At 42.8% G+C, this 72,089-nt stretch overlaps 1 protein-coding gene and 1 non-coding gene across 3 annotated transcripts; both read right to left on the bottom strand.

Moving 5' to 3' along the window:
• Nucleotides 1-11,721: 11,721 nt before the first annotated feature.
• Nucleotides 11,722-28,422, bottom strand: SERBP1 (SERPINE1 mRNA binding protein 1). 2 transcript variants are annotated; one of them, XM_056845099.1, is made up of 10 exons: nucleotides 27,879-28,422; nucleotides 21,720-21,873; nucleotides 21,159-21,305; nucleotides 20,950-21,045; nucleotides 19,128-19,202; nucleotides 16,654-16,831; nucleotides 15,799-15,846; nucleotides 14,003-14,176; nucleotides 12,849-12,887; nucleotides 11,722-12,126 (listed from the first exon to the last, which is right to left on the bottom strand). In XM_056845099.1, exons 1-10 carry the CDS (start codon nucleotides 28,300-28,302, stop codon nucleotides 12,070-12,072), a joined length of 1,392 nt encoding a protein of 463 aa, XP_056701077.1. In that variant the 5' UTR covers nucleotides 28,303-28,422; the 3' UTR covers nucleotides 11,722-12,069. The 2 variants fall into 2 exon arrangements, with proteins under 2 accessions (XP_056701077.1, XP_056701078.1); XM_056845100.1 differs by having other exon boundaries at nucleotides 20,950-21,021.
• Nucleotides 14,293-14,492, bottom strand: LOC130474029 (U2 spliceosomal RNA). The gene has a single exon (XR_008933182.1). It is a non-coding gene; the product is annotated as a U2 spliceosomal RNA (small nuclear RNA).
• Nucleotides 28,423-72,089: the final 43,667 nt, after the last annotated feature.

The raw sequence follows: 72,089 nt of genomic DNA, 5'->3' as shown, positions 1-72,089 counted from the left end.
CAGCAAAACTATATTGGCAAATAATCCTGTCCCGATCATGAATATCGTTTGTGGGTATTCCCAGTAAACAAAATAATGGTTTTCTTTTCACTTTACTATTAATCAGATTATTTGTTTCTTTTACTATTTTTTCCCAAAAATTTTTAATTTTTTTACAAGTCCACCAGACATGCATATAAGTTCCTCTTTCTTTTCCACATTTCCAACAGATTCCTTTATCTTGACTGTTCATTTTAGATATAATTGGCATTATATGCCATCTATAAAACATTTTATAGAGATTTTCTCTAATTTCATTAGTTATTGTAAATTTAAACTCCCTCTTCCATAAATTTTCCCATTTATCCAGGTCTATATTGAATCCTAAATCCTGCATCCATTTGATCATGACTGGTTTAATTCTTTCTTGTTCTAAATTAATTGTCATCAATAATTTGTACATCCTACCAATCAATCCTTTATTTCCTTTATCTAATATCTTTTCTAACTCGGATTTATTTTTACTGAGTTGACTATCTTTATTAAAAATATCTTGTAGTTTATAATATAAAAACCAGTCTTTTATATTTAATTCTTCCCTGCTTTTTAAAACCCATTTACTCTCCTTCCATTCAATAATACCCCTATACATCTCTATATCTAAATTTAACTGTTTTCCCCTCTTCATATAGGCTTCTATTGGGTTAATCCACCCCGGGGTTGTTTTTTCTAAAATCTTCTTATATTTTGTCCAAATTTGAAATAACCCAGCTCTAATAATATGAATTTTAAAATCCCTGTTTACCTTTTTCTTTTCGTACCACAAATATGCATGCCAGCCATATCGAAGATTATACCCTTCTAACTCTAATAATCGATAATTTTCTAATTTAATCCAGGTTTTTAACCAGAGAAAACAGGAAGCCTCATAATATTGTTGCAAGTCAGGTAAACCTAATCCTCCTGTTTCTCTTAATTGAATCAAATTTTTATACGCTATTCTATGTTTTCCTTTTCCCCACAAAATTTTTTGAATATTCTTCTTCCAAATTTTAAAAACTTTGAACCCCTTAATAATCGGTAAATTTTGAAATAAAAAAAGCATCCTGGGTAATATCATCATTTTAATTACCGATACTCTACCCCACAACGATAAAGGTATTTTTTCACAATTTGTCAGATCGGTATTTATTTGTTGCCATGTTTTTTACCAGAAAATATTCTTGTTAGTCTTTAAGGTGCTACTGGACTCTTGCCCTTTTCTACTACTGCAGACAGACTAACACGGCGACCCACTGGGAATTAATTAAGAAGAGTTGGTTTTTATATGCTGACTTTCTCTACCACTTAAGGAAGAATCAAACTGGCTTACAATCACCTTCCCTTCCCCTCCCCACAACAGACACTGTGAGGTAGGTGGGGCTGAGAGAGCTCAAAGAGAGTGTGACTAGCCCAGGGTCACTCAGCTGGCTTCGTGTGCAGGAGTGAGGAAACAAATCCAGTCCCCAGATTAGCCTCTGCTGCTCATGTGGAGGAGAGGGGAATCAATCCTAGTTCTCCAGATCAGAGTCCACCGTTCTTAACCACTACACCACACTGGCTCTTAAGCAAAGATAAATGGCAATACATCCAAGTACAGCTATCGGTTATGCAAATCTAGCAATTATGCAGTTCACTTTAAAAGAAACCAAAAATTATCTTGCTATTTGTAGACTGACCATTTAGTTTACCTCCACATTCCTCGCCTGAGTAATGGACACAAGGCAACAGAAACTCAGTAAAGGCTGATCACCATCTGAAGTGGTTCTCCAGTTCCTTGTTCTTGCAGCACTTTCCAAGGTAAGTTGACTAAGTGAGAAATTTAAACCACCATTTATCTTGGCACACTCAGCCCAGAGAAAAAGGCAGATTTGGTTCCTTCACTGGTTTTCCCAAACCACCTGTACCCATAAAAGCTGCTTCCTTCCTAGGAAGTAGTTTTGGGTTCTCTAAATTGCCTCTTCCCCTCCAAAGTGATGTGTTCATTTTTCAAAGCATTGTTCCTAGTCTTTTGCAGCGAGGACCCACAGTGGTGGTATTTATATCCACAAGGTGTTGTCAACGACCCTAGGAATGTTTATTAATGCAAAAAGAGGCCATCTAGAGGATAATCACAGAAACTCACAGACCTCACACAGGCCACTTGAAAGGACTGGCTGAAGTGGCTTCATTGGCGATCTTCTCTTCCCAACTTTTGAGGTGACCAGCGGCCCAAGCCCCTCCGTTGCAGCAGATGTAACTGAAGAGGCAGCAGCAGTAGGAGCTATAGTCCTCAGGCTTTCTTTCCAACAATGCTGCTTCCTGGTCTGCTGCCAGGAATGATATCCCTTCTTTACAATAGAATGGTTGCCAGATTTTTTATATAGCATGGTATTGTGTTCCATGAATTACATTTGTTGAACATGAATCCTCCTTGAATTTTTTCCTAAGATTGATCCTTCTGCAGCAGTATTATGGTCAAAGCTCCTTGGAGTAGGGATGCCAGCCCGCAGGTGGGATCTGGGGATCCCCTGGAATTACTGCTCATCTGCAGACTAGAGCTGTTCCCCTGGAGAAAATGGAGGGTGGACTGTATAGCATTGTACCTCACTGAGGTCCCTGTCCTCCCCAGGCTCCACCCCCGAATATCAAGGAGTTTCCCAACCTGGAGCTGGCAACCCTATCCCTCATCCCCTACTGGTCGCTAGGGAGGAACTGGCAACCCTACCTTGGAGAGCTAATTGAATGCTGCCTCATTGTGATACCAATTGGCAAGTCCCTCCTGGACACGCTTGCTCAGCAACAGGCTGATGAAAGCCCCAATCTTGATGAAGTCCACTGCTTTGCCATGGCTTCTGGACTGCTTGAAGTACTTGAATGCCAGCTGCCAAAAGCAAGGGAAACTGATGTCATGGCCTGCCACAGCTGGCCAGACAGGTAATGCCCGACCTAGCAAGCAAGGTGTACTTGTTGCACAGGTGAGTCATGAACGAGGCACTATAGGGCATTTTGAGGGTTCAAAAACATTTTGCAGGACGTCGCTCATCAGAGAAAGCACTAAATTGTTTTGTGAAGCTTTCTGGGAAATGTTTTTAAGGTGCTGAGGGTGGCACACAGCACTAGACCATGGGGTGACTTGAGCACAGAGGCAATATTACTTCCCCCCTCCAAGGGAAATGTAGCAGGGGTCTATACAAAGAAATAGCCCAATTTGGCCTCAATCCAGCACTCCACCCCCCACCCCACCCCCAAGCCCACTGTCTCAGCAGAGTAAGGGTAAACAGGATGCTTGTATGAACGACTTTGTTAATGGAGCTCAGGCCCCTAGTTTCCACTGGCATTACGCTCTCTCTCACACACACACAAGGTGTGTGCGAAATAAGCATGACACGTTGCTGGGCCTTTAAGAAGGTGGAGAGAGAAATCTGTTGCCAGGAGAAGGCATGGAGAGGTAGTCTGCTGGAGAGCTGGTTTAAGGCAAGAGCCCTTTAGTCTTCGAGGTGCTCTTGGCCGGTGACTCTGTAGGTGGAGTAGGTGGAAAGCAGGAAATGAGCCACGAATAAGCAAAGATACAGCATTCAAACACAATGCAAAACCAAGCATAAAACTGTGGGTCACAAACCAGCTTATCTTGTTTAATTCATTTGTACCCTGCCTTTCTCCCTATTGGGGACCCAAAGCCGCTTACATAATTTACCTTTCCTCCATTTTGTCCTCACAACAACCCTGTGAGGTAGGCTAGGCTGAGTACATGACTGGTCCAAGGTCACCCAGCGAGCTTCCACATGGATGGGTATTTGAACCTGGGCCTTCCAGATACTAGTCCAACACTCTTAAGCACTCTCCACATCTTGGCTGCAAATGTTGGTGTTGCCGACTCTAACCAACCATAGTCACTGTAGCGTCCAGCATTTGGATGATCACTTGACTATGGTTAGTTTGAATTAAATCAGTTCCGTGTTAATTTGAACCAACCCTGTACCCTTCTTAGTAAATTCTGCTAGACATACGTGCCCGACTGCTAAAGCCAGTAACATTTACCAGGTTTCTCATCCCCCTTTCAGTTTCTACATTGTCTTTGTTTAAAACTCAATGCAGGGCAAAATTCTTTTGCAAACCACAGGTGGCAAATCGATTATGCAAATCTAGCAATTATGCACCTCACTTTAAAAGAAACCAAAAATTATCTTGCTATTTGTAGACTGACCATTTAGTTTACCTCCACATTCCTCGCCTGAGTAATGGACACAAGGCAACAGAAACTCAGTAAAGGCTGATCACCATCTGAAGTGGTTCTCCAGTTCCTTGTTCTTGCAGCACTTTCCAAGGTAAGTTGACTAAGTGAGAAATTTAAACAACCATTTATCTTGGCACACTCACAGCCCAGAGCAGGAGGCAGATTTGGTTCCTTTTCTTCACCGGTTTTCCCAAACCACCTGTACCCATAAAAGCTGCTTCCTTCCTAGGAAGTAGTTTTGAGTTCTCTAAATTGCCTCTCTTCCCCTCCAAAGTAATGTGTTCGTTTTTCAAAGCATTTGTTCCTAGTCTCCTAACCATTAAAAACAAAACGACATATCCATGTCCACAAAGCACCAGGTTTTTTTACATCCACAAATCAACTTCATGTATCAATGTCCCAAAACCTATGTTGTCCAGGAGATACTAATTTTGAGATGGCTTTCAGACTCCCATACAATTTTGCATTATATATATACTCAGAGAAACCTTTTTCCCCCAGCCATTTTGCTAACCAGACATCATTCGTATTTGCAAAATACTGAAAAGCATGATATATGTTCATTGGGCATGGCAAGCGAGTGGGGATGTTGGGCATGACCCCCCCCCCCATCACAGTTGAACACAATTTGTGAGCACAGGCTCCAGAGCTGCCAAGAACACACGAGGTCAAGACAAAGCTATTTAGAGGGCACCGGTTTGCTTCACATCATTAAACACAAAAACCTGGCCATGGATTATGGTTTTACACACTCATGTAAATAAAACTGAATGCAAAAGTGAGTTGTTTTGAGAAACTCACTTGCCTTGTATAGACCTTACACAAAAGAGGGCAACGTTAAGCCATTTCATTAGCAATCCTCAGTTTACGGAGAGAAATCTGTGCAACATTGTTCAGATTGAAGTCTAAAGTGACAGCAACCATAGACACCCCCTAGATTCATGTACAAAATATAAATCCTTTTCCTAGCTGGAGGCTGCAGTCAGAATGAGGTCAAGTTGAAAGCACCACTTACTCAGCTGCATTTATACATGGCGCACAAGGTCAAGAGAAAACCATTCTTCCAAGACTGAACAAGCGTCTGTTGTTTTTGTTCTGTCGCTTCATCGGGGAATGGAGAAAAGCTGTGCAAAAAAGCCATCTCTTCTTGCATCGGCTGGGCCTGATGTCTTCAATGCTCAGCAAGATGTTGTAGTAAAGACTGAGGTCACCAGTAGAGATCCCCCCCCCCATCACCTGGCATTACAACTAGCTGAAATATCATCTCTGTAAAGATGTCAACATCTGGATACTTTCATTTAGTCATCAGCTAAAAAGACTTTTCAGCTTGTACTTTCAGAAGCTTGTGACTAGTTCTTTATTGGCTTTCTGGGGTGTTTTAAGTATTCCACACACACTCAAGAAGGCAAGAACTCTAGCACCATCTTGTAAGATTTTTGTTCCTCCCATATAACAGGTTAGTTAACAATGGTCGATGTACTCGCCATAGGCTACATTAGCTTAGGAAAGTAGCTTTCGTTAATTTCAAATTTTAGAGAGGTAAGCAAATAGAGGGGCAGTAGGCAGCTTAAAAATGTGGCAACTTTTGTTGCAGCATGTCTTAATTACAGATGTGGAAGACACAAGCAGAAATATGGATGCCTTGTAAAAGTCATTACCCTTTTAGATTTGTCTAATATATGATAATGGAGATTTTCTGAATGTTTCTTTTTCAGGTATTGTAGAACTAGTGTGGTGTAGTGGTTAAGGTGTCAGAGTAGGATCTGGGAAACCCCGATTCAAAACCCCACTCACACTATGCAAGCTTGCTGGGCAACCCTGGGCCAGTTAAGCACTCTCCGCCCTGACCCTGGCTAGTATTTGGATGGGAGGCCTCCAAGGAATACCAAGGTTGTGACGTGGTGGCAGGCAATGGCAAACCACCTCCGAAAGCCTTGAAAACCCTATGGGGTTGCCATGTCAGATGCGACTTGACAACAAAAAAAAAAAAAAAAAAAAAAGTTGCTGTTATTACCCTCTGAAACTAACAGGACAAATAAAGCCACAGGCACCAACACATTTTAAAATGGTCAATGATTCCACTGTGGGTATAGCAGAGGAATACATAAATGTAGTATGCAGGTTATGTAACTTTGGCCAAATATCACATGAAGGGGCAAAGGCAATACCTGTAGGACCCTGTCACCGAAAGAAGGCACGATCTCTATTAATAAGGGTTTAGTTTAAGCTTTTATTGTACATTTTAAGTAATGTGTCTGATGTGTTCTGTGTATTTATTGATGGAAGCCACCCTGAGCCCGGCGGCACTGGGAAGGATAGGATAGAAATTGAAGAAAGTTTGCAAGACCTGAGCAAGGCTGTTAACAATAGCACATTTTGGAGGATATTGTTTCATAGGGTCTCCATGAGTCAGAAGTGACTTAATGGCTCCTCCCTCCCCCCCCCCACACACACACAAACTTCCAAGAGGCAGGATGAGCTATTGACGCGTGTTCTTCTACAATCCAATTCCTTAGCTGAGGAATATGGTAGGAAACAATTTCTAATTTATTTCAGAATTACAATGAATCTTGATAGAACTCTCTTAGCAAGAGCCTATTTACTTATGTCAGTCATCAGCTTACAACAGGACTTGCTTTTTCACTCCTAAAGATCACTCTTGATATGTATGTATCTGCGCAGTCACAGAAGTGACTTACACAACATCAACAAGGCAAGACACAAACCATTAAAAAATTGAGCCCAAAGGGATGCACATTTACTGTGACCTGCTGACTATGGTGACCATAACTAAAGACAAGTAGGGAAAAAATTATATTCCTCTCCTACTGAATAGTTATAGCAACTAAGAGGACTGCAGCTTCCAAATTAAGGGGCATGAGATATGAGCTGCTGACATATATGACTCCAAAAGGGAGTGAACAGAAGCTCATGACATGTGGCTTCCTTTCCCATTACCGGAAGACACTTTTGGCAGCAGAAAGGGAAGTAATTTTCCTGTTTTCCCTTTCCTGCACCAGATCTCCAGTTTGGCCCTGCCATGGACAATTTCAGCCACCCTGCAGCAGGAGAGGTGAGCTCAGAAAATTCTTTTTGACATAACAATTGGGATGTAGCTCAAATGGAAGCAGTGGGAATATTTCTGGAATTATTTCCATTTATTACAAATGTTACATCTCTTATTTTCCCTCCGAAGACCTTTTTAGATTTTTCCCAGTTGCTTCCATGGCTGTTACCTCACTAGGTATTCCCAGCGATGTGTCAAGAGTTTGGAAATGTTATAAAATCATCGCTTTAAAAGGGTTTTTGGATGCCATGGTTAAAAAATGGTTGGAAGACGTCTTCACAGCTAAAGGGGCTAAACAAAGTGCAAACAGTATTTTTTATACGTTTCAAACTCTTAATACATCGCTGGGAATACATAGAAAGTGCGAACAGTATTTTTTATAGCATTTCCAAACTCTTAATACATCGCTGGGAATACCTAGTGAGGTAACAGCACATACCTACCCATGGTTTATCAGAGGCTTCCTCCAGATATTATACCCAGTGTTCTCAACTGGTTTGCCCCATATTTACTTATACTGGGTTCTCCCCAACCCCCTTGATCCAATCTCTCGTCGTTTTAAGTCGTGCTCTTTTGACTTGATAAATAAAACTAGTGAATATCTTTTTGCCACATTACCAAGTCTTTTGGTTCAATTGTTATGGGGAGTATTTGAAAAAATAGTTTTATTTTGGCTACCATCTTTATAGCACAGGTTCTGCCCATAATTGTCAAATATATCTGGGGGCATCTTTTCTTACTTGTTGCAGAACACAACCATATGTACACCTAAAAAATTCAGCAAATACTGTGTTTTCAGTGTATATTTTAGATCTGTTATTATTATTTTGCTGTCAAGTTACTGCTGACTTATGGCAATCCCTGTGGGGTTTTCAAGGCAAGAGGCATTCAGAGGTGGTCTGCCATTGCCTGCCTTCAACTCATAACCCTTGTATTCCTTGGAGGTCTCCCATCCAAATACCTGCCACGGTTGACCCGGCTTGGCTTCTGAGATTTGATGAGATGAGGATATACCCTAGGTTATCCAGGTTAGAGCTCTGCTGTATTACTGCACATTATATCCAAATTTGGAAGTTGCACTTACATCAGTTTTTAATGCATCTGAAAAAACTTTTGATTTCTATCCCGCCCTTTCCTGGCCAAGCCGGGCTCATGTGTGATCTACATTGCTTCCATCTGGAATGGGAGGATCTCAACATTCTACTAAAAAATGAAGTAGGTAGGCTCAGAGCCTGCCAAGCAATACTGCGCCGCACTCTTGCGAACCATACATTGAAGATGACTTGCACATGAAACAAATGCAGGTACTACAGATTAAGAGATTGTTAATCATCACTTCAATACAAAAAAAACAGAGGGACATGCAGTCCAACTCTTACCTACCTTTATTTGGACAGGTGTTTTGCTGCATATTAACATTTCTGATAAAAGTTACTGCTAGTTTCTCTTGAAAACAGCAAATGACAAATTTCTAGCTGTTTTCATTCACCCTTCTTCCTTGCAATGTGTCAGAATACCATCCAATTGTAGTTAGACTACTATCCAGGATGTGGAAGATGAAGAGCAATAAATATACCAACTGGCGTTCCCTTCCCACACTCCATTTTGATGCCATGCTTTGGCTCATTCACATTTCACTTGTATTGTGTACAGAGGAAAGCAGACAAGCGCAAGGTGCTTCCCAAACCACTTCTAATCAGCTGGGAACTGGTCTATCAGGTGTTACAGAAAGGTTAATCAGAAAATACAGAAAGGTACTAGAGGACACTTTTACTCAGCCTCTCTGTCGGAATCTCTGCATTCTCCAAGGTGGCTTCACATCTGAAATCATACATGTAACAACAGCCTAACATCCTGCAAAAGACAATCAGCTTAGAAAAACGTGTGGCCTGCCAGTCATTTCCACTAGCGCCCCAAGTGCCACGATATCCATCCAAATGTAATATATCTATACTCGGAGCACTCAAGACAGCCAGAAGCATCAGTCCTACTTTTATTAAGTCAACAGCTATGATATGCAAGTGAATCTCATTGGGCGAGATGTAATCAACCATTAGATGCAGCATCCCTCCAACAGAAAGACCTGGAGTCAACACAGGTACGGTGTGAACCCCCAGGGTTACCTTAGGAGGACCCTTGTGCTCTTTTCTTTCATTCACCTGGTAATGTTTCTGCCAATCAGTTGGCACAAGATGAACTTTCATGCTCAAACAATAGGTCAACCAATTCATAATCAGTATTGCCCCTTTAAAAACAATACAAGCCTCGCCCCTTAATACAGTGGTGTAACAACAGAACAAAGAATTGAGAGAAAATGAGTTATTAATAGATAATACTAGAGAAATATGGTGTGGGGAGATATAATTTTGCAAAAGCCATGCCCACTGCTGATAATGGATGCATAAAGGCACCGCTCCCTGCCTAGGAATTCAGGGATTTGGGGGCTAGGAACTACACAAGATGCTTGGCATTAGAGGCATTTATAATGCCGACTTTTCATGACATTTTTTATAAAAGAGCATGAAAATAAACTTTTATTTTGTTAACACCAATATTAGAGAAAATTGTTTCACAGCTTGACACAATTTAAGATACACAGCTATTAAAGGAACAGCAAACAGGCCACTTTTAAAAGGCCTTCCTAAACCTCATGTATGTTACAGTATGCCAAGCTGAAGGATCTGTGTGTCAAGTATCAAGTGGGCATAGCATAGGACTGACTGTTGGCTTTCCAGAACAACATGGACGAACAGCTTAGGTTTGTGCTGGAAGAGCCATCATTAGCCTGGGAAAAGGGGAGCATACAGAACAGCAAAGAACTATTCAATAAGTATGTCTTTGGGGACAAGAATACTTGCACAGTGAATATGATAAAATGTTCAAGAATACAGATAACATCAACATCTTCCAATATAGTCTGCATTAAGAAAAATGGAAGTAGTGGGGCCAGGGAGAAAAGATGGCTATTGAAAATTTATGCTCCAGTTGTCCCTAGAAAAACAGCTACCGCTAAAATGAGAGATCTTAGAAGTCCAAAATACTTTGAAAGAATGCTTATCATCTTAACCACCCATGGGGCAAAATATATTTGATACACTGAAAAACTGCTTCTTTCTTCCAGACTGTGTTGATAGTTGAATGCACCAAGAGTCCAATGCAATACAGTAACCTTTGCTTATGTAAACAAAAATATTCAGAGAGTGCTCAGATAATCCAAGCCATCTGAACACAGCAAGTGAGTTTACTTTTCCGTTGTTGAGTATCTTTTGCCCGTCCAGTACAGCTTTTTTTAAAAAATAGGGCACTGTCCTTTGTTTTGTACCTAAGAAAAGCACAAATGCTAAAAGCAGCTCAAACTGTAAGAAAGCTTAAATAAATGGTTATTCCTATTCTAGTCTCCTAACAAAAGTTGCAGACAAAAATCCTAAGTAGTCCTTTTATTATTTGCTCTTCTCAAGTTCCTTGTGTTTTGAAAGTGGTAACATTCCTGTTCACAGGGATTAAGAGAATTCTACAGTGGTAAGGAGAACTTACAATCACCCTCTGAAAATAAAACATTCGTTTGTCAGCTAGCAGAGACCAGAAGCAACAGAGGGAAAAAATCCATAACAAAAAGTGAGGTTTTGGTTTATGTCCCAAGGAGACCACAGCCGTCCCATTTTGATGCTCAGTTCTCCAACTTACATGTCAAATAATTCTCCTCCAAAGCAGTACACCGTGCCCTTTGGTTTCTTCTTTAGGACCAAGATTGTAGCTAGTGGAAGTGTTTAAATGCATCCAATGCAGGTGCAACTCTGTGTCGATATACTGCACTGCCAGACAATATCAAATGGAGTTTAAACTGTATTAGAAATAGATGCCACTTCCTTCCCAACCTCCCACATAATGAAAAAAATAGTTGCTCCCATCTACAGGATATTTTGGGTAGCAACAATATTAACAACTTTAAACAAAGTTTTACCAAACCAACAACTAGTTTTGTGAAAGAAAAGGGAATAAGGTTAAAAAAAAAAAAGAGGTGTAACAGAATTTTTCTTTTTAGAATGGCTTAGACCAATTATCCAAACCGAGGTGTTGGCTTTATAAGCAGGTATTTGAGTATAAACCAATGTGCTTTGACTATTTTTCAAGTATCCGATACCATTTCTGTATAAAGACTTTGAATACACAACCTACCAAAGATAGAAGAAAATGGACTTCTCCAAGTTTGGATTTAAGTATTAAAAACTCAAAATATTCCAGAAGTTAGTACTAACAATTTTCCAAATTATTTTTGTACATATCCGAGCTGACCATGGACTGAAAACAATCTGCTAAGCAGTATTAAAAGAAAAAGTGTGCAAGAGTTAAAATTGTTTGTAGTTTGGGGAAAAACACCTAAATTTCTAAAATAAAAAATAAAAACAAATGAAGTGAAAGCTTTAACTGGTACACACTGTTCACACCTATATTTCAAGTTTGGAAACGCATATTTTCAAGCAGCAATACAAAAAAGTATCCATGAAGAATGCATAATTTCCGAAAAAAATTATGAAAACATCCCTGCTACCGTTACATTTCTAAATACAAAACTGACTACCATATTGTTGCTTCTGTGTAGCAAGAGAAGTTCATTTTCAAAACAGGTAAAATTCAGTCTTTAGGTGTGAATGGTATGAATGAGAGTCCCCTTTTTTTTTAATTTCTTAGTTGTTTTTAGGATCCTTAAGCATGCAAGCCTTGTACAGGAGGGCCCAACAAGGGGCAGGGTTGGCTTAGGGCATCCAGTTTAGGACAGAGCTGGGAAAGCTTCTGGATCATCGACATCAGGAGCAGAAGCACTTGACTGAAAGACAAACAAGACATACGTTATTTGGAGAAAGCGAAGGGATGGACCACTTTTCATTTGTGGCACTACATTGTGCATTCACTGGATTCCATTGTACTGAGAGCGGAAGGGTAAAAGTTAGACAGAGTTATTGTGGGCAAAGGCTAGTCGGGGTGTATTCTTTTGCCCTATATTATGGACGCTGCTCCTGACAAGCAAGCCTAGGGTGGCTGAAATTGCAGCCCACAGCAAGGGGAACTGGAGGCTGCAGTGCGAAGGGGAAAACTTCAGCGGAGAGTGTAAAAGGCATGGAGGAAACAACCATGAGCAATGGTGTTAAAAGGCCAGGACATATAAAAGGTACCACCTGTGACAAATCTAGGCAAAGTTTAAATACGCGCAAGAAAAACACAGCAAATACTAAAGGGTGAGGTCTAAATGATTACTATCAGTCTATAGATGTTAAAGCATAGCACATCTAGGAATCCTCATCTTTCGTTACTGTGCTTACCTTGCATATATTTGTACTTTGCATAGAAATATCAGACTACCCTACCTCCATATCACTGATTTGACCATGTGAGAACTTCTTCACGTATGTAAAGTCTACAAAAGGCAGTTTACAGCTGGAAAACATTCGTCATGCCTAAACTGACAATATACACGCTTCTATGTTTTTAAATACACAGAGATCTAGAGGCTTCCACGAGACTTAACCAAAAGACAGAAAAATCACAAACCTGGCTGGGTGTGTGGATCACATCAAACTCCTTAACCAACTGGAATAAAACACACAAAATATTAGCATGGATCTAAAAGTTCATGTTACAAATGGGGGGGGGGGGGGAGGCCAATAACTTTATTTCCCCGAAGTACTGTTTTCAAGAATAATGAGAACATTCCAAAGAAAGAAGTCCAGGAACAGAAATGGTAAAGTTAAACCCTCTGCCCCTGAACACATTCAAAAGAAAAACATTCCTGTTTGTGAGGAAGAAAACAACACTGGTTCACTGTAAGAGCTAAAACAATGTAACCCAGACATTAGGTATACATCTATCCTGATGGACCAAAATGAATTTAACTACTAATAAGCGCTGTGGTGCAGAGTGGTAGCCTGCAGTACTGCAGTCCAAACTCTGCTCACGACCTGAGTTCGACCCCGACGGAAGTCGGTTTCAGGTAGCCGGCTCAAGGTTGATTCAGCCTTCCACCATCCTTCCAAGGTCTGTAAAATGAGCACCCAGCTTGCTGGGGGAAAAGGGAAGATGACTGGGGAAGGCACTGGCAAACCACCCCGTAAACAAAGTCTGCCTTAGAAACGTCAGGATGTGACGTCACCCCATGGGTCAGAAATGACCCGGTGCTTGCACAGGGGACCTTTACCTTTTTAAGTGAATTTAAACTCTGCTGCTGTTATGTAGGCAAGCCACAAAACCTTTCCTAATCAGTATATACAAAAGCCAAGGTACCTCATAAACTAGAACATATAACCCACTAATAACTGAAATGGAGAGGCATAATTCAATTTATGCATGCAACATATACAGCAATGTCAGTCACTCTCTTCTAGGAAAAAAGAAAACAAAGCAGCACCAAGTAGTAGTTGCACAATAGGATTTTACTACTGCCTCCTGATGGTGGTAGCCTCATGAGCCTTCCGCCCGGGGGGGGGGGGGGGGAGATCAGCACAATTTTTCTATTTAACAGGAGATTGGGGAGATTTGGAGCCCAGCTACTGTTTTGAAACTATAATGGCTAGTTAATGCCTTTTATCACTCAATATTAAAGCTATGAATACTGGCAATTCTGTTGCTATTCCAGAAAACGGTTTTATTCTTTTTACTATCATCAGTAAATGCTACAAATCATTTGAATGGAAAAAGAGATTACCCACCTTGTCAGTTCTGCTTCCACGGCTGGCCCTTCCCCCACGCCCACGGCCTCCTCTTCCACCTCTACCACCACGTCCAGGACGACCAAGATCTCCAAAATTGATCTCCAGCTGGGATGTGATATCATTTGCTGGCTTGCGGAAGTGATGATCCATTACAGAGTCTTCGGCATGAGACTGAAACAAAAGCCAACAATACAGTATCAAGTATCAAAGATGTTGTCCATCAGAAACAACATAAATTCCAAATGCACAGAATAGCTTTACAGCACCAACCTACCACCACCTGACTACAATGACCGGCCACAAATGACACTGCATCCAGCAACCATTCCCAATTACTACAGCTAGCAGAACATCTATGGGGAGAATGCAATACCATATGCACAAACATTTTGCTCCCAAGTAGTCTGGACTACTCTGATAATCAAGGCATGTGGGAAAATACTTACTGATACTACACTTGATCTTAGCCAAAAGGCCCAGAAGCAATAATACTAACTAATGGTAGTTGAAACTGTGGCCATTAGACAACCAGTTTAAGTGAACGCTGGCAATACACCAACATGTGGGTAGCAGAGTCTACTTCTAGTCATGTATCTATTTTAATACTATCTTCCAATGAAGTTATACAAAAGCAGCAGAAGCTTGTGCAAAAGTTGGAGTGCCCAACAGTGGCTGCCACATTCTCTGATCTATTTGAGCCTGCCTCTCCTCCCCCTTTTACACATGCAGGGCAAACTTCAGGTTATTAGAAAGGGTTGATGCATCTCAACATTCAGCCGATAGATAACATCTACATTCTCCTTGATAGATCCTGCACCTAGATTGCCTTGTCCTTTTCAGGCTTCCACCCAAGCCAGACCAGCATTTCTCTCTCTTTCCAGTCAGGCTTGTGACATGCAGATTTCTTCACAAACAAGGTATTAACTCACAAACAAAACATTAACTCAAACATACAAAGTAGGCATGAAAACAAAAGCATTCAAAGAATCATGTGGTCTGTTGAAATGCCAATTAAAAACAGCTACCAAGTATATAAGAGAACATAAACTTGTTTATCAAAATGTTTGGCTGTTCCACTCAAAGAACACTTTACTGAAAGGTAAGAATTTGTTCCTTGAACACAAGTACACTGTTAACCCTCCACATTATAAAGATTTGTTCCTTACAACAAGGTCATAGCAATGGTATACCAAAATGGAGGTCTCCAAGTCAGTTGTCCTGAGCTATTTCAAACCTCAATCACCTGAGCTTCAGTAGCTGTGGAGAAATGCTTAGGGTCGGGCACACTTGCTAATGCATCAGTACAATATCATGATGTTACTTCACAGGACTGCATGAAATAGTATTTTGCACTAGGGTGGCATTAAACTACAAATGAGTAAGAGAATAGGGAAACGGACCAAACAGCCACATATGAGTAACCTGAAATACAAAGCTTCTTTCTTGAAAAAATGTAGTACTAGTAATGTACACAATCTGCCTATAATTAAGTAGCCATTATGTGTAGGAAGTTTTCATGGTAGAGCTGTGCACTTGAAAGCAATGTGAAAGTGAGCCTTTACGTACTTTCCTCTGTGGAAAAAAATACAAGGCATATTACAAAGAAATATATGACCTTGATGGGTCATAACGGGCCCATATGAGAAGCAATAACTGTATTAGTGATAAAGAATTCATTAAGCAGTTTTATATCTTCAATTTGCAGTGCCTATTTTAGAAGGCACCTTTCAAACTGAGCTTGTTTAAAATTCATAGTGCTCCTCAATCACTAAGTGTATATAAAGGGTCAGTACCTCATTGGATTCCAGCTGAGTCCCCTGCACCTCTGTCATCCCCTTTGTCTGATGAGAGTTGTATGTCCGACAAGCAAGGGATAAAAACAAAAGGAAGAAATGAGACTTTACAGATACAAACAAGCAACAGGCGAATCTGGAGGATACATGCTACTAAGCAAACCGACAGAACAAGGGAGATCAAGCAAGCAAGCAAGCGAATGTTGTGCAACTAGAAAGATTGAGTTTTCATCCTTACAAAAAAAAGACAACCCTGATGAGTGCTAAATAGAATTAGCTGCATGAAGTACAGGTGCTTAAGTCAAAATACAATCTTTTGCCTGAAATCTTAAGGGGGTGCACCTTACTATCATGGTTAGCTAACATTGTTCTGTTTGGGTTCTCGCTCTACATAGACAGAACACATTACCTTTAACTCCATGGAGCAGTAGGCTAAAACTCATTTTAAAAACCAGATCCCCAAACACACTTTTCACAATCAAATACAGGGGTAGGCAAGGAAAGCTCCAAGAGGTTCATAGGAACACTCAAGCAAGCAGCACCCATTCCCTAGTAAGAAGAGATGAGGCTGGCAAGGGAAGCCAAGTAAGGGAACAAAGGAGCCAGAGGGACTCTTTGAAACGCTAAAAATGGAAAATTTACTGAGTTTCACTCTTCAGTCTGGTTTTCTCCAGCCACATTCATAAGCCTTTTTCTGCTACAGAAACATGTGTTTTCAAAAGAACACTCTGAATACATATTTGGAACTAGATTCAGCCCTCATGCTTATGGAACCAGTGTACAAATAAGATGCTTTACAATTACACAAAAGTGAAAATCAGTTAAACAAGTCAGAGCACTAGAACATTCTCTTACCTCCTCACTCTTTGACTTGTGGAGAACAAAACCTTTTTTCCATTGTCCATCAGCACCTTCATTTGGTTTGCGGATATTGAATTCAACTTTTGCACGATCCTTGTTTTGAATAGCTTTCCATTCATCCAGAGTCATTTCTTTTGGACCTTCTTCCTTGACTTCATCTACTTCATTCTCTCTATAAGTTTAAGAGTGGTAATAGCTCATTTCACTTTGTCTGTAGTAAGCAATACATTCAGGACAGTGGCCTAAACATAAGAACATTGCTTGCTGTAAGTTAAAACTGATGGCCACCTGAAGACAGTACAGTGTGCCAGAATTTCTTCTTGACAAAGTGCTGTATTTTAGTAGACAAGTCTCTAAGACAGTCTAATTCATATTAGAAATCCAGTAAAAGATGCATGTTTACTATTACATTATTTTCCAATGGAAGTGGATAAGATGGCAGTTGCGCATTCATGTACATTATCAGTGCTGATCCCCACTCATGAAACTGTGTCTAAGGAAGTCAAGAAGGCTCTCACACTTCTATCATTCCCCAGAATGTGCAAACCAAAAATGTTCAAGAGGTCATTCTTAACCCAAGATTAGAACTGTAGTAGAATGGAAAAACCCAGAAGGGCACCATTTCAATGGAATTAAATGTAATTCACAACCATTAATGTAGGGCATAGCTGTATTTTGCTGCATTGTTTTATAATGTGTAATCCATCCTTTGACCTAGATAGCCCAGGCTAGACTGATCTTGTCAGATCTCAAGCTAAGCAGGGTTGACCCTGGCAAGTATTTGGAAGGGAGAACTCTAAGGAATACCAGGGTCATGATGCAGAGGCAAACCACCTCCAAACGACTCTTGCCTTGAAAACCCCACCAGGGGTCGCCATAAGTCAGATGTGACTTGACAACAAAAAATCCACCTTGTATTGTTTACAGTATACCTTGCTTTACTGTTCACATAGCTCCCTAATTCTGTAATCCTAGTCCTACTGCATTGTTCACTGGTTGTCTATTGCAGTCTGTCTATACTTTTTCTTTTCTTTTTTAAAGAATTTTTATTATTTCCCATAAAATCATATATAAGCTTTTCAACAGATATTCAAAAATAACTCCATAGACATTCGTAACAAAATATAGTGTTGAAAATATAGATTCACCAAAGCTGTAAGTTTTGCCATTTCCGCCATTTCTAACATCTTTCGTATCCAGTCATTTTTGTCTGAGGTCTCAGTCGATTTCCCTTTAGCTGCATATATCAATCTGGCAGCTGTGGTTGCATATATCAGAAATGATCTTTGAGTTATAATAGAATCTGGTATCATACTTAGAAGTATCATCTCAATGTCTATACTTTTTCTGTTGCTATTTGTTTATCCTGTAGTTCACCTTGAGTCTCAGTGAGAAAGGAGAACTATAAAAGTAATCTTTTTGTGTGTGTTAGGCGCTGTCAAGTCGCTTCCGACTCATGGCGACCCTATGAATGAAAGTCCTCCAAAATGTCCTATCTTTGACAGCCTTGCTCAGATCTTGCAAATTGAAGGCTGTGGCTTCCTTTATTGAGTCAATCCATCTCTTGTTTGGTCTTCCTCTTTTCCTGCTGCCCTCAACTTTTCCTAGCATGACTGTCTTTTCCAGTGACAATCTTTTTAAAAAGTAAATAAAAACACCAGAACTATTTATCACCTTCTACAGATCTTTTTTTAAAATGTACCCACAACCTGCTCTTTCATACTGCCACTGCTGTAGGAAGGGGAAAGAAGGGAACATCAGCAATCCATGTGCTGGATCCAGTCCACAACGGCTATGAATTCAAAGCATCTATAAAGTACTGAAGGACTTGGCCAGTTTCGAATCCAAAAATGAGCCACTACATTGGGATTATAAAAATAAGATTGTAGGTACATAACAAAAAATATCTGCAAAATTTATTCTATCAGTGACACAAAGCACAGTAGCTTGAATATTGGAGTTTCTCACCTAACCTCAAATTTCACAAATTCGAGGTTTGATGAATTTTAGATCTTAGTCTGATCAGTATATTGATACATACAACTTTCTATTTTATAAAATAAAAGTTCTTTCAAACTGTGTCTTTTCCAACTAAACCATACCCATCTATGAAAAGACGTATCAGTTTTTCAAGCATTAATTTGCAATCATCTATGGGGACTAGAATATATAAAAATGAAGATGGGGTGATGGTGAGAGCAGTATTATTTAATAAGAACATTAAAAACCTTCTTCATCTTACCAAAGCCACTTAATCTCAACTTTGAAACATTCAGCTTGATTCTTTGTAGTCTCACGGCTACCCAATTGACTGTCAAGCCTGATTAAACTTTGACACCTTTAAAGCTGAATTCATCTGATGCTGAAAGCAACTACAATTACATTTGGTAAACATTAAGATCCCAGCATCTCATGAGTAACCAAAAAATAACTCTGAATTACTCCCAAATCAGTAAGTAAATACTTACTTATTCTCTGAATCAGCAGGTGGATGCTCCTCTCCCTCAGGTGTCTCCTCCGTCACATTTGATTGATCCAAGTCACTGCAATTAAGATTTACTATTTAGTGCTCAAACAATTTGCTTACTGAAAGTCTTTGTAGCTCAAAATTTACATCATCATAAAAACCCCAGTTTCTCCAATAGCAGTTATGCAGGAAAATATCCCGCATAAATACATCACTGATAAAAATTGATAGGGCAAAGCTCAAGTGGTTTTATGCATAAAAATTCAGTAGAAAAAGTTCAGCCACCAGAATAATGCCACAAATTAGGGCTATTTGCTGAGGTGTTGCATGTTATTTTCAATTTTTGCAACACTGAAAACCTAAGTTACTAGCACCAAATATCAAACAGATCAGACAGAGACACGTACTCTTTTTAAACAAATCTTACATCATTCCCCACTTAAGGAAAAAGGTATACCGAGCATATAAACTGGGTTAGATACAGCAGGAAAAATCACAGAAGAAGTTGGCAAAGTGGATCTTCCTCTGCCTGTATGATTTCAAAAGGGTCCCTAGTCTGTAAGAGACCGGTTCTGGGACATACAGCAGATTGCTGGGTAAATCAGTACTTCTGCAAGTTTCTCCAGTGGATACAACCCATTAGCTGTATTTCAAATGCACATGTGTTTGGTATAAGGCTGAAGATGAATCCATCTAAGACAGAGGTCATGTGGCTGGGAAAGACTGAGATGCTAGCTGGAGGGCCACTCCCAAGGCTTGATGGTGTCCAGGTGACAGCTATAGACTCTGTAAAGAGCCTTGGGGTTTGTTTGGATTCTATGCTCAATGAATAAACAGGTGTCCATGGTAGCATGGTCAGCGTGGCCTGCAGTCTGGCTCCTTGTATGTCTGGGTCAGACCTCGCCACATTGATCCATGCAATAGTCACCTCCAGAGTAGAGTACTGTAATTCGCTCTACATAGGGCTACCCTTGAAAACGTTTCGGAGACTGTAGGTGGTTCAGAATGCAGCTGCCAGGTTGCTGATAGGAACATCATGGTCAGCTCATATAACTCCAATTTGTGGCTGCTACACTAGCTACCAATTACTCTCCAAAGCCAAGGTATTGGTGTTAACTTTTAAAGCCCTTAATGGTCTGGGACCCGCATACCTGTGGGACCACCTCTCCCGTTACAATCCCCCACACTCCTTTCAGTCACTCTCTAGGGGCCTTTTGCATGTGCCTGGCCCCAGGATTGCCCAGTTAGCTGTCACTAGAAGAAGGGCCTTCTCAGTTGTGGCCCGTGCACTGTGGAATGCACTCTCAAAAGACACCTGTGCCCTGCCAGACTTGTTTAGTTTCCACAGGACATGCACGGCCGAATTGCTTAGGTTGGCCTTTGGAGTGTAATCCACAGTTTGGGGTGTTTTATTAGCGGGATGGTGAAGGCTACATATTTCAACACTTTAATTTTTTAATGTTAATATTTTATATTTGTTAGCTGTTTTTGTTTTTTTAACTCATTTATACTATTTTAATGTTGTAAGTTGCTGTGAGACGCTTTGGGTAAATGGCAACTAAAAACCTTACAAATAAATAAATATTCCAACACTTAAGGGAAAGAGCAAAAACGTGCATGATGCACTGAAACTGACCCCATCACTCAAACTTTGGCCTTGCTCACCGTTTATATACTTAGATCCATTTTAATCTGGCTTTAAACCAGGTTTTTGGATCACGACCATCTTGGTCATTCTGGTTGACCTGCATCAAGAAAATGACAGGGGAAGCATGACCTTGATCGTTTCTGAAAACTACACTTAAAACAGTAAAATTTCTTACGTTAGCTCATCTTTGACTGTTCCCCAATTGTGTGATCCACTTCCACCACGCTTGTCCTCATGCTTTAGGCCACTGAAATGTGAATGTGAAAGAGAACTAACAAAACTGAGTTAACATAATAGTGTTGGGATACAAAAATTAAAAGGTAAAAAGTATTGCAGAGAAGCAATGTATTTTCAAAGGTCAAAAGTGTCAAGTCTAAGACTTACGATCTGTCGCTTCCACTATGCCTGTCAAATTCACGTTTGCCTCTAGAGTCAAAGCCGTCGCCTCTGCCCATGCCACGTCCTCTGCCGCCACGACCACCTCTTCCACCTGGACCACCACGGCCACGCATTGGGCGATCAATAATGGGTCTATTGTAAACCAAAGTGAAATTGCAAGTGTATTTTATATTCCTTTATGGAAAAACAAGTTACAAAAACAGCTCTTAAAATCCTGCAGCAGTTTCATTAATATAACTTACTTCCATCATAAAAATATTGTTAATCTAGCAGTGACTTTGATTTTTAACTGCCTCCCTCCTCCAATATTAAATGTGGACATTAGGTGACTACTTAAGAGCTAGAAGCATTATGCTTGTAAGAATGTCGAACATTTAATTAATGAGTTGGTGGACTGGTTCAAAACATGTTCATTAAAATATATAAGATACAGTAAGACATTGGTTAACTAAATGCCTCTGTATTAAATCCATGAACAGAATTAGGTTATATCCAGTTTGCTAAAACCACCATTCCATGGAAAAAAAAACCTTAGATTATTCTTACTTATCAACAGAAAATTCTCCTCCTTCACCCTTTTCTTCAGCAGGTTTGTCAAATCGTCGCTCACGAGGAGGCCGCCTCTCTTGCCTCCTTTCAATAGGTTTGCCTTCTCCCTGAGGCTGCTGCTGATCAGGCCTTCTGCCAATTCGTCTTATACCTAAAATAGAAGGCAATCTGCATCAGTAATTTTTTCCCCTCTTCCACAAAAGAACTGCTCTTTCACACATAGTATCTTATGGACAGTTCATGGATTACAGCTTTTTATAGTCAGCAGCAGAATCATAAAACTGCCCTGATCCATAAGACACAGTCTTTGTTTGTGCGTTTTTATGTCCCATTGTGATCTTTGGCCATTTTTGCAAGTTTCTAAATACCATTCAAACTGTGTTCTGGAATCACCACAGCTAAGCCTTTTAAAGCACGTATTGCTGAAAAAGCCATGTATAAAGTGGAAAAAATATGTTTTGCTGTGGCTGCTGCTCATGCCTATCGGACAGTGTTTCTCTTCACTCCCAAAGACATGCCTCAACCTTGGAACAGCTTTCAAAAGGGTTCATTTTAGAAATGGAAGGGTGGTGCATTCGTACAGGGACACACATCATCCTTCAAGAACAAAAGCCTTCCAAGATACCTTCCCACTTATAAGCCATGCTACACCATTCAAAAACTCTCGTTAAATGCCTTCTAAGACTGAAATTAACCTAAGATGCCTTTTAAGAATGAAATTAACTAGATCAAAAGTTAGAGATATGTGTTCAATCAACTTTATCACTCTATTTTGTACAATATTAGCAAAGGCAGCTCCTCTTAGCAAGGAAATATACCCGTCCTTGTTTTGCATATACGGTTACCCAGCCACTGATGCTGAATAAGGCAGGAGTGTCTATACAGCCCAGGGGCTGGATTCGGCCCTTTGAGAGCTCTTATCCGGCTCGCAAGGCAGCCACTCCCCCACTCAGTCCCAATATGGGCTGGCGCGCCATCCCCCAGCCCGACCAAGTGACATTTATGTCATATCCAGCCCTCGTACCAAATTAGTTCAACATCCCAGGATAAGGGCCCATATTATGGCAATGGTTATGAGGAAGCGCTCCTATTGATTTAGAGAAACTGTCTGTGCAGCAATATAGGATACCACACTCATGTTCCTCTCCCCAACGCTCAGTAACAAAGGCGTTTCCTGGTAGTATTCCATAGTATTTGTCAGGGCACTGCTGCACTGGGGTTAGTGATTTTCCACAGATGCTTGTCCATGTTCTCTGTACTCATCATCCTAAGCTGGTGCAAGTTTGCTTTGAGAGTGAAACAGAACAATCAACCAATTACACTCCATGCCTCATGTCAGGGGCAGAGAGAAAGAGTGCGCACACAAATTTCTGCTTTAGAAATTCACTTCTTTTCTCTCCTGAAGTACTAACAGTTGACAGCATCACAAGATGCACGAAAATCCTAAGGGTTAATTTGCACTTTACAAAAGAAGAGGCTCACTCTTCAGAGCAGCTTTCAGAATTATGAATACATCTTTACATACACGCTTCTTGCTCAGAACAGAATGTCAGAACAAGTCCCCCAAATATTGGAGACAACACCCAAAATTAGGTTAACAAATAATAGCTACATGATAAGATAAACTGGTTTGTTCCACAAACTCTTGAGTATTCTAACAGACATAAGAAGCTTAGTGGTGAAATCTTTTAATTTGGAAAGTGCTTGTGTCAAGGCCTGATTTACTCAAATGATGTCTGCAGCATCAGGTGAGAGAAAAAGGAGTGTCATCTTCCTCTTCTCAGGTTCCTTCCAGCATATGCCAAGGAGCAACAGGTAAATCCTTCTTGGCAGTCCACATCCTCTCTGCTCCCTATGAAGCTCACACTGGGGCCACCCACAGTTTCTTCCCAACTTCTGAACTGCTACAAGTGCCCCATGTCCTGCAGGAACATAGCAACACATTCCAAATTACAGGGCTGGAGCACAACCCTCTCTTCCAACTGGTAAATCCCTCCAAAGCCAACAGACATGTTGGAACATGCACCAGCAACCCCTTCCTTTTGTGCTGCTCCCCAAAAACTAATCCTGGCTCCTCAGCTCAGCGTCAAGACAAATTTACCTGCTTCTACTACCTCTAAATGTAGTAATATCTGGCCCTGACATGATCTTTGCAAGCAATAAGGCTTGTGCTTTAGCTACATAAACTCCTGTTCAAGAGCTGTACATAAAATCCAAATCCCCTCCCATTTTGTCTAGTACAACAAAAAAGAAGGGGAATCTCATGCTTGACCTTCACAAGTACTAGAAAGCCAATCTCACCATGAATACTAGTCTTTTGAAATATTTTCCTTTTTTTAAAGTGACGGGATTCATTTTTTTGTAATTACCAGTGTATCAAAACCCCGTGTAGAAAGTTTCTAGCCAGAAGAAACGGTTAACCTCAAAAGATTCATATATTCGAAAGTCAGACATTCATATAAAAAGATCAAAGTGATAAAATGAAAGTGGTTCTTTAAAGAGTATCCACATCCGCATTAAATTGTAAAACAGGGCACAGCTGAGAAGTGTTTTGGTAGAAACTTAGCTGCACAGAGAGTAAACCAGTTAAGTGAATGGTCTAAGGGTACATAACACTACTCTCTCACACACACAAGGCAGAGTGAGACTGGCCAAAGCTGATTGCAAAACTAACTGGAAAAGCCTACGTATGCTACCCTGAACGCCTTAAAACAAGAGACAGACTTTCATTAAACCAGGGCTGGACAAATCCCAGGCACAATGGCACATAGAAATTTCATTGTGGTGCCTCATATTTTCATCAGTCATTTATTGTAAGTGCCTTGTGGTGATCCTCAGTAGAAATACAAATCTTATTTAGGTGAGGAGTATAAATTAGCTTTTTGTTATAATGACAGCTAGGATTAAACCATATTTGTTTATATACTGTGATGTTTTTGTTAATTAATTCAATTACTCCTCATCTTTCTCCCCAATGGGAACCCAAAGGAGCTTACATCATTCCCCTCTCCTCCATTTTATCCTAACTATGTGAGGTACTTTAGGCTGAAAGAGTGTGACTAGTCCAAGGTCATCCAGTGAGCTTCCATGGCACGAGCGGGGATTTGAACACAGGTCTCCCAGAAATGATTAATACTCTTAACCACCACACTGTATGTTTGACACTCTTAACCACCACACACTTTAAACTGACAAAATCTTAAGAGTCTAGGATTAAGTTTTGTGGAAGTATTAATAAGTGTGGTCATTAAAATATAAATACCTAAAAGCTTTATCTGGCTACAAAATTTTTGGTGTGGCTCCTAAAACTGCAGAAAATTTGTCAATGCCTGCATTGATCTCTCACAAGGGTCCAGATGACAGCAAGTGGCTTAAATCACAAATATTACATTTCCTACAATAAGTTAATAAACCAAACTGCGCCCCCAGGGCCGCATGTGGCCCAGGATGGCTATGAATGCGGCCCAACACAAAATCGTAAACTTACTTTAAACATTATGAATCAGCTACCGTTAGTGTATTTTATGTGCGGCCCAAGTTAGTGTATTATATGTGCAGCCCGAGACAATTGTTCTTCTTCCAATGTAGCCCAGAGAAGCCAAAAGATTGGACACCCCTGCTTTAATCCATGTTGACTTCAGAGAGCAATATAAGTACTATCAGTAATAGTTTTTGTATGTTGCAAATAATCACCCAAATGTACTGAACTCAATCTAAATATTCCCTGCTCAAATAGGACTTTTAGTACAGCTTAAAACAACATATACACTCTATAAGAATACGTACCTGCAATTTTTTTAGACACTGATCAGCTAAGCATCCGAGAACCTGAAATCATTTTGTTATGTAGTTCATAATTCTTGTGAGACTAGCAGCAACAGCAACAACCAGACCAATTATAACTATTAATGAATCAACTTGTTCAGGAAGCGTTACAATCAGAACATATTTATTAATTCATAAATCCAGTCAGAACACTTACAATCAGACAAGTGCTTTCATAATACACTGGGCCATGTTTTACTATGTTGTGTGTGTGTGTTAAGTGCCGTCAAGTCGCTTCCGACTCATGGCGACCCTATGAATGAAAGTCCTCCAAAATGTCCTATCTTTGACAGCGTTGTTCAGATCTATTTACTATGTTACCAGTCCCAATTGTTCCAGTCTGTAACTATCTCTTGCTGCAGCTCCTGTACAATTGTCTGTTCCACTAAGCCAATGTATGCACACCAGAAAAACCTCCCACCTACAATCCCCCAAACCAAGCCACATGCTACTGCTACCACCCCTTATTCTTCACAGACCCCTCTTTTGGTAGGTTATTTTAGTCAGACCAGGTAATTACTCAAAAACTTGCCACATGGCTCTTCCACTAAGCTTCCTTAAGATACTGCAAATGTGTGTTGAGTGGCAGTAAGAGACAAGCGTTTTCAGTGGGCCAACATGAGCCACACTTGGCACAAGGGGAAGCAGATATTAAGGACAGCATACATTATTCATTTACAGTGCAAATCTTAAGTGAACGACAATAACATTAACTAATTCAACCCTCCCACCAACCATTTAACTCATATAGAACAACATTTTTTTAAAACTGTGACATTAGTGCTACACCATCTAGTATGTATCAGAAGTGGCTGCTCCTCAGAATACAGTACTTCTGTAGTTTAACAATATACGAAAATATTTCTATGATAGGGGTAAACTCCTAGTAAACAGGTGGCGGACGGCATAGAGCATGCATGTAGCTATATATTTAATACAAATTATCTGGTGCATGCACCCTAGAATTGAGATGGTAAGAAAAATCTTACTGTACTTCAGTGCACTACACAAATGATAAGTTTTGAAATAAGCAGGTTAATAATGCTTTGCAAATTCCCTTTACCAGTTAGAAATGCTCACTTTGTAACTATTTTAGCAAATGCTATCATGTTGCAGGGTAAATCTTGTCTTCCTAACAGCATATAAAGAATAGTAAGCTCCTGCCATTTTTGTACTAGTGAAGAAAATGCACATTTCATTTAGTCCTTCTCTACCAATTCAGAAAACACAAAAGAATATCACATAGTTGATCATTCAATAGGAGGAAAACTCTCTGAACACACATTAAATACATGTTTTATCAATATTCTTGTATTGTAAGTTGATACTTTCTACTTTTATTAACACTGTCTAAGATACTAAACTAATTCTTTACTAGCCTATTGAGGGGGGAAACCAAGCAGAAATTAACTGAAACCCTGTTGTATGTATAAGTGTGCAGAATTCCTAAAACCTGATTTTAGAATAAGCATGAAGACTTAATTTCCCTTCAAGGGAGATTATGTATGAGTAACATGCATGCATTTGTCTGTAACTGAAACGCATTAATAAGTGACAGTTTTCTTCGTTCAACAAGCCCAACAAAACAACCTAAAGGCCTCCATTTTGCCTCCTCACCCAGCCCTACTAGGCGGCAGCAGATAGCTGAATCCAAACGAGGAGCCAAACAGCATGCGGAAAACGCACGTGGCCCAGGTATCAATTGGCCAAACTTCATTAGCACCACCACGCGCCTTTTCGGGTTAAAGGCGGCCAACTTTAACAGAGCCGTCAAAATCACTCCAGAGGAACTGCAGGCCCGCTCGCAACTCCCGAGTGCGCTGTTGATTTCCCCTCGCAGATCTTTATGGGGTGCTCCCACAACTGACATTTCCGCACCAAGCGACACCCACCCCGTATTCACCCCCCGTCGTCGTCCTCCCCCCCCCCACGCCTCTCCAGCCGTGCCAGAATGTAGCGGCTTCCACCCCACCTGCCCGAGTGCCCAGGCCCTCCTGGCCCTCCCACGAGGCGACGCGCCTGCACACACGGCTCGCTCGACCCAGCACGAGGCGGCTCCACCGCACACGAGGGGCAGCGCGGCCTCCACGCGCCACAAGCAGCCTTCCCACGACGGACAAGGGAGGGATCAGGGCCGCAAGGAGTGATACGCGAGGGAAAGACTGGAGGCCCTGCTCGAGCAGCCAAGGCCGGGCAGAGGGAGGGGAGGCGCTGCGACGGGCTCGGCTAACATGATATTGGGGGGGGGGGAGAAGAGGGAGGCTCCGGCCACTCTTTCTGCCCCCCGCCCAGCGGAGGCTCTGCCCTTGAGAGGGGCCCCTGCTCGCTCACCTTCTTTCCTGAGGGGCGCGGAGCCGGGCTGCCCGCCTCCATCTTCCCTTCGGTCTCCGGCGCCACCAGGCCCAGAAGAGACCGCGAAGGGCGGCAGCGGGTTCTTGCGCTCCTTCTGCGACTCCCTGCGCAGCTGCTTGGCCGCGCTGCCGCTCCCGCCCGCGGAGCCGGCCTGGCCCGAGCCGCCGCCTGAGGAGGAGTTGGCTTGGGCCGCCTGCCCGCCGCCGCCTCCACGACCGCCCTGGTGGCCCCCACCTCCTCCTCCGCCGCCGCCGCCGCCACCTCCTCCTCCTCCTCCGGCGCTCTCTTTCTTACGGCTCTCGGCCGCTTGGATCACCTCGAAGGGATCGGATTCGTCGTCCAAGAGCTGGTCAAAGCGGTTGGTGACGACGCAACCGAAGCCTTCCTGCAGGTGTCCGGGCATGATGGGCCCCTGTCGGCGGGATCCTCCTCGGATGCTGCCCAGGCCCCAGGCCCACCCCCTGCGCGCTCGCTTGCTGCCCACACAAGATGGCCGGCCCCCCAAAGAAACTCGCTTCTCTTCCGGCGAAAGGGACATCCGGGAAACAGCGAGCGGGGCCCCTGGCGCCTGCAGTGCATGTCGGGAGCTCGAGAGCCAGGCCTCTAACGACGCGAGCCGCCGGCTCGCATCAGGCGGCGGGACCACGACTCCCAGCAGGCACTGCGGCACCAGTGAGTGGCGAAACTGGGAGGCGAGGGCGTCCTCCCAATGAAGCGGCTTCTCAGAACACACCCCGCGCACCGGAAATTGATGCTCCTTTACGGAGGGGGGGTGGGGAAAGGCGGCAAAGGTCGCCTCCCCCTTCGCCCTCAGAACCTGGTGACACCCTTTAAAACGGAGCCCCGGAAGGGCGGCTGAAACGGCCAGGGCCGGTGCTCCCCATTCTGCTAATTTAAGAGCAGGTCCAGCATGAGTTCCTCGCATGTTAGGTATTGACGAGTACATGCAAGACATTTGATATATGCCGACAGAGCTGCCACACGTGTATGGAGCAACACGTGCGTTTCAGGAACCGTGCTCCGTGGATAGCCAGTGATTAGGCGGGGGATGCGGTAGCCTTCATGCCTTTAAACATACCAGCCACTGCACGTTAAGATGGTTACAAGACCTCACAGGCTTTTGGTAACGACATTCACACTCAATAACGTGGATTAGAATCATCCAGTGGTGAGCGCAAATCAAAAAGGCATCCAAGATGAGTCCTCTTGTAACGGAGCACAAGCTCAATGAACTCACGGAGGTGCTCCTCAGAGACTAATGCTTTCTTGTTGTGCAATAGGTGTTTGTGGTGACAACAAAGAGATTTGAGCATCTTGACATAGCCAACCCGAAATAAAATTAACTCATTCTCATTTTGTATCTAATGAAGTCAGCTTTGACTCACAAAAGGTTCTACCCTGGAAAATTGGGTTGGTCTTCGAAAGGTGCTACTGGACTCCAATTTTGTTCATTCTCAAAATTATGACATATGATATGCACAAAATTTCTGTCAAAATGCTACTCAAAACTTTTTTTTTTTTAAATGATGGGGCCCTACATGTACTAAAACACTGGGAGTCACTCCGTGGCCCATGGGGAACCATATTCACAATTGCCATCAACCAGAAGAGCCACATTCTGGGTATGAGACCTTCACCTCAGGGAGGCTCACAGTTTTCCTATTCCTCTCATGTCTGTTTCAAGCTGAGAACCACCTGCCAACCACAAGCCCCACCAGGCAATAGTCTTGCCCACTTTCATACAGTATGGGACAGGTGCCACGTTGGTGAATGGTGCTCAGAAGAGCCACAGATAGCAAAGAATCACAATTGGCTCCTGAGCCACTGGCTGTCCCTACACTAGGACCTTTGCTATGTATCATAAGAATTTAGACTTCTGTCTATTGTCACACATTTTCCCAGCTATTTATAACAATGCCTGCATGAAGGGTACAACCTTGCTATATAAAGTCTTTTGCATATCAAATGGAGAAGGAGCTACAAGCTTTTACAGATGGACCTATATTTTATTTTCTTTCCCAACAATAATATTAATATTATTAGCATTAATAATAAGATATCTGTGCATGGCAACGCACACACACATAAACAAAACACATGAAAAGCTGTAGTTTTCAACAAACTTATCACAGAGGTAATGTTAGGTAGGGGCCCAAGTGTTAGATTAAACCTGGCAAAACCCAATTTAAATGCTTGGTCATTATGAAACTCATTAGGTGACCCTGGGCTTATCATTCTTTGAGCCTGATCTTCCTCCCAGGGTTGGTATAAAACGGAGGCAAGAAGAGCTCCATATACTGCTCTGAGCTTCTTGAATGAAGTGTGGGATAAAGGTGTAAGTTGACAGAGATTTGACTGTTAAGGTGAAAGTATTGTATGTTTAAACGCTGGGTGTAACGTGAAACCAGCACCATTTCAGTCTGCTCTGAATCTAATTCACCATGTAGGTTTGAACAGTGCTTAACTTCATGTCTTGAGGCGTACAAAGGAGCGGGCATATCTCTGCAACGGAAGGAGCTAGAGACTTTAAAAAAATGAAAGCTTGAATTCACAGAATATGTCACACTTATAATGGTATATTGATATCATTATATGAAATTGACCATTTTGTAAAAAAATTGAAAAAGATGCAGTGGCCTGAGAGGGGGATTGCCATGCCTGGGGGGTTGGGGCAGGGAAGCTGCAGGGAAATGTGCCATATGGAGGCCCCATTGCCACTGCACTTTATCAGCAGCTGTACCAGCAACAGAAACCAGACAAGCTTGCTCTCATGTAGAAACCACCCTTGTTCAAACATACACTAGCCTCAGTTGTAAATATTTCCAGTAACATTTTTGTCAAAGGCAAAAAAGGGGGAGAAGGGAGAAAGCAATTTCTATTTAATATATTAAAGACAGATTTTGCCACTCAGACTACACAGACAGTGCATTCCTGAAGGGAGGCGGCGTGACCCCTACACCAGCATCCATGCCACTTGCGCCATGCAAACTGGCACGGACGCTGGCATAGTGCTACTTACGCCAGCCCTCCAGGACCATGGTGGCAGCTTAGGCACCAGCAGGGCCTCCCACCAGTGTTCTCCTGGTGCAAGTCCCCGCACCAGCATCCCAGGAGGCATTCCTGGGGTCTTCTGGGGGCGGACCTGCTGTTAGGCAGTCCTGCAGCGGCAGTCCTGCGCCACCTTTTTTCCTGGTGTTATTTTGGAAAAAAGGCTTTCCCCCCTCCACAGCAGCCAGGAATCCTCTGAAGAGACTTCTCAGCTGCGCCGTCCTGGCCACCGCGGTTCACGCCCTCCCTTCAGGAATGCACTGTTTTGCACTGAAATACGGTAAGTGAAAAGTCACTAGTTACAACCATTAACAGGCAAAACAAAACCTAACATCACTGTTCCCATAATGATTCATAATTCAGCAAAGACCAACATAAAATGAATAATCTGTTTTTAACTAAGCATACACTTACAAACAAAACACATTTATGACTGAATGGACTGTGGATGTAAATACACCTGTAATATCCATAACAGGACACGTGAAGGTGGTCTAAATCTTACACTTACCAGCTCCTTGGATCCCTGCCCTTCATGGCTTGTAAAATCATGCTGCTAAGTGGTAAGAGGCCCTCTGAGGCAAATTATTAATTTTTCTCTTTACCAGAGCTGTTTCTCTAGCTCCCTTAAGGAGGCTATTGTTATACCTTTATTTAAAAAAACCCTCCTTAGATAAAAAGGAGCTGCCTAATTACCATCCTGTGTCTGATCTACCTTTCTTAGGGAAGGTAATTGAGCAAGCGGTGGCTGAGCATCTTCACGTCTTCCTGGACGACATTCGCCCTCAACCCTTTTCAGTCAGGCTTTTGGCCTGGCTATGGGACCAAGATGAATCTGGTCACCTTGGCTGACAAACTTTGTTTACATCTAGATAAAGGTGAGCTGGTGCTGTTGACCCTTTTGGATCTATCAGTTTCCTTCGATAGAGTTGAGCATTTGATCCTGATTGACTGCCTTGCCTCCCTGGGGGTGGGGGCACTGCTCTCGGATGGTTCTCCTCATTCCTCCATAGATACTCTCCAACGGTTGTCATTGGGGAAGAGAGGTCTTCCTGACATGACCTGAATTGTGGGGTCCTACAGCGTTCAATCCTCTCGCCAATGTTATTTAATGTATATGTGCACCCTCTTTCCAAGATTATCAGGAGGTTTGGATAGGCTTACCAGGTCCCTTTGCTCCACCGGCAGGAGCTCTTCAGCAGTGCGCAGTGCGCACGACTGCCTCGCAACCTGCACAACACACCCATGTCACTTCCGGGTTTACTCGGAAGCAACGCAGACGCTCTTGGCAACCCTAGGTTTGGAATTGGGTGCAATCAATATGCTGATGACATGCAGCTCTTTTTCCTGCTGGATAAGCTGCCAGATGCAGGGCTTTCGGCACTATCCCAGTGCCTAGATGCCAAGTGGTTAAGGGGAAGCTGGCTAAAGTTGAATCCATCCAAGATGGAGGTCATGTGGCTGGGAAAGACTGAGATGCTAGCTGGAGTGTCACTTCTGAGACTTGATGGTGTCCAGCTGACAGCTGTGGACTCTGTAAAAAGCCTTGTTGGCTTTTGGATGGACAAATGTCCATAGTAGCACAGTTGGCATTTTTTCACCTACACCAGGCTCACCAACTGGCTCCCTGTTTGTCTGAGTAAGACCTTGCCACATTGCTCCATGCAACAGTCACCTCCAGATAGGACTACTTCGATTCACTTTACATAGGACTACCCTTGAAAATGCTTTGGAAACTGCAAATGGTCCAGAATATGGCTGCCAGGCTGCTGACGGAAACGTCATGGTCAGCTCATATTACCCCAATTTCAAGGTATTGGTGATAATTTTTAAAGCGCTCTATAGCTTGGAACCCTCTTCCATTACCACCCCCATGCCCCCTTCAGAGTCTCTTGTAGGTGCCTGGCCACAGGATGGTTCAATTAGCTGTTACCAAGGGAACAGCTTTCTCAGTTGGCCCCTACTTTTTGGATTGTGCTTTCTGATGACATCCATGCCCTGAGGAACTTGTTTAGTTTCCACAGGGGTTGTAAGGCTTAATTGTTCAGGTTGGCCTTTGGAGGTTAACCAGATGTGCTGGGCTAGTTTGATAGTAGTATGGTGCTGAGTAATATTTTAATATTGTATATGTATTATTTGATTTAGTTTACTCTTCTTCTCTCCACTGGTGGAGGAGACCCTGAAGGTGAAAGGCTTTCTCTTCCCTGTTCCTGTTTTCTTGTTTCAGCCGGCCGGTCTTCTGGTTCAGAGGCCCTGCCTGTCTTGCTGTTCCAGTGTTATCTCTTCAGAGGGAGTGAGGGCGTGTTCTGCCGCCTCCTCTTCTTCTGAAGAGTAACTCTCAGGATGACTCACGACATGGGGTGTGGCGGCACGCCACCGTGTCTCTGCGCCCCGTCTTCTCCCGGCTGTCAGCTTGCCGGTTCCTCACCCCATCCCTCGTGCATGCCGGCAGAGAGGGCTACGCCTGCCGAGTCGGGCACGCGTGCCATAGGTTCGCCAACACAGGTTTATAACTTTGTTTTGCGGACCTTAATTTAGTTCTCCGCGGACCACCGGTTGGAAACCAGTGCTTTAAAGGTATATCCACCCAAGCCTTGGCACCAAACCCTCTCAAATGCTTCAAGGATGGATTCCTTTTATACAAAACCGTATAGGGGATGTTATCAGTGCTTGAAGTCCACAACCTATTAATGAGGTAATTAGAAACCTTAATTGCCTCCGCCCAGAACCTAGGCTTTAGATTAGCGTCCTCCAATAGAGATTGCATCATGGATTTTAAATATCCTATCCGTCTCTCTGCAACTCCATTTTCCTGGGGGACACAAGGGTTAGCAAGCCTGTGCTGAATCCCTTTGCTCTCTAACCACTGGGCTAACTCATTTGACAAGAACTCTCCCCCACACTCCGACTGGAGATTGGCAACTGGCAAACCTAGCTGCCTTTCCACCCTGTTCACCCAGTACTTGATTGTTTTACAAGCTTCACTCTTGTGCTTGAGCAGATAAACCCAGCCAAACCTCGTGTGGTCGTCAACCAGAACCAGAGCCCATCTGTTCGCTGACACACTCTCTTGGAAGGGGCCACAGATATCTACCTGGACAATTTTTAAGGGTCTGTCTGTCACCCTCTGACTGACTTTGGCTACTGGAAACCTTCTGCTCTTTACTGATTTACATACAGTACAATCAAGAAAATTATTACATTTGTTTAGCCTCACCTCATTTTCCGCTAGCAAGCTCAGGGTTTTCTGTATTGTTGAAAATGAGGCGTGGCCTAAACGCCAGTGTAACAAATGCACACACTCTGAATGAGGATTTTTGTTTAAAGTTCCCACTGTGCTTGTGGCTTCCCCAGCCCCTCTGCACACAACATAAACATCCTGCTTTAATTGCCCTTGCCACAGCGTGTCTCCCTCTCTGCTTATCTGGCAGGAGTTTCCTTTAAACTGCACAGAAAAACCAGCCCTGGTTAAGGCAGATAGGCTTAGCAAATTATTTTCCAGGAGAGGTACGCAGAGCACATCTGGAACGTATGGCTTAATTCTGGAAAGTTTAGGCTGCCCTCACACCGGACCTCTAAACGTTTCCCGTCTGCCAGGCTGACATGCGTTCTAGCAGACTGCTTTGTATTTGATAGTAAGGAGCTATCTTTAACATAATTCTTGCTCGCCCCGCTATCAACCAGCCATAAATCCTCACCCTTATTAGTCTCTGCCAGCACCACAGCTGTGTGTGTGGCAGTCTGGAATTGTTTCTTCGCCGTCTTCTTCTTTAATTGGGGGCAATCCCTTCTGAGGTGCTTCCACAGGAATAACATTTCCTCACAAAGAGCACACAGTCCTACCCCTCTTGATTGAAGACGTCACTCCTCCGGTCCATTCCACGACCTTGCTTCAACGACCTCTGCGCAGAGTAGACATCACTCCCACTTACAGGCTGAATCCGCCGCTGGGCTGAGGTCTTCGGCGTTGACTGTAAATTACCTCGCTGCCAGGGGTGAAAATCCGGGTTGTTAAACTCCTGGGCTGAGGTCTCCGAAGATGGACGAGACGCTGCTCTTTCCGTCATGGGGTGACTCATTCTCAGCTGGGCTGTTGTCCTCTGAATTAGGGCTGTTGAAAAAAAAATTCGGTATAGTTCGGATTCGGCTGAATTCAGCCCATCTGGATTCGGGATATGCCGAAGACCGAACTCCCCCACTTTGGGTCCGTGCAATTCGGCGTGAATTCAAAGTTTGGGGAAAATTTCGGCCGAATAAAGCCATTAAAAACACAACCGCGCCTTTCCGTGGCTCCGGGGGGCATTTTGGGGGGTAGAGGTCCCAAACTTTCAGCAGAGCTTCAAAGGACCCTTCTTGCAAGACCCCCCCAAGTTTTGTAAAGATTGGGTCAGGGGGGGCTGAGATATGGGCCCCGAAAGGGGTCCCCCCACCCTTAATGTGCATCTCTGAGCAAAGCTTGCCGCCCACGCACAAAGCTCCCAGCCCCAACAAACAGCTGAGCTGCGGGGAGCAAGGGTGGGGCAGGTGCGAAGAAGTTTGCAAAGCAACTCAACTGCAAAGCAACACAACTGCAAAGCAACACAACCATGCAAAGCAACACGTTTGCAACCATGCAAAGCAACACCTGACACCTGGGAGTTTGCAAACCATGGAAAGGGACAGAGGCAGCTAGCTATGCATAATGAGCAGGAGGGGGTGGAATTTCCCCTTTTGCATCGGACTTGGGACCAGGAAAATGCATTCTTTAAGTCACCATTTGAAAACCAGTTTTGAGCAAGCATCAAAATAGACCTAACCGATCTTACTGAAGCCCCCCCTCAAACCAGGGAGAGAGAGACTCGAGGGGGCACACACACCCAGGCAGAATGGGCGAAAGCCCCCTTTGGCTTCCCCCCACACCCACAGAAACTGCTCCCTCCCCACACACACGCAGACTCTGCTTTCCCCCCCACACACACACACAGGAGAAAAATTATAGATTAAAGCCCCCAAAGGGGTCTTACTGTGGCTGTCTTCTGTTCCATCAGGAGGGGCTGGGAGGAGGACTGGGTAATCCAATATGATTCTGTTTAAGCACGGGAGGTTTTGCCTTGGATTTGCTGCTCTGGAGATGCATACACGATCGGGTGATCCATTCATCCCAATAGGGAAAAGGGGAAAGCCCATACATATCCCGGGACCCCCTGACCCAATGTTTACAAAACTTGGGGGGTCTCTTAATAAGGCTCATCTGAAGCTATGCTGCATGTTTGGGGGCTGCACCCCCAAAAATGCGCCCCCTGCAGCCACGGAAAGAGAAAAGAGGGGAGCCCATATTTCTGCCCCCACTGAACCCAACTTTACTAAACTTGGGGGGTCTCTTAAGAAGGCTCGTCTGAAGCTATGCTGAAAGTTTGGGGGCTGCACCCCCAAAAAAGCACCCCCTGCAGCCACGGAAATGGAAAAGGGGGGAGGAAAAAGGGGTGGAGCCCATATCTCGGGACCCCCTGACCCAATGTTTACAAAACTTGGGGGGTGTCTTAAGAAGGCTCGTCTGAAGCTCTGCTGAAAGTTTGGGGTCTCTACCCCCAAAAATGCGCCCCTGCAGCCACGGAAAGGAGCAAATGTGCACAAGCACTCCCCCATGAGGATTTCTCTCTCTTTCTCTCCCCGGCCCAGCCGCGCAGCAGCTGATTCCTCCCGTACTCAATCCTGACTGATTGGCCAGAAGAAGACCCCGCTTGGCCACCGATTGGCCGGGGGAGAATGCTGCTTACTGACGGTTATGCTGGCCCCGAATTTGCCGAATTTATTCGTGAACTCCCAAACTTGCTGAATTCGGCTCCCCCGTTTTCCTGCCATTTTTGAGTTCGGTTCGTCCCGAACTAAAAACAGCTGAATCAGGGAAATTCGGCTGTTTTTCGGTTCGGGCCGAACCGAATCGACAGCCCTACTCTGAATCCGTCCCGCCTGCCGACGCTCCTCATCTTCCAGGATTTTGCCAGTAACATAATCACACGTAAGCTGCTCCACAGCCATGCATTCCAGAGAGGCCACCAATACATCAAAGCTTGCATCCAAGGTACCCAGCATGATGTATACTTTATCCTTGTCAGAGACATTCTTTCCTCTCAACTCTAGCTGCTGAAACAAGTCTGCCAGAGTTCTCAAATGCTGGCATGTGAGGTGATTTATTAGTCCTGTACAGCCTCCTCATTAGCGCTAGTATAGTTCCAGCCGAGTCTCTGCGATAAACGGCTTGCAAAGACGCCCACGCATCCTTTGTGAACGTTTTGCTGGCAACATATACAAGCTGGCTATCCCCCACAGTCAAAATTATATTGGCAAGCGCCTTCTTATCTTTCTCTTGCCCTTCATTATCATCACCAGCGGGGGTTTGCAGCACAACATCCCATAAACCTTCTCTCTTAAGGTAAAGCTCAATTCTCACCGACCAAATGCTGTAGTTGTCAGCATTGAGCTTCTCCACTGGGATTGCAGATTGAGCCATCTCTCCACTCAATCACTCACTGTTCCAAAAGCCTGTGGACGTCCTGGAAACTTAAATGTGCTACCACTACATGTAACCTGTGCCGTGTAGCGAATCTGGGCCCATAGCCCTGACATGGAAGCAGGTGGATTAGCAGTTATCCAGGACACAACACCAGAACTCCTTGCTTTATAGAAAACAGTGTTGTTTAATTTACAGTGCACAGATACAAAAGACAAACCGTCACGTACACTCTCTCCACCAAACTTCCCAACACAGAGTTACAGTTACATAGGCTTATATACATAACTCCACCTGAAACCAATAAGGCCACCTGCAGACCTGGCCACAGTATTACATCATCCTTACTGCTTCAAACCGGTTAGTTGCAGTTCACCCTAGAACCTGCAAGGCTATTGCTGCCTCTTGCATCATCCTAGATGCCTCTGATCTGACAGCTACCTGTCAGCTGTCTCTGTCAGATTATTATGAGCAACTTGTTACTCTGACAAGTACTTGTTACTCTGCCCAAACCAATTCCAATGCTTGTGGATTGACTGCTTAGAGATACAGGGCTTTTCCGCATGTTTTCCCCCCTGTTGTTTCCAGCCCCATACCGCTTCAGGTCCTCATTTGTACAACTGGGAGAATAGTAATATACATTACAGGGTTCTTGAGATGCAAAATACACAATAAAGTTAAGCAAGCAGCTGGCCTATTTTTGGAGGTGTTACAAACTTAATGAATAGCAATAGTGAAAGACTGTAGGTTGCAATTTCTGGGTACACCTTAAAAGTTCTTGGAATTTTTTCAGAATTCTGAACCATTCATTACCTTAATATTTATTACATATTGCACTGTCAAGAAGGGAAATCACTAGAGGGGCAGTATTCCCTAGAACTGGGAATCAGCCTCAAGTAGCCATTTCCACCCAAGCTGGATCTGAAGATTCCCAATAATTCAATCAATTTCTGAGGTTCTGGGTTTCTCCAGAATAAAGATAATTCTATTTGTCACTATTGAGCACTGGAATAAAGCCAGCACTTCCAGCAGCTACAGAAACAAGACTGCTGGACCTATTTATGGCAACAGAATGAAACTAGCTTTAGTTGGCTCCCTTCAACTCATACATCACCTTCTGAAGGAACTGCCCCCTGCACTCCTTACCAAAAGAGGAGCCGAGTTCTTTGTGATATTCTACACTGCCCATGCTATTTCCAAGCAGAGCCAGCAGCTGTTGGCAGGCTGCTTAGTAAGTGCTGTGCAAGGCAGGCAAAATAGTGTTGAAGAGCAAAGAATAAAGAGACCCTTCCACTGTCTTGGGTCCACCTTCCATGTCAAGCCAGAAATATGTTAAAGTAACTACTCTGCAGATAAATTGTACATGTACATTAGCTCTCACACCGTTGTCAACACACACAGAGGATTTTCTCCATTCAGTGCATATTTCAAGAGCATTCCAAGCATTTTACCAAGCATCACAACCTAAAAGCAGGAGTACTAATGAGGCAAGTCATAGCCTGGAGTAGCATACAAGTTATATTTCGAGAGTGGAATAGAGGCACCCTGTCTCCTTTTTATCCCACCCTTCCTCTGAGGTGTTCAAGGCTATGATTATTTTACTACTTTAGCAACCTTAAATATATTTAAAATTCTCCTAAAATTACAATTTGTTCTGGAGAAGAAAAAAGATATTCCCCATGGCTTCAGCATTTCTGGAAATTTTACATTAATTATGATATAGCAACTTGGGAATTTTTCAGATGATGTGGGGGTTTGTGGGATAATGTAGAATGGAGGAATGTAGAGTCCATGGATATTCCACCAATGTTAATGCATCTGTTGCAAGAAATCCCACTTTGCTATACATTAAACAGCAAGCCCAAATTGTTGGTAAGAAAGCAGTTTTCACCCACTCTGTACAGCTATGGGGTTTTGAGAGAATGCCATGGATTGGAGAAAAATGTGGTGTGGAACCAGTAACATTACTGGGATCAGGGAAGATTCTGTGTGTGCTTGTCTCTTTTATTGAAGAAAATCTCACTTGCGCAAAGCTCCAGGTGCACATTAGAACATGCATACACAGGGCTTGATATTGCTTTTAATGAAAAAAGCCAGTAGGACTTTTTTATCTTCCTGTTTGGGAGCCATTCTACCCACCCTGCCTTTTAAGCATAAGGCCTAGGATCTTATGGGTAAGCAAGCATTTATCAAGGACAATAAACAGTGCTGCCTTGCTGACTAAAAAGCTCTAGCATAAGATGCAACCAAGCAAACAACAGAGATTTTAAAGAGGTGGTTGAAGTAGAACCATCATTCTCAAATAGGGTTGCCAACCTCCAGGTGGTGGCTGGAGATCTCCCGGTATTATAGCTGATGTTCAGGTGACAGAGATCAGTTCACCTGGAAAAAATGGCCACTTTGGAGCATGAACTCTCTAGCATTATACCCTATTGAAGTCTCTTCCCTCCCCAAACCCCACACTCCTCAGGTTCCATGCCCCAAATCTGTTATTTCTCAACCCTGAGCTAGCAACCCTATTCTCAAAGCATATTACAAGCGCATTGGACGCTACCTTCATTTAAAAGCTGCACCACTCCCAGTCATTCCTTCTGCTTACGAAACAAAGACTTATTATATTTTTCTACAGAAGGTACAGACTTAACTGAAGCATATGCAGCATTTCTGTGTCCACATTAAAGTCATACAAATTCATCGTACAACAACAGGCTGTAATTTATTTTCCTAATGCTTCTGCCTCTTAAAAGAACCTGCAGAGCAGGCACTACAGTTCACTCCCTTAATCAGAAGAGAAACAAAAGGACTGACAACGTTGAAAGCTATTACAAGCCAGGAAAGGCACTCCCATCCCCTGGCCTTCATACTCCTAGGGCCAATGGTGCCTAGTTGTTAGACAGAAAGTTCTCATGGTAGCTTGGAAATTCAGATCAGGATCCCAATCCTAGACACACTTACAGCCCAATCCTAAATTCCACTTTCTAGTATGCACACTTAGAACTTTATCTTCCCTTTAGTTCGTATAAATGTCATTGGCTTTAATGGTGTGTGGGTGGTGTGTGTAAATGTAGTAGCACTAAAAAAAAAAACACCCACAAACTCATGCGTCTTTAAACATGCATGTTGGGTAGAAATCCAGCAAGTGAAGCTTTTCCTGCTATTTTTCAGCAAGCCAGGAGACGCAACTGGGTCTCTTCTAGTAGTGTTGTCAACCTTCAGATGGTGGCTGAAGACCTCCTGGGATTACAACTGATCTCCAGGTGACAGACCTGGAGAACATGGCTGCTTGAAGTCCCTCCCCTCCCCAAACCCCACCCTCCTCAGGCTCCACCCCCAAAATCTCCAGGTATTTCCCAACCCAGAGCTGGCAATCATATAGTCAATAAAGGCGCAGGACTCCAACCCAGATGGAATTTGGCAAGATTAATTTCACACTGGGTTTAGAAATAATTTCAAATAAAATTGTGGTTCTATAGCTGTTAGCAAAGGGGATGAATACATTTCTCAGGCTACATTAGAGAGCAATAAAAGCAGGTAGGAAATAGGCATAAATAGCTTACCTAACGTATCTCATAAAAATAGGCTAATATCAAAGGCTGAAGTCTTCAGGGTTCAGAGCAGTAATTCAACCTGTTACCATTGTAGGTTGCAGTTTCAAGATCTTTCTTTTGTAATGCAGGAGTTATTAAGTAGGATTAATTCCAAAACCGGGCAACCCTAAACCCAGACTCAAATTTGTGTTCATTAGTGTAACTCCAGTTGCCCATAAGTTCAATTTTATAATGTAGTTGGGATAAAATGAAAATGGGCTATTTCCTGCCTGGAACCAGTGAGGTAGGGTGGGAAAAATGAGTAAGTTGCTGGGGGCGGGGGGGCACAGTGAACAACCTCACAAGTGCTCTGGCCCATCTCCAAAGACACCTCCTGATGACAAATTATGTGAATAAAAGGCCAAGGAAAGAATTCCAAGATAAATGGAAATCTTATTACCTATATTCCTCTCAAAATCTGATTTGAAGGCAAAGATGAATCTTAAGAAAAATATAATTTATTTGCTGAAATTCTAAATCAATTAAGAGCAATATCACAATTTTTTTTTAGAAATTGTAAACAAAATATTACAGACAAACCTGATGTGAAGGTAATGAAGAAAAGACATAGAGGATTGTAAATATAAATTAATACTCTTCTAGATATATAAAATGTAGAGTAGTAAGCTGGAGTTATTAAAGATTGTATAGATGGTGGTGGTTAGATAATGTGAGTTTAGTAGGTTAGTTTAACTGAATATATAGTAGTAGTATTAATATGCTAGATTAACTGTATGTATCATTGCAAGCTCAATTGGATCTCATTTATAGGTTTTTATAAGTTCTTTGTAAGCTTTGTATCTTATATATTTCTTTGTATCTTTCTATATCTATCATAAAAATAATAAAAACATTTAAAAAACAAAGACACTTCCTGATGAACACTTTAACAGGTTCTGCTAAGAGATGATGAGGTTGTAATAGTTTCACCCCCTCAAAACAATTGTATGTGTTTAGTTCAGTGCATATTATGGGCTGTATACATAGTATACCTGAACATGACAATAAGGCACCCATGATTATATTTGACTGTTTAAAAATAAATTAATAGTAATCATGTCAAGGGGAATCACAACTTTACAGACAAAACAGTATTTTGTATCCTAACTTAAAGAGGAAATCAACTGTGTTGCCAGGCATAAAATACTTATGTCCATTAATGCTAGCAAGGTAATTAGAAGAAGACACAGCCTTGGATCTGACTCCTATTCTCTTTGCAGAAAAACTGGTCTATTGTTGTCACTAGTTTCCTGTCTTCCCTTGGGCCAGTCTCTTAATCATTGATGCCGATTCACCGTCCTCACTGGTAGCATGTGAATCGTCTGTCCCCACATTAACAGCCTGTCAGAAAATAGACATCATTAGCATACAGAAAATTCACCAATGGCTGCATTCCAAGCCTTGGTAGGAGATTCCTTGAACAAGAACTCTTGAAACTTGTGTGGCTACAATATACTTTGCCACATATCACTGAGCACAAGCAAGATGCAGTGTAGAATAAAGAGTCCTGTGAATCTTGCTTTTTAAAAAAGCATGCAATTTTGTAGATTTCATGCTGTCCAGGAAGATAACTGAAAATGTAAGCCTGCTTAAGTGCTCAGAAACTGGTAAACCTCTAGGGGTGGGCTCCCATTGTTTAAGGACTGGACCTGCCAAACATCTCCATGCATTCTCCATATTGTAAATATTAGCACACAATACATTCAAACTGTCATGCATACTCTTTAATCTCCATGCAATTATGTATAAGGTAAAAATCTGTGATTGCATAAATATTCCCTATAAACTGGAAGCAAAACATCCTCCTCCGTCAATATGTATTGCAAGTCTCATCCTCTGACTTCACTGAATGAAAAATTGCATTATCCTTAATTAATTAATTTTTTTCAAGCTAAAATGTATTATAAATCTAGAATCAACTTTCTCTTTATATGTTCTCTGTGCCAACATTTGTGTGTTAAGTGCCATCAAGTTGGTTCTTGTAGGTTATCCGGGCTGTGTGACTGTGGTCTTGGTATTTTCTTTCCTGACGTTTCGCCAGCAGCTGTGGCAGGCATCTTCAGAGGAGTAACACTGAAGGACAGTGTCTCTCAGTGTCAAGTGTGTAGGAAGAGTAATATATAGTCAGAAAGGGGTAGGGTTTGAGCTGAATCATTGTCCTGCAAAAAGTATCAAAGGTAATGTGCTAATCATTGTCCTGTAAGTATCAAGATAATGTGCTAATGAGGGTGTGGTATGTTAATATGGAACCATTGTATCCTGAAGTGATCTGTTAATGTGTGAATCCAAAGCTAATCTGCATGGCTATTGTGGACTGTAGTCTTTGTTAGTCTGGAGGTTTTCAGGACAGGAAGCCAAGCCTTATTCATTCTTAAACTCTCTTCTTTTCTGGTAAAGTTGTGCTGATGTTTATGAATTTCAATGGCTTCTCTGTGTAATCTGACAAAATAGTTGGTAGAATTGTCCAGCCTTTCAGTGTCTTGGAATAAGACCCTGTGTCCTGTTTATGTCAGTCCATGTTCAGCCACTGCTGATTTCTCAGGTTGGCCAAGTCTGCAGTATCTTTCATGTTCTTTTATCCTTGTTTGTATGCTGCGTTTTGTGGTCCCGATGTAAACTTGTCCACAACTGCAGGGTATACGATATACTCCTGCAGAGGTGAGGGGGTCTCTTTTGTCTTTTGCTGATCGTAGCATCTGTTGTATTTCCTTGGTGGGTTTAAGCACCGTTTGTAGGTTATGTTTTTTCAAAAGTTTCTCCATCCTATCAGTGACTCCTTTAATAAATGGCAAGAATACCTTTCCTATGGGAGACTGTTTTTCCTGAGTTTTCTGATTTTTGTTTGGTTTAATGGCCCTTCTGATTTCATTTCTGGAATAGCCGTTTGCTAGCAGTGCGTGATTTAGATGATTAATTTCTTCCTTGAGAAACTGTGGTTCGCAGATCCGTCTTGCACGGCCCATTCATGTTTTGATTATTCCTCTTTTCTGCCATCAAGTTGCTTCTGACTCATGGCGACTATGAATCAGTCCTCCAAAATGTCCTATACTTAACAGCCTTACTCAGGCCTTGCAAACTGAGGGCCATGGCTTCCTTTATTAAGTCAATCCATCTCATGTTGGGTCTTTCTCTTTTCCTGCTGCCTTCAGTTTACTGCACCAACATCAATACTTTTCAAACCAATGGCCCAGTGCCTTTGAGCTGCATCAATCAGTAACAGGCATTTTCCCTATCCCAGATCCATGACAAGAAAAGATGAATACAGAATTCCTCATTGTCATGTATCTCTTAATGGCACAGGGGTTCTTAGCTGCAATCCTAAAACCACTCTTCTGGGAGGAAGCCCCATTGAATAAAATGGCACTTCCTTTCAAGGAGACCTGCTTAAGAGTGATCCATTTGTCAGGTGGAGGTAACCTAAACCGCATGGTGTAGCGGTTAAGAGCAGTGGATTCTAATCTGGAGAACCAGGTTGGATTCCCTACTCCACCACATGAAGCCTGCTGGGCATCCTTAGTCCAGTCTCAGTTCTCTCGGAACTAGGGTTGCCAACCTTCAGGTACTAGCTGGAGATCTACTGTTATTACAGCTGATCTCCAGCCGACAGAGATCAGTTCACCTGGAGAAAATGGCCGCTTTGGCAATTGGACTCTATGGCATGGAGAAAATGGCCGCTTTGGCAATTGGACTCTTTGGCAATTGGACTCGTCAGGCTCCGCCCAAAAAACCTCCCACAGGTGGTGAAGAGGGACCTTGCAACCCTACTCGGAACTTTCTCAGCCCCACCTACCTCACAAGGTGCCTATTATGGGGAAAGGAAGGGATTATGATTGTAAGCCATTTTGAGAATCCTTAAGGTAGACAAAAGTGGGGTATAAAAACCAACTCTTCTTCAAATAAGAAAAGAAAAAAGAGGCAAGCTAAACTGGATAGAGTTTTTGCCATTCTTACCCCCAGCAAGGCCCTGAGGTTGTTTAGTGTACACCTAAAAACATAAAGTATGCATGTGGCAAATGAGTATTTGAAAGTATGTGTAACACAGGAAGCCCTGTTGAGTGTATTTTGATGACTTGCACACATTACATCTGACATTTCTTCACAATATATACCTCCAATATACACAATAAACCTTAACTCATACAAGAAAAAACTGACATTGGTAGAAAATCACAAAATCCAAGTCTTAATACATGCATCACTAGATACAGATTTTGATTAATAATCATATAAAAGGTGACCAAGTTCTTACACAATTATATGTCCAAGACTTCGGTAACCTCAGATTTTTAAAAATTGCAATCTTATCCATTGACAGTGCAAACCAAACTTTACCTAACCACTTTCATGTCATTGGAATTGTTTGCTGTTTCCACACCTGTGCTAACGTAATTCTGGCTGTGGAAATTAAATGTTTTACTAAGACAACATACTTTGTTAAAATTCTAGATTGTCTTCATATAGTAGATAAGTCACTAAAGACATCTTGAAATCATAATGTGTTATATTCACTATTTCTTGCATGAACTAAGTTCCAGAAACTCCAAATGAACTCCCTTTTCCACCACAAATGCAGCAGTTCCTCTTGCCTTGCCTCATTTCCCACACAAATCTGATTCACCAGAGATTTTTGATCAATCTAACTGGGGTGAAATACCACTGAAAGTACATTTTCAAACAATTTTCTCTAATTCCTATATTTAGAAAGACATTTGAAATTTCCTGAAGTGATTTTCCCCATCTGTTGAAATGGATGTCTCTAAAACTCTTCTGTCTTGTGAGCTTGAACTGTAGCCCTGTTCATACATTACAGTGGATGTATATACGTCCTGCATATACATGCTTACTTCTCCACAGCTGCAATGCACGTTCACTTTACAAATAAATCCCAGGACCGGTACTTGGATAAATGTGGCGCTTACATGTTCAGCTGTATATGCTTTAAATGTAACATGAAAATTACTCAGCACAGGTATAAAGAAGAATCAAGTGTATACTGTATGTGTGGTCACTGTAACTTGTGGACAGGGCTTGTATATCAATGTCTGTCATTTGGTGACAAACCCAGGTTTGCTGCCTTGTAATGTAAGTACTGACCCCTAAACAAATACTTGAAACAACTCTACTATATCTAGCAGACATCTCTACAATTTAAGATATAAGCACAACTTTTTCGTGTGTTTTTTTCTTCCAAAAATCCTGCTAATTCTGTAATGTTAGAATGCATGCCAGCATGGAACATTTATTACAAATGGAGTGAGACACACTGACCCTGCACAGAGTAAGTATCTTACTTAGTGATAGCCAACAGACATTTCCTTCATTCTTCTGTAAAAGTATCCTTTGACACTAGCTCAGGATTTTTCAGTGAATGGCAGGACCATTTGACACTACTTTGTGCTTGACAAGCAATATCCTCTAGCTGTTACTTCCCAGCGTCATTCTTGCCAGAGGGTTTTGCATGGGTGATAAAAATGTAACTATTTATGAACTGCATATTTGTTAGGTACATACTCTGTTACAGTCTTTAAACTTGTTACAGCCTTGAAACAATTGACTTTCCTTGCCCTTCACTTTCCTGTATGTTGCCTTTAAAAATGCACCAGCCTTTAGATGCATACATATTTTTAATTACAAATTATGCTCCACATGTTACATTATTTGTGATGTGTTAGATCCTACCAGCTTTTCCAAAAGGGAAGACGGGTGATCCAATTTCCCTTCTCACTGAAGCCTCCTCCTCCAATACACACATGAACACACATGAAGCTTCCTTATACCGAATCAGACCCTAGGTCCATCAAAGTCAATATTGTCTACTCAGACCGGCAGCGGCTCTCCAGGGTCTCAGGCAGAGGTCTTTCCCATCTCCTGCTCGCCTAGTCCCTTTAACTGGAGATGCTGGGGATTGAACCTGGGACCTTCTGCATGCCAAGCAGATGCTCTACCACTGAGCCACAGCCCCTCCCCATACAGCTCCCCATACAGCTTTTCATCCATGCAGATCCCTGGCATAGGCTTTTCAGGGGTCAAAAATGTTTAATTTTCCTTACTAGTGGAAGGACCCAATGTAATATTTTTGTTACGTTTTTATCCCGCCTTTTCCCCATAAGGTGGTCAGGATAGCATACATGATCTCATCCTGGTCCCTTTCTATTTTATCCTTACAACAACCCAGTGAAGTAGACTGGGCTGAGAGACTGGCCCAAGGCCATGCAATAAATGTAAATAGTGGCAGAGTTTCAAGCCAGTCTTGAAATGGTCTCTCACTTTACTTAATTTTCTCAATTAGAATTTCAGGTCCAAATTAAACTCTTCTAGTAAGGTGATGCAGAAAATATCAGAAACATATATACAATCTGTTTTGTTCTTACATCTTCCGCCTATGGATTTTAGGTATTGCAATTTTATAAGGCAATTATATCAGTCTTCTTAGCAACAGAACAGGCAGGCTTTAGGGATCACTACCTTACTTTGCGCCCTGACCTGGATGGCCCAGGTTAGCCTGATCTCGTCAGATCTCAGAAGCTAAGCAGGGTCAGTCCTGGTTAGTATTTGGATGGGAGACCACCAAGGAATACCAGGGTTGCTGTGCAGAGGAAGGCACTGGCAAACCACCTCTGTTAGTCTCTTGCCATGAAACCCCCGCCCCCTCCCGAGTCCTCCCCACTTGCACTGCCCTAGGGACAGCGGAGCTCTGTAGTCCCGGACGGCCCATGCACGGGTCCGTCCCGGGACATGCAGCTTTTATAGACTTTAAGGCAGCCTTTGATTAAATATCTAGACCCCTACTTTGGGCCAAGTTAGAATCCTCAAATGTAGACAGAAGGCTTTTGATTTCGATGCGAGCTGAGAGTTAGATGTAATAGAGGAGGGCACCTTACTGACCCTATAAATACTAATAAAGGAGTCAGACAGGGTTGCCTCCTTGCATCCATGGTTTTTTACTTATTACATAAATAAAATTGTTAGCTTTCTGAATAGACCAGAATATCATACACCTAAATTGGCAAATAGGCATATTCATGTGTTACTCTATGTGGGTGACACTGTTCTTAGCCAGTTGGGCTAAGGAGAGCGCTCGCAAGAGTTGCTGTGTTTTGTGGAAATGAAAGCTTAACGATCAATTATGAAAAAACAAAAGTGATGGCCTTTGGAAAATGTCCTATACTTAGGAAGTGACGTATTAATGGACAAAGGCTGGAACAGGTGTCCTGTTTTAAATATCTAGGCATGATCATTCAGGCATCTGGCTCTAAGGCGGCCCATAATAATTATGTTGCTGATTTAGGGATGAGATCAGCTCACACCATAATTAATTTCTCTAAGACAAAGGGGGCACATTATGTGCCTGCCGCCCTTAGACTTTTCCAGGCAAAAACACTAGCTCAGATGCTTTATGGAACACATCTTGGTACTCCATCTTCTTGTTTTACACCTATTGAGCGGGTGCAATCTAAGTTCCTTAGAGCTATCCTTCAACTCCAAGATGTGTACCAAATTCCTTGGTGAGACTAGAAACTGGCATGATGAAGGTTGAGGCAAGGGTTTGTTTATCCTCTCTGTACATTTGGTTTAAGATTAATTTAAATCCTAAAGGCCTTTTGCCTTTAGTGTTTAGTGATACCTTTAGGTCAAAGTGGGTTGTAGCTATAGAAAATAAATTAAATATCCTGGGTCTAGCTTCCCTAGCACTCCTTCAGAACCAAGCTAGATTAATTATAAGCCAAAGGGTAAAAGATGTTGAGCACCAAACGGTCCTGACGAGTTACCCTACATTTATAGTTCCCTATTATTCCAGGTATATTGTAACACCAGCTTCCTACCTGTACTCCCTGGAAATGAATACTCATAGGAGGGCCTATACACTGGCGAGATGCACAGCCTTACCTTCTGCCATCCTAGAAGGGAAATTCAAGAAGGTCCCTAGGGCGAAGAGGCTCTGCCCCTGTTACTCAGGGGAACTGGAGACTATTGAACATATCTTTTTCAGATGCCCTTTTTACAAGACAGCCAGTTCCAAAATTATTGAACCCCTCATCGGGAAAATGGATGCTGGAGGAGAGGGTGATTGGGCAAAAAGGTTTTTGCTGGGTGATAATTCCTCAGTTACCTCTCAGGTGGCTAAATATTGCACAATTGTACTTAAGGAACATTGCCTCAGAGTATTTCCCCTATCTAAGTCGGAAAATGTATAACCCTGTATTTTATATTGAGGTTAGTCTTGGTTTGTAAATTCACTCTTTGCAAGCTCTGTTTCTGTTTTATCTGACAAATAGCCATACATAAATTATTAAATTATTATTATTATATCAGTCTTCTGCGGGGGAACCCTTGGCAATCTTACAAAATCACACTTGTCAATATTTCCTGAGAGAAATAAAGATCGTGGCTGTGATCCAGCAAGGTGCTCTGTGTACTCACAAACAATAGTTGGAGGCTATCAGGGTTTTTCTGATGCTTTTTCTATTCTCTCTGCTTAGCCACAAACTTTTTTTTTTTAATTCTGGCTTGCGGACAAGCCCACTGAATCTCCTTACATGCTGGAGTATAAAGAAGGATGCTGTGCTCTTAAGCATCTTTCAAGATGGTAGTAATGAAAACACAATTTCCCCTGTTGCTCTGCACTCATCCCATATTGTCATTTTATCTCGACATGAAGGAGGAAGTGAGTAATAGTCTTTGTTACAGGGAATAGTTATACCATTTTTAAAAAGGAAATCAGGGAAGATGTGTATCCTTGCTGTACTGAGGGTGCATAACCTCAGAGATTTTTTTAAGGTGAAAGGGCAGAATATTTTTTAAAGGGTGAACTTGTTGGTGGTCACATTTGCCGCTTCTCAGGGACCTCAGATAGAGGCAAGGGATCATATACTTTCTAAATAATTGCAAAAAAAAATTAAATGTTTAAACATTTTAATTACATTTCCAAAATATATAGTTCTTTCATAAATTTATTTGAACTATTAAGAATAAGTCTTTGGGTCTACTGATAATATGCTAACTTTGTCAACAATGCAATGTTCCAATCACAGAGAAACCATTCACCCTCAAAAGGGGGCTCTGATTATTTTCCAGTTAGCAGCAATTACCAATAATTTATTGGCTGACTGAAAATTTAGGACCAATTCTACATCTGAAGGACCTACATGCTCCTTTACATGGCTCATCACAACAGTCTTTTAAAGTCTTCCCCCCCTTGTGCAGTAGATGGGGGTGAGAGAGTTCTGAGAGACCTGTGACTGGCCCAAGGTCACTCAGCAGGCTTCATGTGGAGGAGTGGGGAATAAAACCCCATTCTCCAGATTAGAGTGCTGAAAACCTTCTGACCAGTGAGTTACTTTTAAAATGGCAAGGATTTAACTGGTGGTGTGAATTGGCCCTAAGAAGCCATTCTTTCAAAAACCTGACTTTCAGTATCTTAAAATGGCTACAGTGCACATCATCTCTATTATTTAGCTCCCACTGTGTTGGAGCTGAGGTCACACCCATTTCTTCCTAGCTTCTCTTTCTTCTGTATCATCACCACACCCATGCATTTAATTGCCCAAAAGCTGAGTTTTTCTGCTGAGTAGTAGTACTGCCCACAGGTCTCCACCCTCCAGCTCAGGTGCTGAGCAAAACATTCACTTTCCATAAGTGTGTGTGACAACTCATAACCTTCAAGTGCATTTTAATTGTGACTCACTGGTGACTAGGCAGGGCTTTTTATCTTAGCCTCCTCAGTGTATTCTTGCATTTTTCTGTTTATCTGTCCTGTCTGAAAACAATATGAGGTGGGGTTATGGCTCAATGCCACAGCATCTGATTTTCACTCAGAAGGTCCCAGTTCAATCCTTGGCATCTCCAGATAAAAGGATTAAGTAGTAAGTGATGACAAACTGCTACCTGTGACCCTGGAGAGCTGCTTCCAGACAATACTGACCAACTGGTCTGATTCAGTATAAGGCAGCCTCATGTGTTCAAGTGCTGTGAAATAGGCTGCACAGATCGAAATACTGACAATGAGATACCTTTCCATCAACTTCAGATCTGTCCATTCACTCCAGAACAAGAGGAGGGGAGAGTTTTTACTTTAAAATATATCTGGGATGGTTCTTGTAGGTTATCCGGGCTGTGTACCAAGACCACGGTTACACAGCCCAGATAACCTACAAGAACCAATGAACTCTGACCGTGAAAGCTTTCGACAATATATCTGGGATCTTAACCCTGTGTATACCAAGGTCCAGATTCAGACCAATGCTCAAAAGACAAGGGGGAATAAGCTTTCATAAACAGAAAAAAGATTTTGTTTATTTAACAGAAAAGACACCAAATTAAGTTAAGGAATTTGGGGAATAATCAATTGCACCCCAAATGAAAGCAGGTATCCTGCCTTGCCCAGAGAAGCAGGACATTAACTAGGTCAATTTCTACCACTGCCCAAATTAATCCTTTGTTTTGTCATTTTAATTCCATCAAATTCCATACAACACCCTGTCAACCTCTCAGCAGTCCCTAGTCCCTCAATCAAAAACTGGTTTCCCCACCTCGCAAATTCAAACCCCAGACAAAAAGCATAAAAACAGCTCTTCAGACAGTAATTTGGATTCAGCCACCCTTGGGACTCAGACATCAACTTCAAACCAGACAAGGACTCTATCGTACCCAAAGTCTTTTTCCCCCAACCACCTACCCATGATGTTCAAGGAATCTTAGGAAAAATAACTCTTTTCTTCAAACAAGTAAAATATATTTTACATTCTCCCCTTTATTTCACGTTCAGGCTGCAATACCACACACACACACACACACACACCAAGCATCTTTAAATAAGACTAGCTTCCTCCAAGTGTATATGATATTCTGCTGGACCAAGTGCTTCATTTTGAATCCGCTCTATCTCTTTCCTTTTCTTTATGCTGTCCCTTTTATTCTAAATAAAAGGTTATTATTTAAATTACCTTTGCCGCCTTCCATTTCTGGAAATATGGTGCCAGGTTTGACCCATGTATACAAAGGTTTCAAGGTCTCCAAAGAAATACAAGCTGATTTAGGTGCACTCAATAAAGGCTGTACCCACATACAGGTACCCTAATATTCTGTTGGGGGGGGAGATGGAAATTGAGCTCTAATGGAAAGGGTACCCATTCCACCAGTTATTTCAGCTGGGAGGAAATAAGCAGGTGAAAATGCATCTTCATGGGTGAGGCAAGGGATTCATTCATGCATCTTGTGGGAGGATTGATTTTTTTTTGTGTGCAAATGTGGAAGTTAATCCCACATCTGTATGTTCCAGGGAGATCTGCCAAGTTTCCACCTCACAGATTCTGTTGTCCCTGTGCAAAGAGCAACAGCTACAGAAACTGGTGTTTGCTGGTCTTCACCCAGAGATGGGGCATTTCTCTTCACTAGCTTTAAGCCACTAAGAAAGGCTACAGCTCCTGTGTTCCCAGTTCCGTGGTTCCCTTTGCCTGTTCCCTCCTCCATCCCCTCCCTGCTGAGGCCAACAGGTCTCTCATTCTGGGGCGTATCATGCAGGGGCAAACTGGTGGAGGAATGGGTGATAGGAATCATGTCTGCAGCCTCACTCGGTGCAGCTTTTCCAAGTGAGGGCTCTAAACAATGATGTTCCATGCTCAATAAATCAGAACAGAGTCCTGTGGCACCAAGACTAATTAAATTACCATGCCATAAGGCTACTTTATCAGATGCATGTGGTACGATCAACACTGGAAAGATTGAAAGTCTAACCACACTAACTAGATTGCAAACAGTCTGGCGGCTGTTTTTTAAAACAATTTGTTTTTTTGTAAAAAAACAACACAAAAACAAAAAAAACCAACAAGGAAAATTATTTATTTTAAATTAGACAAATTTTGTCCCTGTGTGTAGGTTGTAATTGAATCCACTAATTGTGTACAACTTAGGAAGCACTTCTACCCTAAAAGCAAATGGTTTCATGTGTTGTTAGACCCAAACATTGAGCTACAGACAAGATTTACAATGTGTGGCTGAACCTTAAATTACAAGCTGACATTTAAAGCTAAAAACACCTGTCCAACTAGAAGACCAAGTTACTTAAGTAAAAATAATAATCTGTGACTAAATGCAACTCCCTCCTAGCCATGCTTTTGGCACCATATTGATGTGCTATAAATGAAAAATGGAGACGGAGTGCCATGCCTTAAGAGGAATCTCTCACTCTGGAGTATAGCCTGGACCATTCGGAAGCCATTTTTTGGTTAAGGCCACCACCCTGCATCAAAATTCCAAAGGTGCCTGGTGGCTTAAGAGGGTGGGGCCCCCTGTGGTACAAAGTCCTTGTATTTGATGGTGGACAACAAGCCTCTCATGTTCAATGGGAGGTTTGTGCCTCTCAGACTCACATGTGCCCTTTTAACCCTGTGACCATAGCATGTGGGTAAGCTTCAGCCTTGTTCCACACATCATTTTTGTTTTTCAAACTACCTTTGGAGCTGTTATTGGCCCCATTATGTGCAGCCATGTAAGTAACATGATTTCACAATAGCAGCTGCACAGGGTGGTCTGAAGAAGCAAAAAACCCTGCAGGGAAAAAAATGAAGCTGCTCCTATCCATGTGCTGTAGCTGTGAGGAGAAAAGGCTATGCATGTACCTGGGAGGCACACAATTCCCAGTGAACACCTGATACGAGGTCCTTGTGTTGTCTACCCTGAATGTTACATATAGATTGGCTCTGAATTGAGTCAGAGCAGTAGGAAGGAAAGGAGTTGACTCCAGCAGCCTCTCATATTCTCTGTTGTCCAGCTGCATGACAGGAGGAAGTTTTATGGGTGGGTGCAGCCTTTCCCACCTGTTGAATTTCTGTCTGTTTCAGATGGAAAGAAAAAGTGGTCACCATAGAACAGGATGGTTACTAAAAACTGGACAGAAACTGGACAGCAGTGACAGGTTTTTAGTTTTTTTGGCACACTGGAAGAACAGGTAAAATGTGGTGCTCAGGGCTGAACTGGCACTGTACGTAGATCTAAACGAAATACTACACCAAGTCTTGAGAGTAAAATTGCAGCCTTTTTGTGTATGGAAACAGTGTGTCTATAATGCAAATGCCAACCAGGTGTAATGGACTGAGGAAATCACTCGGGCCGGTCCCAGTGGTTCATTCTGTGGTAAGGATTAATGGGATAAGCCCTGCATAAGCCGCCCTGAGTCCCTTGAAAGAATGGTGGGATCCAAGTGTGACAGGCAAGAAATAAGCTGCAGAACAGATCAGAATGAAACAATAGGTGAAGGGTTTCTCATCAGATCCTTTTTAGTCCTTTCCTGAGCAAGGTAGGAAGAACTGCAACCTCCTTTCCAGATTACGAAGCAGACAATTGTCAGTTTCTTCAAGACATGCCTGCTCACATTGATTTTATTTGTAGCCGGCTTTTCTTCCTTTGTGGAATTCAAGATGGCTTCCATCAGATTGCCAGGAGGCATCCCATGCAAGGCACTGATACCAGATCAGACCACCTTAACTTCAGCAAGGGGGCTATTGTCATGCATCCTCTTTGTTTTTCTTTTTGAATTTGCATGCATGGCTCTCCTTTGCTTTTAAGTTCTAAAACAAGTTTCTAGTCATTATTTTCTTTGGAGAAAAGCCTGAAACCGCGCCATGAATGGAGCCCATGAATGGAGCCCATGAATGGAGCAAAGCTTCCCGCAGACTAGCTTTTGAAAAATTGTAACAAAAATATGATGCCCAGCAGATCCCCTGTAACCGTGCAATCCTGAAAGGGGGAGCGAAGCACAACAGGAGCCGAAATTACCCCACTCTGGCCTCTGTGCCACTTTGTGCCATGATAAAGTGGTATGGATGCCGGGGCGGGGGCATTTATGCTGGCACTGTGGAGAAACGCAACAGCACGGGCCTTGGTTGCTGGTACTGCCAAGTGGGCAGAGAAAACCCAGAATCGGGTGCCCACACCAGCACTGCAGGGTGTTCCCAGAGGCAGAGCTGACATTAGTCAGCTTCCAAACCTCTTTCAGCCTGGGAATGCCCCTGTATGCTACAGCGTTGCTATGCCAGCAAAATAGCTGGTGTAGCCCCATGTAACTCTATGGAGAAGTTTCATGGTTCTTGATTTAAAAAAAAATGCATTTTAAACATTTATTTTTCAGCCAGAAAACCTCTGTGGAGGTGGCACAGCTGTGCCACTCCTGGCCGCTGCCTATCTACCCCCCCTTCAGGAATGGGCAGCCTGTGTTGCAAGGCGGCATTGCCCTGTATACTACTATTTCTTATCTCCAAGTCTAGGATACAACTGTCAAAGTCTTCGTAAGATGCAAAGCAATTTGTCAGGCATTACCCTTAAGAAGATCAGGTCTAGCCAGTAACAATTTTGCACTGTGGTTAGGTTTTTGATGAGTAGAGTTGGCAGCTATTCATCTTCTAGAGAGTAGGCAAATGCCCTGGCAAGATTAAGGGTCAAAAGAGACACAAAATGCAGAACTGGGTCTACCACTGAATCCTTAAGAAGTCATGGGAGGGAGAGACTTACAATACAGCATCGGCAGGAAAGGAGGGGAAGCTACCCCCTCCACACACACACACTCTCTTCTTCCAGAGCTCCCCAGCAGAAGCATGCTAGTGACCATGGAGAAAAAAACGACTTTAAAAATGATTTTGGAAGGACAATTGTCAGGAAAGCATTCAGGGCCCCATCTGCCCATCCTGTGCTTTAAATCATTCGCACAAACACATGCTGTTGTGTGTATAAGAGGATGGGGTAGGAAGTTAAGGGAAAATATCAGATAATGGAAGCATTCCTTCCCCCCCCCCGTCCCACATCTGCCATGATTCTTGCTTGATCTCACCCTTTTCTTGCTGTTTTAGAGGTGTCTGGTGGCAACTTGCATCTGAAAACATGGGACTGCTGCGCTCACAATAGGTAGTATGTTTGTGTGCTGACCTGCTAGAAAGGAGTACTCATTCTAACAACATCAGAACAGCGCAGTTATCCCCCCAACTCAAGTGGAAGTTTTTGTGGAGACGGGACTTACTCCTGTTGTTACTGGAATGTCTTGTCTTGGTGTCTCGGAAAGGAGAAAATGCAGACTCCAAGACTGTGAAGAAAGGGGAAAACAGCTGGGCGACTGGATGTCCCAGACCTGCTCCTCCCAAATAAGCTGCAAAGCAGAATGTAGGAAGGTATGCCTCCACCCGTAGACTGAGATATTGCACAGGAGGCACCAGAGCACGTCCCCACCCCTGGAGACACACCCATCCTATCATGCAATAGCACCCTCCATGCCACTGATAAGACTGCAAACACAGTGCAGGTGGATATTATCATTTATATAGCCCTTCTGATGTGCCAGGCATTTTGTAATGTGCTCACAATAAGCCAGCGATATAGTCACTGTCGTTCCCATTTTACAGATCGGAACAAATGAGGACTTGTCATCTAGCTCCAGTTACCAAACTGCATCACAGTGGTTCTTAGGCTGGCTGCCAGCAGATCCAGCTGTCCACTTCCCTCAAAAGGTTGTATCATGTGTCTGTTCCTTTCATTGGACCAATCCCTACCCTTTTTATTGCCTGTGATTGATTGGATGCTTATGGGCCACTGCAACAGAGCAGCATCAATATGTAGGGTTGCCAACCTCCACGTATTAGCTGGAGATCTCCCACTATTACAACTGATCTCCAGCCAATAGAGATCTGTTCCCCTGGAGAAAATGGCCGCTTTGGCAATTGGACTCTATGGTACTAAAGTCCCTCCCCTCCCCAAACCCCGACCTCCTCAGGCTGCATTCCAAAAACCTCCAGCCAGTGACGAAGAGGGACCTAGCAACCCTATCAATATAGCATCCACAGACATAATAAATTATGATAGGATTTAAAGTTATATTACAATAATAACATGGACTATATTCATCAAGCAACAACTTACTGGTGGTCCCCGGCCCGAAGAGTGTCCAGCTTTTGTTGACCAGGGCCAGGGCCTCTTTGGCCCCAGCCCCAGCCTGGTGGAACTCCCTTTCCAGTGAGACCAGGGCCCTGCAGATTTATCACAGTTCAGTGTAAGACTGAGATGCTCCACCGGGTCTATGGTTGAGGGCAGCAATGGTTCTATCATAGCTGGCCTCCCTCCCCCCCCCATTTTTCTTCTGCTTGTCTCATTCAGACTCTGAATGGGGGCTCTGATTGCTTTTTCCCAGGTCCATCGTGGTCCTTTGCACTGATAAATAAGTACCATTTGATTGATCTGATTTTATTATTAGAATTTATTGTTGGGTTTTGTATTTGAATTTTAACTGTATGTTGTTGTTTATGCATGTATATAATGATGAAAGCCGCCCTGAGTCAGGTTGGGAAAGGGCGGGGTACACATTGAGTAAAATAATAAATAAATAAATTATAAGGCATGGGTGCCTTCCGTTTGATATCAGATAAGAACCTGCATGCTTAGTTAAGAAAAGTACTGCTCACGTACAATATTGCTGCTATTTATCATTTACCATGATCAAGACTGCCTGGAAGGCAAGTTTTCTCTAGGTATCAGGGAGCAATCCTAAGCAGGCTGATTTGATTTTGATTTAAACTTTTAATGGACTAACCCCTACCACCCTCCCCTCCTTTCCCCCTGGCTAGGGCTGCCGAGGGGCTCACCATGGTGGGCAACCTCCTCTCCCTGCATCCCAGCTCCTACCCTTGCACTACAGAGCAGCAGGAGGGAAAAGGGGGGAAGTTTGTCCAAATGCTGTGACTTCAGTTCTGGTTGAGAGGCTAGAAGTGGCGTTGCTGTATCAGCACCACTGGAGGAAGTCCCCAAATTTCTATTGGATTTACCATAGAGATTTGGGGAATTCCTAGAGCACAGATGCGGCAATGTCATTTCCGGCCACTCAACCAGAAGTGATGTCATGCCGTTCATGCTCCTCCCCCTCCCCAGACTCTGCCCACAAAAAGCTCCTGGGGATTGCCAGTGGGGGGCTGGAAATACTTTGAGTTACTCAACCAATTGGTTGCTACTCAACCAATTGGACTTCTTAGCGGTAAACTACTGGTTCCCCAGCAACCAACTAGTGTGTTTTCTGGCTAGTGCTATGAGATGACCTGGAAGCAGCAGCGACTCCTACCATTTTATCCTCGCAAAGGAGTCAACAGACCCCCTCGGCCTATCCTTACAGACTCTGAATCCCAATTTGAGAAATGCTGATCAGTCTTAGGACATCTACTCAGAGGTAAGTCACCTTCAGGACAGGTTCCACTTCTTCCTTTGGTTTTAGTCTAATTAATTACTGATTGTTCGTTCTGTGGCTGGCGGATTCTTCCACACTGTTACATGTCATTTGGTTGGTCCTAATAAAAGGTTTTATGTGGATTGTGTTCTGGATTTTGGATGATTCTCTCAGGGCATTCATGAATCAAATGTTTAATTATCATTCCTTGTTCCCTTGGTGTGGTGGTGGTAAGGTGCTTAAGTACAGCTTTTTATTTTGTAGCCAGCCACTGTGACTTCTCAATTTTTAAAAAAATTTCATTGTTCAGGATTGTGTGTGTTAAGTGCCGTCAAGTCGCTTCCGTCTGTCCAGGATTGCAAAATCATTATTTCACAGCTATGCTAATACAAAATTTTAACAGCAGCAGGTTTAACTTTCTCCAAAATGAAATGATACAAATCCTCCTTCCCCTCATGACAAGAGTTGTCCATCCATAAATGCTAAGAGAGAACCTACATGCTGGAAGAAAACCACCAGGAATCAACGAATTAAGCTGGAAGGGGACATGAGAGCCATATGAAACCTCAACAGTGCTATGATTCTCCACATGAGGCAGTCTGGTTCTGTAATTACATTTAAAATGACACAAATCAAGCCTGAAATAGAAGGGGGAGAACACAAAAAATGCTGGAATGCAAGGTTGCTAACAACATTACTTGGTTGTTGGTTAAAACTGAGAGATCTGATCATGGCAGTTCCAGACTAAGTGGCAACATGGAACCACCCATAAAGACAGGCGGAAACTTGCCTTCTCCTAGCTCAGTTCCTACACTACAGTATTCTTAATTAGTCCTACAATGTGATGGGGGGGTGATGGTAAATATCTCATAGTAGTTTAGATTATTTCCATTGTCAAAATACATTTATTTCGAATGTCGATGTGTGTCAGTGATTCCCCCCCCTATTTTTTCTGTTTTTGAAATCTCTCTTTTTTTTTTAAATAAAACCCCAATTTTGTTTCTGTTTGGCCTCTTTCCTTTTCTAGTCTTGTAGTTTGCTCTTCCCAGAAGCCATTTTTATATATATAGGTATATTATTAGAAAAGTTGTTATATGGTACCTGTACTGATGTTTCCTTCTTCAAAAATAAACATGGTTTTAAAATAGCACTCATCTGCTAGAAGCATATATTTCCATCATGAATGATCTAACACACATAAAGAAATGCTGCTGCTACCACAACAATTTTTCCTAGGATCCAAGACAAGCCAAATCAGTGTTCTTTTGTGGCACTCGTCTGGAAGTTTACAGTTTATTATGTTAAAAAAGCTTTGATGTCAAAACTTAATTTTGACCTTGAAACTCCCCAGATACCACAAATGCTGCATCAATCTATTATTGCAGTGGTGGTCGATGCCATTTTTAGATCATTTAGGCAGCCTTCTTCAATTTCCCCAACCAACAAGTGCCCATATTTTTGCATAGGTTACCCCAGCCCATTTATTTTGCCATGCTTTTCCCCATGTTGAAATCGCAATCAAACATGTGGTCCATGTGAACTGCTCACAGATCTGTATAATTTTATGTAGTTTAGGGAGGGGCTGTGGCTCAGTGGTAGAGCATCTGCCTGGCATGCAGAAAGGTTCAAACTCTGACATCTCCAGTTTAAAAAAATCTGATAGTAGGTGACATGAAAGACCCTTGCCTGAGACCATGGAGAGCCTTTGCCAGTCAGAGTAGACAAAACTGGCCTTGATGGACCAATGATTTGATTCAGTATAAGGTAGCTTCACATGCATATGTTATAATATCCTTGTGTAAACAACATTTTCTATTTACCTCTAAAAGGTTGCAATCTTGTATTCTTAACAGAGAGTTGGCAAATCTTTGGATACTTAAATCCGGTGACTGGAACTGCGAACAGGCAAGACAGATCTTTTTACATACAAACCTGTTTGCAGAAAAATCTGAAATCTACAAAAAATACATTGGGGAGGTTTAAATTATAAAAGGAGTGTCTGTAGCTTTAAGCAATGGATTTCCCTCAGTGCTTGTTGCTAGGCAACCACAGATTCCAGGCTTCAGTTTCTTCCAGTGAAAGGTAGTGGGGAGAGGGCAGGGCCCTTTCTAGGCCTATTTTGGCCTTTGAGGGAGGACACATTGGGGCCTGGCCTGGCTAGGGATGGTAAGGTTGCCAGGTCCCTCTTTGCCAGCAGCGGAAAGTTTTTGGGATGGAGCCTAAGGAGGGCAGGTTTGGGGGAGGGGAGGGACTTCAATGCCATAGAGTCCAATGGCTGAAGCGGCCATTTTCTCCAGGGGAACTGATCTCTGTTGGCTGGAGATCAAGTGTGGGTCACTTCTAATTTAGCGATAGTGTGCAGTATCGTTAATACATATGCGCCCCCCCCAAAAGAAGAATAAAGGGGTAGGGTTTCTGACACCGGCAAAAACAACATCACTGACATTTTGTTGATGCTCACAGCAACGAAGATCAGCTCCAGAACGCCCACAAACATGCAGAACGGGAAAAACCTGAGACCAATGCATATGGGCACTAGGTAGGTGCAGGCGGTTTGGTGCAAAGCCGATCTTCAAGCTTGCGGATCAACCCTGCACAAAATCAGGAGGGAGGGCAGCATGCAAAACAGGCCTTGGAGAAAAGATTAATCCAATGTGGCTCAAAGTACCAGATGGAATAGTATAGATAAAGGACAGATAATTTCAACACAAAGCACACCTTTTTAGGAACATAATTCTTGGAGTCTCCTCTATCTTTTATGTTGTGATTTCACACTACATTTGTTCATTCATGTGACACCAGAAGGAAAAAGTCTCAATTGAACATCATTCTTGGGGTGCGAACACCCTCTTTTGTTTTCCTCCTACCCTCACTGCCTCTTTTTAGCTTCCACTGTGGAGATTCAGGGTTTAATAACATTCTGGGTTGCTCTCACATTCTCTTGACTGATAGAAGGTTGCTTCCTGCAAGAGGGTAAATAACAATAATGACACACTTGACTTTGTAAACTCTCTGCAAAAACATGTCAAACGTATTACAGTACAGCTTCATTCAAAAAAATGGTTTGTACATTTGTAAGCAAACAACCTTGATATGCCTAAGGCCCAAAGATGCTTTCATCTATAGACCATGAAGACTTTGAAGGGTTGTTCAGTACATCAACAAGTACAGGTTTTGCAAAAGCCTTAACTTAATTTTATTCTAATCCTAGGTCAGCCAGCAATAACATAATCAACGGAGTTAGCAACACATAAAAGGAAATACATACATACAGTAAAAAAAAAACATAGCCTTGTATAAACTCATCTCCATAACATGTGCATAATTAATAAAAATATTTAACCAGGTTCTTCCTTATTAAACAAGCCAAAGCACAGAATTTAGCCAGCTTAAAGATGGTTTCATTACAATGATCTGAAAGGGGAAGGGACCTATAAAATTTGTTAGATCTGCCTTGAAAATTGGGTAGATTTGGGGTAATGTATAAGGAAGAATATCATAAAATAAACAATACAATTGCACATATTTAACTGTTTGAACCACATTTGACTGGTGAGGACAAACACATTGAGAATAGCAAATATGTCTTCTAAAAGCAAAAAGTTGCTGGATTCATTCATCTGTACTCCTCCAGGCCTTTAAATCTACCCATTCTTTAAAAACTGTTCTTTAAAAAATGTCCATGGTATCACATAATTTGACATTTCTTAAACTAAAGTCTGAAAACTGAATTTTCTCCTAGACAGAGAAAGAGACTTTGCACACCCGCTTCCTCAGTAAAGCTGTCTCCCAGCCCAGCCCCATAATGAAGTATGCATTGGAGGCACAATAAGATATCAGCTCTCTATTTATTATATTTTTATCCCACCCTTCCCCCAAGGAGCATAAGAGGATATACCGGTACATGGCTCTCTCCTTCTCCATTTTACCCTCACAACAATCCTATGAGGTAGGTTAGGGGAACAAAAATGACTGGCCTAAGATCAATCAGTAAATTTCATGGAATCAAATTGTATATGCTAGAGAAAAACAGTATTCAAAAGTGGAGTTAGCACAGGTAAATCCACGTAGAATAAGGAATGTTTAAAAGATTAGGTGCCAATGTAGCCTTCAGAGGGGAAGAACCTACATATGTGGATTATTTGGTGGTGCTCAATATATATATATATATATATATATATATATATATATATATATATATATATATATATATATATATTATATATATATAATAGCCACAAGATGGCACTAGAGAGGTACCAAAGACATTTCTACTGGCTTCAAAAGGTTATCAGGTTCTTATTCGATAACCTTCTTCTGCATGATCTCTGTGCATGCAAAAGAGGCATAAACACATTACCAGAACCGAAGGTGTGCCCTCATGTTTCATGAGCCCATGCCTTTAACCGCTCCATTACTGTCTGAAATCAACACGTGTGGAAACCACAGCACTTCTGACCCTTACAAGGTGGCAGCCTGCCAGAAGCCTCTCTCTCCTGACTGGCAGGAATATTAACAACAACAAACTGAGACGAGGTTAACATTTAGGTTTGGTTACTAGTCATAATTAAGCAATCTTTACTGAAATCCTAGGCTTACTTTTCAGAAGTCTGTTTTCATTCTTCCTACCGTGAAAACCTACTACAGACCTTGGGCAGGAAGCAGGGCCATTTGGTGCAGTACTGCAGTCAAAGCTCTGCTCACCTGTGTTCGGTCCTGGCAGAAGTCAGTTTCAGGTAGTCAGCCCAAGGTTGACTCAGCCTTCCATCCTCCCGAGGTCAGTAAAACAAGTACCCAGCCTGCTGGGGGTAAAGTGTAGACGACCGAGGACGGCACTGGCAAACCACCCAGTAAACATAGTCTGCCTAGTAAATGTCAGGATGTGACGTCACCCTGTGGGTCAGGAATGACCCGGTGCTTGCACAGGGGACTACCTTTACCTTTTGAAAGACTGGTCCCTGCACTAATAGCTGCCATTCTATCCTTGCCCTGAGCTCCCTTAAATGTCAAAAACAGGATGCTCTGGTTCCAGGCCTCCCCTTTCAGTGGGGGTCTACAAGGACCCTCATATCCTGTAGGTGGCAGTGATACAAATACAGGGATATGGATGTTATGCTCTGGTCTGACTATTTAAGACATTTATATCCCACCTTTCAGGCTAAATATAACCCCAAAGCAGCTTAGATTTTGCAGTTACATGGCAGCACCTTCCCTCCCAGCAGAGATCTCCAAGGAAAGGTTGTGTGGAAAACCCATGAGGAGGGCAGGCTTTGGGGAGAGGAGGGACTTCAATACCGTAGAGTCCAATTGCCAAAGTGGCCATTTTCTCCAGGTGAACTGAGGCTATCTGTTTTTCAAGAGTTTGTGACCTGCCAAGGTGACTTCATGGACAGTACTCTTAACACTGCACGCCACACATTTTTTGCTATTTCTGGGATGGAAGTAAGCATTTTGCAAGTGAAAGAGATGGAAGCCACAACATCAGGGTCATAAGAGGAAATTTTTATTGTATATAGCCACTGGCGATCACAATTTACTAAAACAAACAAATAATAATACAAATACAGTGGATTAGCAAATAAAATATTAAAATAGATCATGGAATATACTGAAACATTTCAAGAGCAAGGTCATAAAGAAGCAGTCCTGTGTTGAGCGTGGTGGTAGCTCAGAGGAAAGGGACAGAGCAAAGGGAACCAGGAGACATGAGTCTTAGTCCCAAGATTTCCACAAGGCAAAGGTGACCTCTTTTCCTGCCAGCGACAGTAATTTTGGATAGAGGAAGGAAGTGGTAGCTGCACTAGAACCCAGGCCATGAAATAATACTCTTACCACGGGAGCAGACAGTAAAGAGGTTTATTAAAGGGCCCGAGTAGGCACCTTCTGTTGCCTCCTCCAAATGGTATCCCAGCCATTTAATCCTCTGCTGAAGTTGTAGATCATTGGAATAGCATAGGCTTAACGTTCCAGTTCTCCCAGATTCAAATGCTAAAATCAGATTTTCAGCAAGCATCACCAAGTTTTGTAATTGCTATTCTACTATAACTATGTATCACCACATCTATTTTCACTTCAGATTTTAGATCCTCTGCATTCCCAGTTTTCATTTAAAATATGAAGTCTCCAGCCCCTTTTGTTGTAGAGATATAAGAGGAAAAGTGCAGGTAGTTTTTGTCCCAATTGCCTGGAAAGGAATGAGAAGTGAAACCTGCAAGATGGCCGGAAAGATACTATTTGTATGTTGATATTGTGCTATAGCAATCTGTGGCAAATTTTAGCAAACCCATTATTATGTGCCAATGAGTTGCCAAACAGGTTTGATGACCGCACCAACAAGAGCCAGTGTGGACTTGCTGTGGAATATGCACAGAAGAGACCAGTCAGGGGAAAAGACAAAGGAAAGTGCACAGAAGTCTTCCACTCATGGAAGTTTCATCGCTAACATGTATGTCCCTGCTTTCACAGTGGCAATAGAAGCAACATGGAGAATCCTTGCTGCATAGAAGCAGCCTTCTGCACAATTCCTAAGAAATCACTTGCAGAACCAGTATACATTCAAGATAGGGATGCCAGCCTGCAGGTGGGACCTGGGGATCCCCTGGAAATTACAGCTCATCTCCACATTACTGAGATCAGTTCCCCTGGAGAAAATTGATGCATTTATTCATTCATTCGTTTGTTTGTTTGTTTGTTTACTGTGTGTGGCAGCCTGAGCCTGGACAGAGGGAGAATAAAGTGTTTCAAATGTTTTTAAATGTATGTGCAATATTTGTAATTTTTTTTATCAAGTTGTTTTTATATGGTAGTTACCCACCTTGGTTCCTGAGATGCTCAGGTGAAAGGCATGGATAGAAGTATTTTAATTAAATAAATCCAGAGGCTGATTAAAGAGTCAGGGGCCCTAGAGGGCTATTTTAAGTTCTCAACATTAAGATGCTGTTACTGATTTACAGTCCCTTCTCAATCAACAGCAGCCACTCCATCACATAAGGGGGAAGGAAACCTTTAATATTTAGAACCATAGAATCATAGAGTTGGAAAGGGCCATATAGGCCATCTAGTCCAACCCCCTGCTCAATGCAGGATCAGCCTAGAGCTGATTGACCTCAAAGAACAGACTCTGCCTCCCTTATCAAAATGTAAAGAACCCTCTCCCCCATTCCACAGGTACTTCTCTAGCTGACAGACCAAAAACATCAGCATGTTGACTTTACTGTCTGTACTGCAAGGTACTTTAGTGATATATACACCCCAAGCCCCCCGTCTCACACCTGATTCTTTAACACTTGACTGAAGCTGAACCTTACACCGAAGCAGAGGGCTTAGCAAACCCTCAGATTCAACTATCTGACTAACCAGCGAATACAATACAAACAAAGTATTCATTCAAAAAACATGAGCATGCAGCCATTCATGCACCTATAGATGTTTACTGTATGAATTATAGGCTGTTACTGCACTTGTATTCCCAGCGATGTATTAAGGGTTTGAAAATGTTATAAAAAATACTGTTCGCACTTTCTATGTATTCCCACCGATGTATTAAGAGTTTGAAAACGTTATAAAAAATACTGTTCGCACTTTGTTTGGCCCCTTTAGCTGTGAAGACGTCTTCCAACCATTTATAAGCCGTGGTATCTAAAAACCCTTTTAAAGCGATGTTTTTTATAACATTTTCAAACTCTTAATACATCGCTGGGAATACAAAGTGCGGTAACCCCCATAAACAGGAGTCTAACAGGCACCTTGAAGACTTAACAAGATTTTAAACTTTTATTTTAAAAGAGCCAACTTTTATTATTACAGCCCACAGCTGAAGAAGTGGACTCTAGTTCACAAAATCTTATTTTTTGCTGCAACAGACACCTCTATACCTCTATACTGCAACTATACCGCTAGAATCATTACATGTGAGTAATATGAGTAAACATATTTGCTTATGTCTAACTAACCCCATAAGAAACCATTTGCCACACCCTCATTCCCTTCATTTTTGCCATCTCCTTTTCAGGTTTTGACTTTTCCTGATAATATCACCTGACCTCTTCTGGGTTTTCCTCAGGCGGTAGAAACTTAACTGAATCATACCACTTATTTAATATATATCCTGAGCTTTCAAATATCACTTCATTGGTGGAGACAGATTGAGTGGATTCATTCTTTTGTGTGTTTTGCATCTGTTCAGGAAACAGGAGCCTTGTAGAGACCGTATGTCAGGAGCTTCGTTTTAGTTGGGGCTCCTTGCCAGAGCGCATGTAAACAGATCCCTTGGCAGAAGGGATGAACCAGGGCAAAGAGCCCTGGCTTAAATCGAGCCCTCAGCATGCTTTGAGGGTGGTAATGCCTTCTAGCAATCATAATGTTTTCCCCTGAATGAGCAGCTCAGGAATTTTCCTCTCACATACAGACAAGGGCAGCTGGAACGAAGAAAATGCAGTATGTGCCACCAAAATTAAGTACATGGGGGCCCATTTAGGGTCAGACACTGAGAAGCCTTCTGTACTGTTTCCAGTTGCCCAGAAGGGCAAAATCCTTCCACCTGGTGCTTCTTCCAGTCCTTGCAGCACTTTTATTAGAAGGAAATTCTGCTTTCTAAGCAAAAGGTACAGGCAAGGTTGCCTGAGGAGGGTGGGATTTGGGGAGGGGAGGGGCCTCAATGCCATAGAGTCCAATTACCAAAGTGGCCATTTTCTCCAGGTAAACTGATCTCTATCGGCTGGAGATCTCTACTTCTCAGTAAATATGCTTAAGTTGTGTTATACAATAGCTACTTTCTAGTTAACATGTCATTTTTCGTTGTGAAATATTTGTCCAGACTTTCTTGATTTTTCTGACAGTGTGCTCTCTGTTCCGCACAGCTCGAAGATGTCCTCATTTTTCAGAGTCAAAACTTTGCCTTACAGCCCATTCCTGAGCCTCAAGGAGGCCAGGAAGGGGCTGTGCAGGCGTTCGTGCCCCCTGCACCAGAGCCCTTGCCACCTACGCCATCCAGGGTGGCACGGACGCCAGCAGGGAGACCCAGACACCATTCTCCTGGTGCTGCCACAGCAGCGCCACCCAGGGACACCGACTGGGCCTTCCACCGGCGTCCCACCAGTGCAAAGGCCCACACCGGCGTCCCGGGAGGCATTCCCGGGGCATGCCGGGGGGGGGGGAGCTGCCAGTAGCAAGCTTCCTGACCCCTTTTGCCCCAAGTACGACGTTGGTGAGAACAGTGTTGTGGTCCCAGCTTTTTGCTGGTGCAGCCTCACTGTTTTAATTTGAGCCTCGCTGTATTTATTTGAGTCTACACAAGTGCAAAGAATCTAGACTTTTAATTCATGCAGCTCAGACCAGCCCCAGGCTTCCATCATTTTCATAAATCATCCCCCGCCCCCATGCACACACGCAATCCACGCTCAATACTCTTCTGTCATCTGGAGCAACATTTTTAGCTCCTTTCTTACTAACAGGGTGCCAAAGGGATTAAGGAAGTGGCAATCTCTAACTGCCTGTTACAGTTTAACTGGGGGGGGGGGGGAGAGAGGCAGCTAGACCTGCACAACCCAAATACCTACTCTCACTTCAAACCATACAAGGAAATGCAAGTTTGCTTCAGTTTCGTACCAGCAAACTCAGTCACCCTTCCAGGAAAACGTGTTTTTTTCACTTATTTCACCATCAGTGCAATCCTATGCAGAGTTACTTCAGTCTCAGCTCACTACAGTCAATTGGCTCAGACTAGGATAACTTTTCATAAGATCCACTGTTGGTGAAACAATGCAAAAATCATGGTTTCCTGGAAGGGTAGGGTTGCCAACCTCCAGGTGGTGGCTGGAGATCTCCTGCTATTACAACGGATCTCCTGCGGATAGAGACCAGTTCATCTGGACAAAATGGCCACTTTGGCAATTGGACTCTATGGCAGTGAAGTCTCTCCTCTCTCCAAACCCCACCCTCCTCAGGCTCCATCCCCAAAATCTCCAGGTATTTCCCAACCCGGAGCTGGCAACCCTATGGAAGGGTGACTGAACACACTTTCCCCATTTATTTACTACTTTGTGTTTTCTTTCCAGAAAAGACCCTTAAATTATGATTTAAAATCGCAAAGGGGGTATCATTCAAGAGTTTAAAATGTTTTAAACAGATATGCATGTTTAATTCTGCCAGTGCCCCCCCGCAATGGGCTCAAGGTTGCCAACATAAATGCTGTTCTAGCCAATTCACATATTGTGGAGAACACAAATTGGATCTAATGTCTCCACCCTGTGTCAGATGCAATCACACACGAGTTGTAAGTTCTCTTCAGCTCCCACTTATACAGTGCCTGATTTGGATCAGGACTATGGCACATGTGAAGACTAGGGTTGCCACCCTCCAGGTGGTACCTGGAGGTCTCTTGCTACTACCACTGATCTCCAGATGACCAAGATCAGTTCCCCTGGAGAAAATGGCTGCTTTGGAGGGAAGAAGAAGAAGAGTTGGTTTTTATATGCCAACCTTCTCTACCACTTAAGGGAGACTCAAACCGGCTTACAATCACCTTCCCTTCCCCTCCCCACAACAGACACCCTGTGAGGTGGGTGAGGCTGAGAGAGAATGACTTGCCCAAGGTCACCCAGCTGGCTCCGTGTGTAGGAGTGGGGAAACAAATCCAGTTCCCCAGATTAGCCTCCGTCACCCGTGTGGAGGAGTGGGGAATCAAACCTGGTTCTCCAGATCAGAGTCCACCACTCCAAACCACAGCTCTGAACCACTACACCACTCTGGCTGTATGGCATACAGGGAGAGCTGAATGGCATTATAATAGGGCTGCCAGGTCCCTCTTTGCCACCAGAGGGAGATTTTTGGGGTGGAGCCTGAGGAGGGTGGAGTTTGAGGAGGGGCGGGACTTCAATGCCATAGAGTCCAATTGCCAAAGCGACCATTTTTTCCAGGTGAACTGATCTCTATCGGTTGGAGATCAGTTGTAATAGCAGGAGATCTCCAGCTAGTTACCTGTATTTAGATATTGGGTTGCTGATAATGCATACATAGTTGTGGCATTATTTCTGAGCCTTTATGCTGTATTTTTTACTAAAGTACCTGGAAATTGGAAACCCTGTGCACCAATGTTCCTTTCAGTCCTGTTCAGCAGAAGGGGATTTGTTTTAAAGCATTGTGGAGGGAAACAAAGGATAATGCTGTCTTCCCTTACACCACAGTTGTGCCACCAATGCTGAGCATCAAGGGGAAATGTAAACGGAACGGGGGGGAAAGAGTTGCAGACTCTGCACTATGTGCCACACAGAAAATGTTGCGGCAGCAGCAGCAACTCAAGCTTCTGTTTTGGCTGCAGCAGCTGAAGTAGGACTGACCTGCCCAGCACTCCTATCAGTTTAGTAGAGGTTGGGAAAACACCATTCCCAAACTACAGAATGTGCAGGCCTCAACCAGTCCAACCGTAACAGTAACAACCGCTACAGCAAGGTCAGTGTAAAACACCTGACTCTGGGGTATTTTGCACCGCTCCTTTGTCTGCAGATTCTCCGGTGCATTCCAAGCACATGGCTTACTAGCGGTCCACTTTTAGCACCCTTAGTAACCGATGGGAAAAGGTAAGCGACATGCATGTGTATTAAAAGGCTTTGCCGGATCAGTCACCCACTGGCATTCTGCATTTGGTCCAGCTTCACAGGCCGTTGCAATCCCCTTACTGGCAACGAGCAGCAAGAGGTAAACAAGACTCCCTCCTGGACTGCCTTGACCCAGCCTCAGAGGGAAACAGCTGGCCACCTGCCCACGCTCATGTTCAGCCACATGGCTCAGGAGCCAAACAAGCTGCAAGGGTTGCATTTTCCCAGCTGCGTGACCCTGCTGCTGAACGCCTGGCTGAGTGTCTACATGCAAACCCAGCCAGGAGACGAAAGGGAGCAGCTTCAGCCAACTGGTGCTTTAGAAAACGATCATTAGAAAGGGAGAAACTCCTAGGTGCCAGATGTCCCTGCATTTTTAAGAGACATACTTAATTGGAGGGAGTTGACTCTTATTCCAAAGCATGCCATTCCAAAGAAACATACAATTATTGCGGCTGCGGCAGGATCTTTCCTAGCTGTTCTAGCCTGTCAATCTCTACAGAGCTCAGTAAAATAGATTTGAGCCTCAAGCCAGCCTGTGGTTTCCAGTTCTCCGTCCCTGGCATCGAACAACAGGAGTGTCCCTTATTTCCCTCAGCTTTCTACTTCACATACTAACAGTGCACATTTTAAGAAGTACCTGAAAACTCCTCCTCCCCCTTCTGTTTGCTCAATGCTTACTGCTTATTTTTAGAAGGAGGGTGAAAAGGCATTTCCTTTCAGCATGATAGCCTCAACCTATCCCCCCACCCCATGAATGAATAGGGTTGCCAGGTTCCTCTTCGCCACCGGTGGGAGGTTTTGGGTGCGGAGCCTGAGGAGGGCGGGGTTTGGGGAGGGGAGGGACTTCAATGTCCAATGCTTCCTATTTGAACTCGTACCTTGTCAGTTTCATTATATGCTTTGGAGACCTAGATAGAAATCCTTTTGGTCCCTTTTTGAAATTGGTATGATTGTTATGAACTTCTTTGATACGTGTAGCTGATGAAGCCATATGCGAAACGTGTGCATGATCTAGACGACACGTCCTGGCACCTCTTCTTGGCACCTCTTCACTGTGGGCCTTGCCTCAGACATCTTTTGTCCACCAGCTACTTAGAAGCACAGGAAAGTCTTTTATGGACAATTATATGGTGTTTTTTGTGATTCAATGGACATTTATTTCCTTTGCTACATTGCATACCTTGCTGGACTAATTTTGCTAATCATATGAAACATTTTGGCTGTGTATCTTCTTGATTCTTGTATGTATATATGCTCACTTTTTGCACTTACCTGCACTTTCATAAATTTATTTTCTCTTTATATTACCTTGTGAGTGCTGTTTGGATCTCTTCCAGTACCTGGAGGTTGGCAGCCCTATGAATGAAGGTTCTCTGCATTAAGTCCCATGACTCTCCAAGTGACCGTTTTCAAGGGTTGCCAACCTCGGTGGAAGGGAACTGGAGAACTTCTGAAATTACAACTGATCTCCAGACTACAGAGATCAAGTCCGCTGGAGAAAATGGCTGCTTTGGGAGGTGGACTCTATGGCACTATACCCCGCTGAGGTTCCAGGTATTTCACAATTTGGAGCTGGACCCCTACCATTTCCGCATAGGTAGGGGGTTTGATGCTGTTGAGAAGCATTGTAGTGCATTCGGGCAACTCCCAGGGTTTCCCTGGCTTTTCTCTGATCTTTCCCAAATCTGCTCTGTTGCAAAATGTTGCAAAAGATAGCAGGAAAGTCTGGATGGCTGTCACATGTTTGGGAAAGTTAGGATTTTCCTAGTCCTCCCCCCGCCCCACAGCTACCATTTTCTATGCTCTGACCTTGCAATGACTATTTTCTCTCCCCCACTTAAAAAAATTGGCAATGGGATATTGTTATATCGTTATGATGATATACCAATCTGTGCATCATGGTCTCAGCTTTCATTTTTAAAAAGGCGTTTCTAGTCCCTTTGGTTGCAGAGTTATGCCATTCCCTTTATATCCCTGTAATGAAAGGGGCTAGATACTTGCTTTTTAAAAACAAAAGCTGGGAATTGAGAGAACCCAATACACAAATTATTATATCGTCATTCAATTGCCAATTAAAAAAAAAAAGCCCTGAATGATGCAGGGCCACTGCTGGGGGTCCAGGAAAGGGAAACGGCATGTGGAAAAGCCCTGTTGCATCTGTGCCAAATCAGAAACCACAACACCACAGGGGAACCCTACAAGCCTGTAACCCTTGTGGATATCCCCAAAGGGTGGCTCCAGAACACAGCCATTCTCCACCATCAAGCCCATCATGAG

This window comes from Euleptes europaea, chromosome 2, assembly GCF_029931775.1.
Source record: "Euleptes europaea isolate rEulEur1 chromosome 2, rEulEur1.hap1, whole genome shotgun sequence".
In the NCBI taxonomy this organism is placed as follows: Eukaryota; Metazoa; Chordata; class Lepidosauria; order Squamata; family Sphaerodactylidae; genus Euleptes; species Euleptes europaea.
This window is presented reverse-complemented; position numbering and strand designations above follow the sequence as displayed.

Bases quoted from the DNA above. Each gene is read 5' to 3' on its own strand.
- SERBP1 (XM_056845099.1), bottom strand. From the start codon at position 28,302: ATGCCCGGACACCTGCAGGAAGGCTTCGGTTGCGTCGTCACCAACCGC. The intron at 14,177-15,798 runs GTACTGACCCTT...CTTTTGTTTCAG, and splicing joins CTCAGCTGGAATCCAATGAG to TCTCATGCCGAAGACTCTGT. The intron at 12,888-14,002 runs GTGGGTAATCTC...GTTTTATTCCAG, and splicing joins GTGGAAGCAGAACTGACAAG to TTGGTTAAGGAGTTTGATGT.